A 72,089-nucleotide genomic window follows, 5' to 3' on the forward strand; every position below is an offset into this window, starting at 1 on the left:
ACCATTTAGAATATCATCAGATAGATACTCAAGAAAGCTCACATGAAGTGTGCTTAACATAAAACCATAACCTTTCATTTACATCATTGTTCACACGAGTTGTAGGTCAAAATGTAAGCTACACGATGCTGCTCAAATGAGCTTTGGAGTATCCGGAACAAATGTAGGACCTCATCCATCGGTAAGATATTCAAGATCAACACCCAAAACATGAAATCCCTAATGACATGTTATTTGTATCTTACAAATTCCTAAGGTTCGACTGAGACTTGATAACCATCATAACATCGTTGGATATTTATCATTCAATTACATAACAAATTTTTAACGTATAATTGAAATTATCATTAAAAATGGTACTTTTTCATATGAACTTACCTCAACGACAAGGGCATAGAAATGAGATCTACTAATCCGAGGCTTTAGCTTTTCCTCGATCTAGATTCGTACGTGGTCTATCTTGATCTAAATAGACAAATTCAATCCATTTAATACTTCTATTATTCAATTCAGCCCATATTTCGTATTTTTAAAAAATTATAATTTTGCCCCTAACATTTTAACTTTTCACAATTTAATCCTTAAACTCATAAATCGAAATCTAAGCATTTTCATCTTTTTTTTAAGCTAGCCAATTTCTCTAGGGACCTATATCAAACCATAAAAATAATCATTTTACAAATTTACCATGAATTTTTACCATTTTTACACATAAGTCCCTAAATGACATTTTCATCAAAAATCACTTTACAACACTTGTTTATTTAACAAGAACTCATAATCTTCCATTAAACATCAAGAATCATGTAAGAAAATTCATGGTAAAACCCTAAATATTTAACAATTTTACAAATTGATCCTCGGGCTAGCTAAGTTAAGCTACAACGATATCGAAAACATAAAAATCATTAAAAACGAGCTCAAGAATCACTTACATGCAATGGATGTTCTTATCCAAATCAATGAACCCTAAAATGAAATCCAATGGAAGAAGATGAATGCATAGGAAATGAAATTTTGTTTTATTTAATTTTAACCTTTATTTACCTAATTGCCAAAATAACCTGAAAAACTTTAATAATTTCAACAAAACATTGCCATGAATATCCACTAACTATAAGAATGGTCTAATTACCATATAATCCCATTCATTTTAAAGTTTCATAGCCTTTAGATCCATTTAACTAATAGAACTCTACTTTTGTACTTTTTATGGTTTAGTCCTTTTCATGTAATTAAGCATGCAAACGTTAAAATTTCTTAACGAAATTTAAATACAACCTTACTAAAATCACATATACATTAAAATAATAGTAAAATATTAATTTACTCATTAGATTTGTGGTCCCAAAACCATTGTTCCAATTTCACTCAAAACGGCTGTTACAACATACTTTACAACATCATGTCTAATATGTTCATTTTATTTCTCAAAAGTAATTTTTGACAACAATATTAAGGAATTAAATTCTAAACTCCTAAATATTTTTTTTATAACACTTTCTAGCAATGAAAAACTAGTCCTAAAATCATTGTAGGCACACTAACCTTGGCACCATGCAAACAAATATTTATGAAATTTATTAAAAAATTAAAAACACACACAAAGGAATTTAAGAAAAATAAAATTTGAAATAGATGAGATGTAGGGGAAGAAGGGTATCAAAGAGAGAGAATATTTGTATTTGAAATTTTGAACTAACATGCACATCTCTCTCATTTTCTCTCCTCTCATCAATCTAGTTTGAAAGGAGTTTATGTATTAGGATCAAAAATGATCATCTCTTCCATTTTATTTCCTCTTACATTTCTTTCTAACCAAGCACACTCAAATTTATTTTCTTTGCACACTTCAAATTTATTTTCTTTTCACTTTTCCACTCCATTCTCGCATCCCTCCACTTTTTCGACCAAGTAAGCATATCGAAGTGAAAGAAAAAGAAGGATTGGAAAAGGATTTTTCCTTTTCTTTTCATTAAGATATGTTATTTTGTTATTATTTAAAAAAAATAAACCAGTAAACTAAGTCGTCACGTAATGAGAAATTAATGAATTCGACCCTAAACACTCCTACCCCTCTTATATAATAATTCAGGGTGCACTTAAATTCCAACAGATGGTGAGTGCCATGTACAAGGAAGAGCCAAAGAATAACTGTGGGTTCATCAATCTATCTCCCTGCATATCTCAAAATCATTCAAATATGGCACACTAAAATTGTCAATTCTGTCAGCAATCCAAGGTTGCAGTTTGAACTTGGTTTTATTCCTATTATACAAAATCCACCACACAATAGTACACCACAATCTAACAGCTTCCAACTCCATCACATTGTACACGTTGGTGAAACATTAAAAAAAAAGTCCTCTCCAATTTTATAGACTTTACAATTGAACATATTTAGGTTTCATACCTTATGTGCCTCCTTGTAGTCTCTTAACATATGAATGATGGTCTTACAGGTCCTCCCACACAAACAACAAAAATCGTCAACAATTATGTGTCTCATCCTCAAGGTGCTACTCGTAGGCAAAATGGTGTATATTCTAGACATGTTAGTTTCTAATTCCATAAGCGACTCAGTGTAACACCTCATACTCAACTCAATCGTTGAGTCCGAGCTATGAGATGCTACGATCATTGATTTAATAAATTTAAAACATCATGGAACATATCATCATTTGAATACATAAATAATTAACATTTAAGTACATAATGTTGAGAAATGTGCCCATATTGTAGTAAACATGTAATTGTTTTCTATGTATTTAAACGATGAATAAATAAATAAAGTTAATTTCACGTTTCACTATTATGTCTTTTGTGTTTTTGTCTTTTACATGCATAGCGTGTAACACCCCATACCCGGCCCAGTAGCTAAACCCGAGCTATGGAACGCCAAATTAGCCACCTAAGTGACTCTCCATTTAAAACCAACCTATCCTCTAACACACCACAAGTTAAAACATTAAACATGCTTAAATTACTAATATGCAGCAGAATATCACATAAGTACTTTTTTCAAAACACTTAAATTAGCTTTTTGTAGGCGGTATTCTAAGATTAAGTAAACAGTTATCTCATTAGCCGTATGATACACAAATCATCATCAGGGTTCGCTCCTAGCATAGCTCGTACATTCTAAGTCCTCACAGAGTAAGTCTCTTTAAGTAGGATAGGTTTCGCGAACAACCCTTACGTATTTAGATACTATGAACATGTTTCGCAAGGTTTTTCCTATTCTGTATATAAAAAATTATTAAAGGTTCGCCGGTAGCAGTTCGCCAATTGTTAGGGTTCGTACATTGCACAGTTCGACAACCCTATCACTTTGCAGCAACCTTGGCAAACTCTATATAAGTTAGTCAGTTTTGATTATATCATGCTTTTGCTTATGATGAACACTCTATTTTAGATTAAATACTTAAGTATGAACTTGTAGATTAAGAAAACATCAAACCATACTTAGACTATATTTATATACTTGAAATTCAGGTTTGTATTTATATAGTTTTATCGGTTTGCAATAGGTATTTAAAAACATAAAAAATAAACTAAGTCCTAGAACGATCGGCAAAGTCAACATATAGAAATATAATATCTCTAAGCCCAAGCAGAATCCCATATTTCTTTTATGTTCAGAGTTCGCTTGTACCACCTTTCCAGTGTTTATGCTTCTTCTAGGTCACTCACCTTACTATTACACCCCGTGCGATCTAACTATTTGCAGTGTTTAGAAAGGAGTGTGCGAGCTTTTGTGAACTCAGTGAATATACAGGATAATCACATAACATGCACATAAACATAAGTTAAATAAGAGTTTTAAAAAATTTATTGTCCTACGAACTGGTTTGCCATATTTACATTGTAACACCCCTAACCCGTCTCCATCATCAGATTAGGGTTACGGAGTATTACGATACATATCAAAATAATTAGCATCATTAAACCATTCATTTATTAATTTAAATAACAACATTCCAATTTAAATTTCATTCATAGCATAATTACATTTACGGACCTTAAAACAAGCTTACGGAACCTTAAAAATAGTTTGGGAACAATCAATGACTAATTTGAATCAAAACAGAAAAATATGGAAAAACTTAAAAATTTTGGAAATAGGGTCACGAAATTCTCGCACTCTCCTAGGCGACTCGTGATTAAACAGGACTCCATTATAGGTGAAGATGCCGTAAGCTTCCCAGTAATTCATGGTGTACTAATGTGCCGCGCATTTAGAAGCTGAGATAGGGATCGGAGGTGAAGTGGGGTAGTTTCAGATTGTGGGGAAGGAGTGGATCCGTACATTTTGGACGATCCAGCTTGGTAGTACTTGATGTGGCTTCAACCCGTGGCGACGATGTGGGATCTAATGGCTTCCAACAAGCGGAGGGCTCTGGTGGCCACGACGTCAGCAGTGTAATCGAGGATTTCAAAAGAGATGGTGACGTGGGATTGTGCCACAAGATTGTAAACCTTGTCGGGTCGGATGGTGTCGAGCCAGAAACAAAGAAAAGAAGTGCCGAAGAGGTCAGCGTAATGGAGCTTCATCCGAGCCTTATGGGCATTGTGGAGGTCGATATAGATGTGGTTGATATGCTGCGTATTGAAGTTAAAAGAACAGTGAATCAAGCTGTGGACCTCGTATCCTTTGTTGAGGAGGAATTTGGTGAGATATGAACCATCTTGACCAGTGATGCCAGTGATCAACGTAATCTTACACTCAGGGATGACGTCACCATTAATGGCGGGAGATCCGGCCTTGTAACTTTCAATATTGGCTGCCATTGGAATGTGAAGGAAGGGTGAGAGTTTTGAGAGGAAAAATGAAGACGACAAGGGTTCTGTCAGTGATTTTATTTTATAAAGAGTGAGCAGAGTTTAGGAGGAGAGATAAAAAGGATAAAATGGTCAATTAATAAATTATAAATACCCTTGCCCTAATGAGGTCAAATATAAAATTTTTTATTTTACTAAGATAAAAATTTAGGAAAGTCACTGTATAGGGGTAGATAGCATTTCGATCTTTTTAATAAAAATGAGTAAATTAATCTTTATATACTTCAATATGTGCAAATTAGTTTTTTTTTCTTTTGGTTAAAATATATCCGTTAAGAATGTTAAATTTATGTTGAAAACTATTTTTTATGGGTAAATTATAAAAATGGTTACCCAACAATGCCTTTCCCTCTATTTTGGTCACTCAACTATTATTTTTTTTTATTTAGTAACTAAAATTTTTGAAATTAAATATAGTCAACTAATGTGAGTTTTTTTTATTGGTCTAGTAACAAAATTAGCCCGCTAATGTTTACACATTCTATCAAATTTTGACCCTTTATAACTCGGTTAACCCATGTGACATATTGAAATAAGAAAAAGTATATCCTCTTTCAAGTCACTTGCAATAATTTCTTTTACTATAATTTAGGATTCACAATGGACCAAACCAATTCATTTAGAACCTATTTGGAATACTTGGTTTCATTACTACCCGAACAAATAATGTTTTTAGTGCTTTTTTTTTTTGATCTTATTTTTTTTATGTTTTATCCCAACCTTTTTAGAGTTCTTTTGCAAATGACTTGAAAGAGGATACTCTTTCTTATTTGAATATCTCATATGGGTTAGCCGATGGATTATGAAGGGCTAAAAATGATCTTTTTTTTAAAATAATTTTAAAAGTTTTAGAGTTAGTTCCAAATTGACATATTTTGTAAATGTCGAGGGCCAAATTTATTGAAGTTTTTAGAATTAAAACTAAAATGATAAATTTTGTCAACATTGAGGGCTAAATTTGTTAATTTTTTTATATTTAGGATCAAATTGATAGAATGTGTAAATATTAGATGACTAATTTTATTACTATACCAATAAAAAAAGCCCACGTCAGCTCAAAGTGACTAAAACATTAAATTTTGAAAAGTTTAATAACTAAATCAAAAAATTAATAGTTGGGTGACCAAAATAAAACGAGAGGCATAATTGGTTAACTATTTTTATAGTTTACCCATAAAAAATGATTTTCAGCTTGGATTTAAAGTTCCACACCATCACTTAAGAGATAAAGTTTAACCGATGGGCTAATTTGGACGTTTTAAAATGTATAATGGCTATTTTTTTCAATAGAGGGCACAAAATACAGTTCGCCCCTAAGAAAAGGGGCTTCCTTGGTACTTTTACCTCCATCCAACACACTTGCTTTTAATTTAGTCATCCTAACATATTGAAATTGGAGAGGAAACTTGTTTTTACTAATTAATAGCTTCTTTTTTGTGTGTATGGAATATGAATTAGTTTTGTTGTTTATTTGTTATATAAATTAGTTACATGTTAAAAGGGAAAATGAAAGAGAAAAGCAAAACTAGTAGAATGTTGGGCAGGAGACCAGGATGAAAGGAAAGGATCGGCACATCACACAAATCATGAATGGTTCATTGTAGATGCTGGGGGTGCTTTATCTGGTCTTTCGATCAATGCCAATAAATCTGAGCCGGTGTCAAACCCTGCTGCCAAGCGTAATACCAATCATGTTTGGTTGCTGCACTTTTTTTCTCAATTAGATGCCCATAGTGAGGATGCTCGATGGTCAATATGGAAATATCTGAATGCAAAATTATTTCCCTATGCTGTTACTGTAGCAATACACTATGCTAACTGGATATTCCAAACATTCCCGAATCCGGATCAAACCATGTCTACTACTTCTCAAGCACAGCATCTGGACTTTAATTATTTCTCCTTTTACCGATAGCAGTTTGCATCTTTCAGGGGGAGCATCTATAGCTCATGATGTGAATGGGAATCAAATGATAATATTACGAACCTCGAACGGAGATACAAAGTTGCATTGTCGATTACTTCTATGTGCTAAGTATGGCTCGGCTGTATTTGCAAAAGTATGGATACAAAGTGGAGGGCAATACTACAGAACCAAAAATCAGTAAATTGGAAGCTACATTCACAGTTTACACAAAGGAGGTTGCAAGCAGATAATAGAAAACAGGTTATAGATATTCAAAAGATACTACTTGATGAATACATGAATCAATTGGATTAAATCCTAAATTCATTCATCATTTGCTTCCACATCTATGGCTCGTAATTATTAAAACATACAATCGGATGAGAGATAAATTATAACCAAAACCTTTTATTATAAACAAGCAAATAATCTCAAATCACAACCAAAATGGTTCGGAAATTAAATGCCCTCACCAAACAACTTATACCAAGCATTTAAAATGTCATTGCCAAGTGTAAATTATCACTCAAATTGACCATAGGCAGTATCGACATTAATTTCAGAACATTCTTGAATACAGTTATCCAACACACCGAACTAATTGCCAACATATCCAGGTATTATCACCAATAATCAACCTGTTCTCATAATGATGTGAACTCCGCTATCAGTATCCACGATGTCACTTATCTCACCAATATTAAGGCTATATGTTGCATCCTCAAATGGCTTTTGCATCTGGCCTCGACCAAAAGGACCTGCAAAAAGAGTTTGCATAAGGCTTTGTTTGGATTATGGCTTGTAATGCTAGTACAAAAAAAAAACACAAGATCATGGTTAATGAACAATAATCAGAACTGGGGCAAGTTAATTGGTGGGATATGCATAAAGAAAATTATAATTCTATTAGCTGGAAAAGAAAAGAAAAAAATATTACAATAGCAAAATATCAATAAATTGGCAGTACGGAAGAATCAGGGCCTGTTCCTTATGGTTGTTCAATTTTCAACTGGACTATGGAACAGTGTCATCCTTGTGATACATGGATCAATGACTATTGCTATCTTATTAAGGTAAGGCGGGCTATAGAAATTAGAGACCGATTTTAGATAGGGAAACCACTGAGCAAATCTTGCCCAAGTGAAAGATACTGGGGTTATTCATCTTCAAAGTTCTCCTGCAAGTTTGATGTCCTTGCTGCAAGCTGACACTTGCGGCCAAGGTGCCATCAAATAATATAAAAGGAAAATAGTTGCAAAATGTCCTTGCATTCAGTTATAGGTCAGGTTCCTAAGTGGAACAACTAGCTCGCCTTAGAACCTTAGGGTGAACTCCTAAAGTTAAAACTCCATATGTATATGCATAAATATAGATATTATATAGATTTCCATCTTTATTTTATTTTCAGAGACAGAAGATACAGAAAAACACAACAAAAGGGCTTTAACCTAATGTGAAAATTGCTGCAATATTATCACCCTTGAGAAGGAATATGAAGCAGATAATAGATCAAAAAGAATATATATATATGTAAGGGGCTTCTGGCGAATTCTAAGCTTCTAAAATTCCAAAATCTTAATTTCCAAAACAGATCAGTTCCGCAAAATGCTAAAAAAAACAATCAGATAATTTGATTTGCCAGGTTAAACTGACATGCATAGCAAAACACAGCCATTGAAACCGATAAGACTTTAAGCCTTCAAAGCAACACACTTATTACACAGAAGCAAACCTATCAACAGAACTAGTGTTATTAACATATTTGATATCTCTTAAGATGACGAATGATTTAGCAGAAGCATGTTGAATAAATCAAGTAGATAATTACATCACCGATTGATTGTAGGGAATCCCAAAATTCTAATATCTTTAAGACTGCGGTTCAGAACTCTGTTTAACGTATTTCAAACCCTAGTAGTGTTATCCCTAACTATATGACTCGATTGTGATTATATTTTCACTCGTTGTGTTAACTCATAGCTTTTCCATTTCCTCCCATAACTCAGCTTCTGAAAAGTTACTAAGCAACCAAAAGCAAGTAAAATCTAATAAATAACAACTAGGGCTCCAAATCAGAGCAATCTATTCTCATATCTAAAACTAAATCAGCGAAATCTTCCAAAAGCTTCCAAAAGCAATCAAGTGAAAAAAAAACCTACCAAGGTCCCCGCCGCGTTTAGCGGAGCTGCAATCGGAGTGGCGAGAGGCAACCTCACCGAACTTAGCGTTGCCAGAAGTGATGTCGTCACGGAGGGCTTTGAGCTGTGAGACGGCGGCATCTCGGGTAGTGTTGGAGATTACGCGACCTTCAGGATCCTTCCAAGAGGCCTTACGGCGGGAGCCTTGGTGCTTGATGAGGATGTGAGAAGCCCTCACTTGATTGGCGGGCGATGAAGAAGACATCTTGCTCTTCTTTTTGTGGTGGTGGTGGTGGTGGTGGTGATTGGTGGAGGAAGTGGGAGCTTTATCTTTATGTTTTTCGCCCTCCTTCGCCGCCGTTCGATCTGCGGATGAGATCGAAGATTTCTTCCTCTTACGATCCGAATCTATGTTCGCGGATTTTGAGAAACCACTATAGAAGCAAATAAATGATAGAAATAGAAATAAAATGAAACAGAAAATATCGTAGAGAAAGTGAAGCCGCGGGGGTGCTCTCAAGTTTTTTATACAAACACAAAACTCTTTTTATCCTCTCATGTGGCCTACTTTCTTTCATTGTAACATCAATTAAATTCACCTAAATTATTCCTATTTCTATTTTTCTTTTCATCAACTATTCATCTTCTCTTAATCAAGTAATGAAAATTAATAAATTTATCTAAATTTTAGAAAATTAATTCTCAATATTTACACATGTAATTCTAATTTTAAAGAAAGAATATTGTTCGCCACAATTATATTGTGTAATTTAAAAATTAAAAAATGCACATTGTTCCACTACAAATATGGTATCATAAGAATATCTATCCACAGTTTAATTATATTGAGGTGAATGGATAATAATTTTGTTAATTTTTTATCTAAAAGAAATCTCCGTAATAAAAAAAGTTTATTATATGCATAATATTATAACATGCATAATTATTATTGACAAACATTTATACATATAACAATTATGAAAGAAGAAAAGAAAAAAGAATAGATAGATGAAATACAAATACACGAGTGAGAAAAGTTTTATTAATGGATTGAAACAATACATTTTGCTTTAACTAGTAATAAAATTATTCAACTAATTCTATGTAACTAAAGCATTGTCCTCGTTTGAAAGGGCTTTCTCAAATAAAAAATAATGTGACATTGAGTTTAACCACTACTTTAAAAACATTGGAATGAAATGGGTTTTTTTTTTATAGTCACAAATGAGTGATAATGTCCATGATAAAGGGTGTATAAATGTGTGATATTATAGTCAAATGATTGGATAGTTGATGTCATCTAAAATGACATGGTATAAAAATATATGAAACACCCTTAATTTGTTGAGAAAAAATGAAGTTATTTGAGTATGCATGCATAATAAAATTTTAAATTCATATATTGATCATAATAAGAAGCTAGGAAAAAGTAGCAAAAATATCATCTTGTTGCAATAAAGATTTGCATCTTATTTACAACAACTTACTTGGTGAAAAAGACAAATTATGTATGGTTTCATACATTTGGTGATTGAGAAACTAACTTCTAGGATATCAAGAAATAAATTGAGAAACTAACTTCTAGGATATCAAGAAATAAATAAATTAGACAAATATGAAATTGTTATGGTAATAAAAGATAAAGTGATCACTATAAATTGATAATTGTACAAAGGATATCTTTTGTAGCAATTTTTTTTAGAAAGAATGAGTAATTTAATATGCTAAGAGTTTTGGTGTAACACCCATAACCCGTACCAGTCGTCAGATTAAGGTTACGGCATATTACCCTACAATCCATAACAATCAATAACATATAGCATCAAGTTGCCTATTTAATTAACAGAATTTCATAATAATACAAATCGGAGTAATACGTACATTTATAGGCCTTAAAACGAGCCTACAAGGCCTTAAACTTAGTTTAGGAACAATTAGGGACCAAATCGAAACAAATCAGAAAGTTAAAGGAAAAATTGAAAATTTTCAAAACAAAGGTCATGACGTATGGCACGGCTGTATGACCATGCCGTATGACATGGCCCAGACTATGATGGCCAACCGTGTGGCAGATCGTGTACCTTTCGAAATAATTTCACACAGCAATGCAGCATTCGAAATACCCTCACATGGCCGTGTCACAGGCCGTGTGCTAGACCGTGTTCAATTCGATGTTGGGTCACACAGCCATGTCGCAAGCTGTGTGCTAGTCAGTATAGAAACTACACCTAACAAGTTCAGGATACACGCCCATGTGGGTTGCCCGTGTGTGGCACACGGCAGTGCGACAGCTCGTGTCTCAGGCCATGTGTACTAAAAAATGACCAAAATCCTGCTATCTCATTTTTTTTGCAATTGCATAAGAACCCAGACCTAGTCATACCAATCCAACACACATCGAGAAACATTTCATATATTCATTTACCCTATTACATGCCATATAAGCTAGGATGCTTACAAAATCTACCATAAAGAGTCCTCGGCATAGTGTGATTCTTCAAGTTCAACCGATCTCCCAACTACAAAATGCAATCTATAAAACAAACGCAAAAATAGGAGTAAGCTTACTTGAAGCTTAGTAAGTTCGTTAAATCAAACGATAATCTTACTAAATTTAAACATAACAGATCAAATTATACGATTAAATAACTAAGTTCATGTTAATCACAGCTCACAGCAAGTGAGTATTGTACAATACATTAGTTTAATTCATATTCCAAGTCATCGTTTAGTAAGATCTCAAGTCAACAATATCCAATACGAATCATTACACAGGCACGAAGCCTGCTAGGCATCAAGCCTGATAAACATCGGCATAAAGCCTGCTAGGCTCAAAGCTCAATGAGTCACTGGCACGAAGCCTATTAGGGTTAAGGCCCGATACAATACATCGGCATAAAGCTTACTAAGCCCAAGACCCGATATAATACACCGCCATAACAACTCAATTCTATTATATATTCTCGGCAATCAACATTCAACTTTATAATACTAAAGTTAAAAGAGTAAATCCAATAAATAAAGAATAAAATATAACCATATATATAATAAAAACATCGAACTTACAAAACCAATTTGCACTAACGGCTCATCTATAGGGACTATCCATCTATAGGACATCCAAGACTAACACCTGAAACTGTATAACCCCTAATGACTTGTCCTTTGTGTTCCAAGTATTTACGAGGTTCATATTGGTTATATACCATGCCCATTTCAATTAACTTTCTTTACATTATACCATTATGAACACACATCCATATAGTTCTTATTTATCAGACATAATACCAAATTAACTAATAATACAATTTAGTCCAATTTATTAATTGCCATATATCAATCAATTTAATTCATTCGTAACATAAATAATAACTATCATATCATATAATCATTTAAGCATTTCTTTGTCACATGAATTCGATTATATTCTTTCCTCACTTTCAATCATGACGATCAATTATAATTTCATTTCAGTTTGATTCAATTCCATAATTTAATATTTATTATGCAAGCAAACTTAAATACAATATATTTAAATTATTCAATAGTTCACAGAACAACAACTAAATCAATTACTTTATTGTGCGAACTTACAGGACTGATTTGCAGTAACAGTTCAGAGTATCTCAATCAGTGATCGACGTTATATCAATTCATTATTTCCATTTCCATTTACACAGATCAATATAATCCAACATTATGTAATTAAGTTCATATAATATCTTTAAAAATGTACTAAAATTAAGCTGAACGAACTTAGCAGACTAACTGCAGCAATATTGAAAGTTCAGGGACTATTTAGTAATTTTCTCTTTTCCTCGATTATTAGCTCATCCTTGATATAAATAATAATTTCATTCAATTATCAATTTCCAGAAACATAATTAAATATTTTATGCAATTAAGTCCTTTTTGACATTTTTATAAAATTACCCTTGACATTTTATTTTATGCAATTTAGTCCCTAAGCTCAAAACTTGCAATTTAACCAATTTTAATCAAATTTAAGTTCAACCCAACTATATACTACCCTATTTCAGCACATACATGTTGTTATTTCACATCAAGTCCTTATAATTTAATCACTTTAACATTTTAGTCATTTAACCTTTAAAATTACTAAAAATTACATTATCAAATAGTTTTATTTAACAACCAAACTCAATGATCTATCACAAAATTCCAAGAATGTTCATAACTCATCAATGGAATAATCCAAAACATTTGACAATATTACAAATTAGTCCTCAAGTTAGTTAAATCAAGCTAAAACGAGCTCAGAAATATAAAATATACTAAAAACAGGCAATATTTACTTATCAAATGAGGAACCCTAAGCTTGGCCGAAAGCTCACCCCTCTCCTCCCATGGTGATTCGCTTTTTGAAAGAAGAAAATTAAAAAGATGATAGTTATTTTAGCTTTAATTTTGTTTACATTATGTTTAATTATCAAATTACCATCTTACCCTTTTAATTTCCATTCAATTTTAACAATTTCAAGCCCATTACAGTCCACAATCATCACCTATGACATATTTACCATTCAAGAAGGGTTTAATTGCACAATTGGTCCTTCTATTATTTTAATTTATTAGTTAATTAAACTTTATTTCAATTTAACCCTAAACTAATTAGGACTAAATGAATAAATAACCTAAAATTTAGTGGGTTAACCATATCCACCACCACTTGGACTTTTTTACCATGGTTAAATTATCATTTTGGTCCATTTACTATTTTAAATCTATAGCAATTAACTTTTACCCTTTTACAATTTAATCCTTTTACCGTAATTAAGCAATAAATCATGAAAATTACCGGTCCAAACTTCAATTTACATGTAATACGACTCTATAAATATTTAATAAAAATATTTACTGCCTTAAATTACAAAAACGAGGCCCTAATACCTCGTTTTCAATAACCACTTGACTTTTGAATCGAGCCACTTATACTAACTTTCAATTTAGTTAGTTAAAATTCCTTAAATCAAAATTCAACATAAAAATTATTATTGACTCATATAATTTAAATACTAATTACTCGAACTCACTAGTCGAATTTGTGGTCCTGAAACCACCGTTTTCGACACTATTGAAAAACAAACTATTATATAAAGTTTTCACCATGATCTAGAAAATTAACATATCTATGTTTAAGCATTATAGTTACAAGAACACTCTTGATAGGATCTACCTATGTGAGTGAAAGTATGACCGTTTCTAAGAGCTTAAGGGATTGGCTCAACAGCACTTGTGAAAAAGGGTTATAGACACATGGCCATAATAGTATCCCCAGATGTTTTACATTGACTACTGATGAAATCCTTATGTGAAATGTGTTTGGTTAATCAAATGGAACAACCAATCTAAAGTATAGTCTACCATGCAAATTCAATTAACTTTACTAACTAAATGTTTAATCGTAAGACATTTTCATTTATGCAATTGATTTTTAATATTCTCAAAATTTAAAATATTTTGAAAATGTTGGATTGTTGGAACATTTTCAAAATATATAATATGTTCTAATAGTTGCAAATGAAAAGTTATAAGTAAACAATAGTTATATTACTTGGTTATTAATCAAGAGTTGTCACTTTTCATGGTGATAAGTTATGTATTTTAAACACCAAAGATAATGTCACTTGATTAAATAGTTATATATCTATGAAGAGTCATGAGAAGTTCTATAAATAGGAGTAGAATTTCATTTGCATGGCATACCAAAAAATATTTAGAAAATAAGTTCTTTGTGTTCTCCCTCCACATACTAACATTCCTAAATTATTTTATAGAGAATTATTGAAGAAATTCTTTATAGAATTTGATATCCTTACTATACTTCACTCAATGCTTACTGGATTGTTTTTGTGAATGCAAAACACATATGTCACTAAGCTTCATTGTATCCTCGAGGTTTATTTGCTTGTAACTCTTGTGCACCAAAATATAAAAGGGTGAATAGAACCTTAAAGCCTGTTGGATCTGTAGTCCTAAATGTAATATTTTTGTCTATGTACACTTGTAACTTTTTCGAACAGAGTGGTTAATAAAATTATTCATGAATTACTTTAATACATTTTTATATATTTTCCTCACGTGGTTTTTGCATATAAAGCAAAATAGAAGCAAATATCAGTTCACTAGATATCTAATGTTTAAACTAATATTAAGTGGTATTACGTAGTCGAATCGTAATATGGAAATACAATTTATATTAGTAGACGAACCTAAACATGCCCTTAGTGTAATCGAAAATAAGCAAACCAATTAAAAGACTAATATGTCATTTATCAAGTCTAATTAGAAAGATATTTTGTCTAGGGTATCAGAGCAAATGACTCTTAGAAGAAAGAGACATATATGTGATTGACTAGACTGATAGTACATTAGACTAAACCTAAGAAGAATATATCATGAATCTGTTTATGGATTTATTCACTTATGACGTTCAAAGTGTAGCATAGCTTAATCTTAAGTGGATGATAGATTATGTATGCGTGACTCGTATACTTTGATATAAGTAAAAGCCTGAGTTCAAATAGAGAAGGAACTGAAAGCTGATGCATTAGGCATACGACTTCTGCAGTATGTAGCATCATTCATAATAATAAAATTCATATCCCGAGATATGGGTAAATGATGTTCTTTCATTAGCATTACAAGATGATGAAAAGTAAACATGGTCACGAGTCGTTCATCTTTATGATGAATGATTTGATTATTATTATTTGATAATAATTGATTTATCATGAAAGAAGATGTAATGGTTACTGTAACGCCCCCGTACCCGATACCATCGCCGGAGTCGAGCACGAGGTGTTAACTGACTTAATTCATTAATTAAACAGCTCAAATAATTTATTTTTAAAATTTCCAGACAAGCTGGCTAACTGCATCACAGTCACTTAAAAATTCATATCTCGAGTTCCGAAATTCAAAATTAAGATCCGTAAATTTTTCCTGAAACTAGACTTATATATCTATCTACTAAATTTTTCTAGAATTTTTGGTTGAGCCATTTAGTGCAGTTTATTAGTTAAAGTCTCCCCTATTTTAGGGTTTGGCTACTCTGACCCCTGTGCACTACGAATCAAATTTCTTTTTGTACAGAAATCCAATGATATGTCGTTTGTTTCACTTAAAAATAGACTCAATAAAGAATCCATACATATAAATTGTGAGTCCTAATTATTTTTACACAAATTATGTTGAATTTCTAAAGTCAGAATAGGGAATCCAGAAATTGCTCTGACCCTGTTTCACCAAAACATAAATATCTCATAAAATACAACTCTTTTACCTATTTTTTTCTTCCACATGAAAATAGATTCATTAAGATTCAATTCCATATTTTACTCATCATCTAATTCTATCTCTAATATTTTTAGTGATTTTTCAAACTCACGTCATTGTTGCTGTGTGATTCTGTTTTATAGCCAATTTCACCATTTTATGGATTTCCATAGATTAGTTAGCACATAAAGCATACGTGTTATCAAATATAATCTCGATTATCCACTCCAATAGCTAATAATTCTCAAACATTTCCATTCCATCCATGAGCTATATCATAAGATTATATACACAAGGATTATAATGCTATACATGCCATATTCCCAAAATATGCAATCCACCATACCGAGATGGTCCATTGATAGTGTGAGCGTGCCTCCGACCATCCTGATATCCAAACCGGCTTGTCAAAACTACAAGGAATGGAAGGGAAGGAGTAAGCATAAATGCTTAGTAAGTTCACATGCAAATAACAAAGAACTTAACAAAGCAATTATACCAACCAACATTAGCATAATATCACCAAAACATATATATCACATTTCTATTCATCATTCATCGTCTTACTACATTATTGTTGTCGTATCAAGTCTCAACCCGAGGGTTAAGTACATACTTGTCCGAAGTGCCCATTCCACAACACTTACCAATACATCACTTGCATCTTGAGTATTCTTCCATTTCACTAGAATTTTACCCGTTGAACACATTGAAATATAACTTGGATACATGGAAAGTTTGCACATAAGTGCCACATATGTAGCCAAGCTACCATGTAACCCGCCCATAAGCGAACTCGGATTCAACTCAACGAGCTCGGGCGTTCGCATCCATAAGTGAACTCGAACTCAACTCAACGAGTTCAGATGCCTAGTTACATCTCACGAACTCAGACTCAACTCAACGAGTTCGGAACTCAACCATCCTAGTGACATGTCACTTGTACCCTAACCTATTCCCAAGGTTCAAACGGGATTCTTTTCAATTTTACATTTTGATCACCTTCTTCGAAATGTAAAAACCGATACTTGCTAACATCTCATACTTATCAAGTTGTTCACATAATTTGCATATTACCAAATAATAATTCACAAAGCACAATATTTCATGATAATAAATATCATATCATAAATATCATTAAATCACTTAAAATAAAATTATGTTACCTTATTTACACATGAACTTACCTCGTATGCGGAAATGGTCATTTTTACCATTTTGTCCACAACTTGGTATTTTACCGATTTTAGCCCGAATTTCAATTTTCCTTACTCTATCATTTCAAATATAGTCTAATTAGGACTCATATTATTCAAATCAACCCAAAATCATATTTTTTAAAAATTACAATTTTGCCCCTAAACTTTCACATATTTACACTTTTTCCCCAAATCTCGTAAATTAAACTTCATCCTATTTTCTTATGTTGATATGCTGATCATTTTTCCCTTCTACAGCAACATCCAATTCTCACTCTAACATGTACTTATGAACATTAGGTATTTTTACCGATTATGTCATTTTAGTCGTTTTTACGTAAAATCACGTAGCAAAAGTTGTTTAACACAATCTCAAGCTTCATATTCTACCATAAAACATCAAAATTTATGCATATCATTCATGGGTAAATTTTTAAATATAAACCCTAGCTCAAAATATTGGTAGAAACAGGTAAACCGAGCTACGAGGATTTCAAAAATGTAAAGAACATTAAAAACGAGCATAGAAATCACTTACAATTAAGGCTTAAAAGTGTTGAAACCCTAGCTATGGTGGAGAGAAAAATTTGGCAGCAACTTATGGAGAAGATGATCATTTTTGTGTTATTTTTCCCATTTTATTTAATTTAATATCAAAATGACCAAAATGCCCTTCCTTATTAAACTTTCAAAAATTCCATCCATGTCCAATTTTTTTCCATAAGCTTAGAAATTGGTCAAATTGTTATTTAAGACCTCCTAATTAATATTTCAAAGCAATTTCATACTAGAAACTTCTAGAATGCAAATTTTGTAACTTATTCAATTTAGTCCCTAACTTCAAATTAAGCACTTTATGCATAGAATTTCTTCACAAAATTTTCACACAATCATGCAATCATATCATAAACCTCAAAATAATCATAAAATAATTATTTCTATCTCGGATTTGTGGTCCCGAAACCACTATTCTGATTAGGCCCTAGTTCAGGATATCATAGTTACAATGAGATAAAATAGGATCATATTGGGAGAACAGATTTATCCCAAATGGATTAAGGATATAATATAAGGATAACACACTTATGAAAAGGTCATTGGACGAACACTGATCGAGTTGTTTTCGTAACGGTATTTCATTAGGGAGAGTCCAATCACGATACTATAGTGGAATGACTTCGTGACTAAATGAGTTTATAACTAATAGGGGAAAAGCTAAAACTTAAATATAAATCATTTGAGCCCTAATTATATATGTCTAATCAGTCTCTCCGCTAGCTCGTTGAAACTAAAAATTAATTGCATGTTGAATCAAATGAACATAAATAGATATAAATGGTAAAATTAAAGAAATGGAAAACATTCAGAAATGAATGTGATTTTTTCTAAATTGAAATGACCTGAAAAATTAATTTATAATTTGTCAAATTATTAATTAATTAATTTAAGTTTGAAAATGAATTAAATTAATTGGTCATAGTGAATCCATTGAATGTAGAAATATTAAATATATTTTCTCATAAATTCTTTTACGATAAAGTTGCAATGATTTTAACAAAATTAGAATCGGGTTGAAAAAATCATTTAATTGAGAAATTCATTTATTTAAATTAATTTATGATGTTTATTTTGGGAAATAGAAAAACAAGTATTGGGTTAGATTGAATTATAAAGCACAATGTTGGAAGTCCAAAAATTACTTATAATTGGACCCGATACGGGAAAGGCTTGAAAGACCCTCATGCTAAATACATGGGACAACAAACCCTAGTACATTTAACTAGGGTTGTCGCCCCTCTCTCGTCTAGTTAGACAAGGATTTTGTTTTTCTATTGAAATAGATTTCTACTAATTTAACAAAGGTTTCACTTTTTCTCCATATAAATAGATGCACTAGTAGGGCTAAAAATACGACTTTGGGATATTGTTATTCTGCCAGAAAATAGTGAGAATTTATTTTCTAAAGTATAAATTCTATTTTCCGTAATAACAATTCTATCAATTTTTATTAAAGAGAGATTTGTTTTCCTACTGAAAGTAAAGTAAATAATTTATGGTACCGTGTTTGATTCGAATTCATTTGAGCACACGCTCGAAGTAGTTCGTGGTATGAAAATACTAGAGAAAATCATTGGTTTGAAATTCGAGAACGACAAGGATCTGTCCAGCCGAAAACATAGGTGCGATTTTGATAAAGGGTTTATTGCTATAAATATTATACACTGGTTCAGTTTTTAAAATTTTAATTTTCTGCTGTGCAAGAAAATCATTTTCAAACCAGATTATTTTCAACAGTGCCTTGAAGCGTTTGGTTTATTTCTAAATAGTTTATTTTCATCTCCACACACTAACATTATATGCTATTACACAAGCTACTTATTCCAAGCTTTAGTTCAATAAGCTTGTCATATTTGTGTTACATTCTTAAGATATCCAGGACCTCCTTAGGCTAAATACGTTCACCTAATTCAATCTTTTTATTTTATCTCATGGTCACTATTGTATCTTTTGTAATGAAAATTATTATTACTTATACCAGTAATGATAAAATCATTTGTCCCAAACAAATGTCCAATATCCATATTTTATTTTCATAATCCATACAATACCAACGAGAGAATACCATTTGCTCTTTTTATCAAGCTACAACTCCACTATTGTAAGTGAAGCAAACATCGTGCATAAATCATGTACCCAACATACCAACTTTTAACTCACTTCCTTGAGAGCATAGTTTTTCAATATATTCAAGTACATGAGTCATGCACACATGATCATTGACTTACTTAGGACTTATGTAAGTTACACTATGAATGCCACATGTGAATTAATAAATAAATGAGTCTAAGACTATTCCAATTTGGGTGATATTCAATGTATTGTCAGCCCAGACAATCACATTTATGTCTCTATTTTTGAGAGTCAATCTTGCTCTGATCGGCAAGGCAAGTTATCTGTTGATTACACTTATAGACAACATCATTGTCCTAACATAAGTCATTTACTCAATCTAACCCATGGATTTAGATTACTTATTAATACAAGTTATCTTCTTGCATTATAATTCGACTATGTGATGTAACTTAATGTTAATTAAACTTCAAGTAATCAATGAGCAATTATTTGTTATACATTTCGCTTTACATGTAAAAACCATCGAGAAGACAATTATCAAATGAAATATTAAAAAGGTTATATTGAACGAGATAACTATACCTCTAACACTATTTAGTCCCTGTTCGAGAATGTTTTTGGGGTTGGAAAAACACTTTTCCACCCCAAAAACAATGCCAAACACTTGGCTTTGGGGTTGAAAGTGCGGTAGAAAAGAAATTTTCTACCCAAACGCAAAAGATAGGGTTTAAATATTTTTGGCTTTTGCGTTTGGAAGTGCAAATTATTAAAATACCCTTATTTGTATTAACTATTTAAAATGTATTTAAAATTTTGGATAAATTAAAATATTATATCTCATTATATTAAATCATTTAAATATTTAATGTACCATTCTATTAACTTATTTAAATATTGTTTACAAATATCATTATGTTAAATTATTTAGATAATATTTATTATATTTAAAATTTTAAAATATTTCACGTAGAATTAAATTTACAAATAAATTATTAATTATTAAAAAGTATTTAAAATATATATTATGTATAATTATATTAAATTATTTAAATATTATCTAATTCAATTTATTTTTAATTTTCAATATCATGTCTAAAATGATCATTTTAGCTTCCCACCAAAATTATTGACAGCAATGTCAAACACCTTAAATTAACAAACCACACTTTTTCACAATATTTTCTCACGAAACTTTCCAAAAGCATTTTTTTCTAAACTAAACTTTTCAAAAACACTTTTCATCCGTAACATCAATGTCAAATTGACCCTAAACAATCATCTCTTTCATGAACTGAATTATTTCAATTTATTTAATTTAATTTTATCAAATTATTCAGGCAATTTTTTTGTTGATTTTGTATTTTAAATATACTAGCTGATCAAACATTAAACCTAACCTAATATTCAAATACACAATAACCAATTAGGCATATAAACCAGCATAAATATAAAATAACCCAACCCAATTATATCACCCATATCTAAAATACCTAAATACAATTAATTAATTAATTAATTTCAATAAATAACCCAACTCAATTAATTATCAAATATAAAATTAAGTACTCAAATGTAAAATAACCCAATCTAATCCAACGCAATTAATTAATTAATTAAGTCTAAATTTAAATTTTAAAGAAGTTCAGTAAGAGTAATATATATTATATAGTAAATGTTTTGCAATAGTAATTCTTTCTTTTCTTCAATAAATAAATAAATCTTTTTATATAAAAATCAAACCCATCAAATACTCACCTATTACTTCATTTTTGATTGATTTTATTTTTATCAATTACTGATTAATTAATTTATAAGCTCAAATTTAGATCTATTCAAGAGTTAAACTATCGCCTAAGCTTAAATGTCCATCCAAAAATTAGAAAGATTTAGGAAAAAGTAGACCATAAAAAATGGGTTTAAGCTAAAAGATTAAGTCTAATTAAAATATGAACTGAGTTCGGGCTCAAGAATTCAAGGCCCGAGCTTAACCTAATCCATTTTAAGTTTGTAATTTATTATATTATGTTATTTTTATATATTTTATAATTTATAACACATAAAATTAAATATATAATAATATATATTAGGGGCAAATCCCAAAACTACCCATTAACTTTGGCTCGATGTGCAATATTACACATGAACTAACATCATTATATAACATCATTTTATGTTTACATGTTACATATACAAATAACTATACTTACCTAATATAAAAATAAGTCGATATGTTCATTTTTGTAGTATGTATAATTGAATTAAAATTAAATATTTATGTATACATATTAACTAAAATTTAAGTTTGATATGAATAATTATAAAAAATCAAAATTTATATGTATCAAATTACAAATTGAATCAAATGTATCAATTTGATATTTATCCTTATATATTTTTTTATATAAACATATTAAAAATTTTGGAAGTTGTTCTATAAAAAGGAAATCGAAAGTTGCTTATATAGAATTTTAATAAACGAAAAAAAAATAAAGTTATTAAATATATTTTTAAAAATTATGGATAGTTTGAACAGTAAATGAAATATCTAAATGAATAAATTTAAAACATAGAAAATGTGTCATTGCCAATTTCATTTGTAGATTTAAAAAAAAAAAAAAAGTAGTTAAATTTTTCCAAAGCCATTACATCTCCAAATATGTGCCTCACCACTCATTACGTCAACAACCAACTATTTGGGAAAACATTATGAAATCGGAAACCAAATCCTTACGGAAGCTACGAATAGAACAATGATTGGAAACACTGGCATAAAACACTTTCACATAAAAACCCAAACTCAAAACATAAACAACCGTCATCCAAACTCCAAAACAGTACCATATCTGAAATTTCAAACAAAATTTCTAGCTTAAATGTGCTTTAACAGTCATTGATGTCAATATAAACGCCAAAACAACTAGTAGTATCCTATTAAGCCTTATCGGCCTTGGCAGCAGTGGCAGCAGCTTGTCCTCTGAGCCTACCAGTCCTCCTTGCAGCAATAAGACCAACCTTTTGTCCAGGTGGAGCATCACGTCTAACTGTACTAGCATGACCAATGTGTTGATGGTTACCACCTCCGTGGGGATGCTCAACTGGGTTCATAGCCACACCACGAACCTTAGGCCAGCAGTTCCTCTTCACTCTATACTTGTGGAAAGCATTACCAGCCTTAAGCAGAGGTTTCTCAGTCCTACCACCTCCAGCAACCTGCCCAATCATGGCACGACAACCACTTGGAACAATCTTCTTCGAACCAGATGGAAGCTTGATCCTGTCAAATTACAATCCAAAAGTCTCACTACCAAAACAACTAATTAATCCAAACTTCCCCAACCATGTTACCATCCCCTTGAACCTGTGAAGAAAACGATATTTCACATCTAAGAACGAAAATAGTGATCTAAGGCAACCCATCCAACTAAAACCTCAGTAGAAGGTATAGTCTGCCTAAGAGATGCTATTCCATTTTACATTACATCAATTCATAGTTCAAGCTAGGTCAATCCCAGTCCTTCACATGCAATATGTAATTTTCTTTATTTCTCATGAGGCAGGCCTATATATGAGCACATATAATTATTGCAAAGTATATACATAGGATAAACAATACCTAAAACAATATACGACAATAATGGTAACAGATCCAAATAATAATCAGGCATCAATCATATCCAAATCAAAATTGAAGTTAAAAAATAGCAAGAATCAGTGACCTGGTGGTGTCGTTATCAGGGTTGTGACTAATAACAATAGCGTAATCACCAGAAGCCCTAGCGAAAACCCCACGATCACCGACATGATGCTCGACGTTGCAAACGACAGCTCCTTCAGGGATAGATCTAAGAGGCAATACATTTCCGACCACAAGAGTAGCCTTCTTACCACAATAGACGAACTGTCCAGTGTACATACCCTCTGCGGCAACGAAAAGTTCCTTCTGCTTCTTGTAACGGAAAGGGTGACGGAAGACAACACGGGCTAAAGGAGCGCCACGACCAGGGTCGTGGATGACATCGGTGACAACACCCTTGAGGTAGCCATTTCGTTCACCGAAGTCGAGGCTGCGGAAACGAGCAGGACCCTTGCGGTGGTGGGTGTGGGCCTTGAAGACGGAACCAGCACCCTTACGTTGAGCTCGGATGACTCGACCCATTCAGTGAATGTGTGTGTGAGTGTGTACGGTAGCTGTAAGGAGATCGAGCAGTGGAATGGGCAAAATGGAGGTTGAGGGAGAGGGATTGGGTGCTGATATATAAATGATGATTTTTAGGGTTTTTTGTTGTTGTTGTTGTTGGGTTTTAACTTTTGGGCTTATGATTTTGGGAAAGAAACAAAAACTTTGGGTTGGCGTGTCAGCATTGAGCCAGATGGGCATATGAAGTGCAATTCTTTTTATTATTATTTAAATCTACTAGATTTTATTATAAGGCTAAAACCAACTGGAAGAAGTCCAAAACTATAAGACATTCACAACATAAATACTTAGAGAAAACAGGCTTCGTGAATAACATGGCCCAATCCAGCAAACAACGTGATTTTGGTAATGCGATATTACCAATAACGGTTGGTTCAAACAATCTAAGATTATGCAATGAGATTATGAGAATGTAATATTATAGGATGAAATGTTTGGTATGATACATTACTTCAATTTATTTAGGTGGCGGAATATAAGATTATAGTAATAAAATAAAAAGACATTGATATTAAGATTTGAATTAAGATAAATGCATACTTCAATGACAATATTATGTACACTTCAATGTTATATATTGAAATCAACTTCAATACAAAATCAAATTAGAATTATGTTTAATTGAGGATGAATTTATTCACAAATTATATAAACCTATTGTCTAATTTTTATCCAAATATTCATTTTAAACTTTTCCATGAAGTTCCCAAGCTCATCACCTCAACAAGTAAAAGCATTCTCGAACGAAAGAGAATACCACATCGACCCAAATCAAAAGGACTAATTGTATATATAGCCCTTGCTCTCCTAGCTGGCCGCCAAGCTTGTTAACATGAGCTTGTAACCCGCGTAGGGGCCTTTGAGGTGGCTATGCGAGTCGGATCTGGAGTGGTTTTTATCTGGCTTGCTCGTTCCAAGTTGAGAGTTGAGCCATGGGACTTGAGTTAACGGCTCTGAGTCTCGTGGTAGACCTTGTCTGGGCCATTACCTTTTTTCTTTTTTCTTTTTTTTGCATGATTTTTCTTCCTCTCCAGTGTTTTGAACTGGTCCAGGATCAAACCTACACAAATTCCTAGCTTTCAAGCTGGTTCTGCAATACATGGAAATAAGCAGAGTGAAAAAAAATATAATGACAGTTGATTTAATTTCTTATCTATATCACGTACTCGCAGAAGTGGATGGATCTGCAATATTTAGCATGTTTTATGAGCATACAACATAGAGAAAATCCGACTTAAATTCATGAAGCAAAAACTTGGTTACATCCCACATCAACCAAACTATATTAAATGGTTGTAAGCCTTTTTATATCCACTCATCCGCAAAGCTATTTTTCCTGCTAAGGTGCTAAGGTGATGAAACAAGGTTCAACTAGGGTCAAAGCTTTAATATGTCATTGGTTATTAGTATCCAGATTGTCCTTTCTTTCTTCTACTAGAAAGGTTTACTTAAAAAGTATGGGAATTAATTCTTAAATTTCATCATATTAGAAGAACTAGACTCATAATTAAACCTAACCTTTTTTATTCATAGAACGTAATTCCTGCAAAGGAATTAAGAAATGCACTTCCTTCATAAGCGAATACTTTCTCCCTTGAGGGAAACACATCTTCCATGTTTTTATTCAACCAAGTTCCATTGAAGCTTTTGCCTTGAGCCTATATCAGCCTTCCATGTTTTTTTTTGCTAAAGCAAAAATTTTTATTGTAAAGCTAACACCCCTAAATAATATTACAATATTAAGAAACTACAAAAATTCTTAATAAAAAACACGCTTAAAAGAAAAACAAAAAAAAAAGCAACTACACTAATTATAAGCTTGATTCTACCTTGAAGGCAGACAAAAGGAAGAACGCACAAAAAAAAAATGAAGAAAAGATTACAATATTAAGAAACCACAAAAGCCCTGAATAAAAAACACATTTAGGCACAAAACAAGAAAAAAGCAATTATACTACTTATCAGCTCGATTCTACATTTTCAAAAGCCGACAAAAGGAATTAACATAAAAAAATAACAATGGAAAATATATGTAGCATTTAAGTAAATGTCCTTTTAAATGCAATAGAGCTTAGGCAATGCTCACCTGACATAGGAGGGAGCTTAGAGAGTACACAGATGAGTGATATATAAAGACTTAACGTTTGTTATAGTCGGTTGATGTGGGATTTAACCAAGCTTCTTTTTTCTTGAAATTATGTGAGATTTCTTGTCTTTTTTATTGTGGCTTTTACTTTGTAGAGCAGAAAGAAAATTAAGAAATGAAAAACTAAAAAAAAAAAAGGGTGAAAACATAATTTTTTTTAAAAATAAGTGTACTTGATAAGAAAGATAAAAAAATAGAAGGAAAAATAATTTTCTTTCTTTTTATTATTTGATAGGGCCAATATTTTAGGAGTCAGATTAATGATCGAATCGATCAAATCACCTATTTTCAGTTCAGCCGATTTAAAATTGGTTTATTTATTTTATAAAATTAAAAATATCTTTAAATAAAATTTGAAAAACAAAAAACCTTTAAAAGTCAATGTTATGAGAAATGAAAATCAAATAAATTTATTTACTTTTCCTTCACATGTTTTGGTATTTAATAAAATACTACTTCTTTTCTTTCTTTTTTATTATTATATATTATTAGATTTTTTAACATTATCTATCATATTTATTCTTTTTAATATAAAGTCTATAACTATTCGTAATCTCTCCTTAAACCTTTTATCTTCTCATCTAACATCTTTCCTTGTATTTATCTCATCTTTCTCCATTTCCCATTATGTTTTGAAAGAAACTTTAGCTTCCTTCATTTTCCTGTTCTCCTATTTTGTTGACAGTGGAACATTTGGGTGTTTAGTCCTTGGCTTCCTTCCAATAGCCTGTTCCCTCAAGGGAACATTCTCCTCCAAGCTATCATCTATATCTTAGTAGCAGATGAATCAATCTCCCAACCAATACGCTTTCTCTTTTTCCGTCTTCTTCTTCCGAATGGATCTCCAGGTTGTGTACATCTACATATAATTGTTTTTAAATTCAATAAAATTTTAAAAATGATAATTAAATAATCATTAGTGAAAGTATAAAAGAAAAAAAGAGTTGCAAACCCAAATATGGTAGTTTCTTTTTTACAATTAAAATCTATTATCTTTTCTTTTGGTTAAAATCTATATCATTGGATGACTGCATAAATAAGACTTAACAATTGTTATAGTTGGTTGATGTGTTTTTTTTTACTCAATGGTCTCTTCTTGTGTGCCCATATAGCATGCAAAAGTTTCTTCTTTTTTTAAATACTAAAGGTTAGCATTGGGTGAACTAAAAATATATAACATCGTGAAGTACGTCAATTGATTTCTCCACAACGATAGCTGGAAAGTATGTTAGCTCCTTCACACTTTAACTTAATTCCAGGTTTAGTTTTTCCTCTACATCTAAATCTACTCTTACTCTTATGTCAATTGAAGTAAAGATATCATCTTCGTTTCTCATGATCTCATCACAATCTCCAACTATGAACTCTTGTTAAACATCCATATTAAACATGTCATATTCAACTATGGTAAGGTAAGTCTCCTATTCGAGTTTGGGAACCTCATGCTCGACCTCTTCCATTGGACAAATTTCAATAATTACTCCAACGTATTGGAAATGGAGGACATAGTAGCTTGGCATTAAGACATATTATCCTCCACCAATCCAATCCGTGTAGCAAAGGATGGATCTTTAGTATACTCATCATTCTCTATATTACTTTAAAATAATATGGAGAATACAAATCATATGTCAAATAATTATCCAACCACCATTGATTGTAGCTACCCATCTCAGTTGCATATCCATACGAATCATAATGATGCTTATACGAATACTCTTACCTTCCAAAATTGCCATCATAACTCCAACGACTCGTTGAATCTTCATTCGTTAAACTCGATCTCTAGTTAAATCCGTATTGGTCTCTCAGTCACCTATAATCATTATTATTAAACATGATTAAATGAAGTCTTCAACAAGGGAAACAAAAAAATAACAAAAAAATAAAACCACAAAACATGAAAAGTAAGGCACTATCTAATCCCTTAGTCTTTTGACTAATATTGCTCTTCTGAAACAACTAACTTAACAACACATTTACACCGTTACGATTCTCAACAACGACACCAACAACTTGATCGCATTACAACATACATACGTTGAGCAAAGAATTAGCACAAAATATAAAGATTTAAAAGTGACTTTTATTGCAGGTGTGACAATATCAAGTAGTAGTATTTATAATGTTACTATGGAACACACAGAATATTTCAAGGATTGAACCTAAGAGATTATTAAATTGATAAATGTGTTTGTCAAATTAATTATAAGATAAGTAACTACTAGTCTACTTGAGTAAAAAATCAGTAATGCAAACGAAATATGAAAATATATTAAAGTTAAATTCTAAATTAACAAATAAAAATATCAAACTAACTTTCTTCCTTTTTACTAGAAAAATGCAAAGGGATTGAAACAATAGTCGAATGAATCGTTAATCACTAACTAAACTAATAAATCTATGTTAATTATATTATTTGCCATTCTTAGCTAGGAATCTCCTCTTGGTCCTAAACTAAAAGATATCACCTAAGCTTTCCTCTCGATCTCACTTAGGCATACAGATATCATCTCGGTCTCACTATTCAACACACAAGTATTGAAATCCTACATGATAGCATCTCCTCTCGGTCTCGTCTATCTAAATCTTCCACCAGAGATGTCAATTCTAGTGTACTATGCAATTCAATACAATTGAACAAACAAATAATCAAAGCATAGATAATAATTTAGTTAAGTCACCCACTCATCAATCAACCAATAAAGTATTTAGCCTAACATTAACAATTATGCTCTTAAAAGAAAAGTGACTTAAGCTTATTTGGACATAAAATTACTCGTACAGTTTTTTCACTCGTCAAACTTTGATGTTGAGACACCAATGGCAGTTGGAATGAAAAATGCATGAGGGACACTCGGCGTCGCGACACGACCTTGCTAGTGTCGCGACCTGGACGATAGGCCACTAGGTTCCCTTCACTTCAACATTTGGCTTGGAGTCACAACCTCGATGGCATGGGATCGCGACTTTAAGGCTTAGTGTCGTGACACTCTATCCTTAGTGTTGTGACCTCCACAATAAGCCACTCCAGGTTGAGTTTTGGTGAAGTTCAACTTCCTCGAGGTGGTGGAAGGGCCCATGTCGTGACAAACAGGCTCCTATGTTGTGATCTCGACCACAGTAAAAGTCCTTTTTTATGTTCAACGTCAATCACCTCCCTACACTAACTCAAATTAATCACTAAACTTCCAATGACATAATTTTGCCAATTTGGGTCTCAAATGTAAAAGAAATGCAATAAAACTACCTTCTAACATAAAATCTAATAAGTAACAAAAAGTAATTAAAAAACTTTATAAAATACTTGAGAACCAGCTTTTTAAGTGTCAAAAGAACTTAACTTGACATACAAAAATACAAAAAATCATGAATATATGATCATTTAATTCGGGTTTTAGGATTGATTTGACCAAAATTCATTACTACTATTATTAGCTAATTATGAATTTTTATCAAATCAACTCTAAAGTCTAAATTAAATACTAATTAAAAAGTTATACAGTTTGGTAAAAACTTAACACTGTTACCTTTAAGTACCAAACTGTATAACTTTTTCCAAATATAGATACCGCATTAGTCCAAAAAATAACATAAGTACCACATTAGAAAAAAAAGTATCAAACTTAGGAACCAAATTATGTATTAAGCCTTTTTAAATGGTTAAATTTTAAATAAAGAATAACTTAACACTCATGGATGTTGAGGTCTAATTGTATTTCTTAGGGCTTAATTGCCCAACGATAAAAATTAAACACAAATAAATTATATGTAACTCGACATCCATGAGTGTCGACACTTTCATAAGTTAATTACAATAAAAAAATCAATACATTATTTTTAAAAATACATTTTTATATAAAATTTTTAAGTTTTTCTCATTATTTTAAATATAAAATATTTATTTTTACATCATAAAAAATAAATTAATTAAAAATAAAAATCAGTTCAGTTAACTGCGTTTTTTAACTTCTATTTCATTTTATGTTCAAACACCTCAATTCGAATTAATTTTTAGTTTCTCGATTTTTCTTACTTGATCCTACTAGAAAGTGTTATTAGAAAAATGTATAATAAAGTAATTAAAATAGACTTTGAAGCATGAGACACTTTTCTTAAGATTTTATTATGCATTCAAGATACAACAAAGTCTTAAACCATCTTGATGTCTACGAAACCAACTAAAAATCCGACTAAGGAACATGCATCTATCAATTAACAGTATAATTACAGTGAACAAATATATCATTCTCACGAAGACTAAAAATACTAGTAATTACTTTTTTTCTATTATTTAACCGATAAATTTGAATGAATGATTAAAACTAAAATTAACTAAATTAATTAACTAAGAACGCAACAAAAAACAAATTAGGAAAATAATCAAGTAAACAACCAAGAAGCGAAACAATACCCAAGAAAGAATTAAGCGAAACAATACCCAAGAAAGAATTCACCTAGATTTCATCTGTCATTATCAATCTAAATTACACAATTTCTTCACTTAGTATCTTGATTTGTAGAAATCCCTAAATTATGCTAATATATCTCTTCAAGGATAAAAGCAACTAACTCTAGGTTGAGTAAGTGAAAATTCTTTCTAATTAAAACCCTTATTATCGTATTAATTCGATTTATGAATTCCCCTATTAGATTTGACTCTAATCCGATAGATTTTTGTCGTCCTATTTCTAGGATTGCATGCAACTCCACTTAATTACACTATATCTACTCTTAAACAGGGTCTATTCCTCCTTTGATTTAAGCACATCAAATATGGATCAATAGTCTAGAAATATTAAACCAAGATTTAAATCTTTATTACATAAAATAAAAATAAAAATAAAAACATAATTCATCATAGGGTTCATCTCCCTAGGTATATAAAAAATTAGTTCATGCTAAAAAATAAAAACATCCAAAATAAAATATAACTACAAGAAACAAAGAAACTCATGATAATCTCCAAAGAGATCAAAAAGGGAATTTTCAACATTGATGGAAATCTGTTTCAGAATCCTCTTCAATGGTGTTTACTGAGTTATTTTCTTGTGTATTCTATGACAGCTCACTCCTATCTTATTATTTTTGTCATATATAGGTCCTTAAAATGCCTGAAAAACTCTAAAAGTCACGTTCTTCCATTGTTCGGAGTGCAATTCGCAAAATCGACACAGCCTGGCACATGGCTGTATGGTAGCCCATGTGGCTCACACGGTCGTGTGTCCAGGCCGTATGGCTCCTATAACTTGCTTCAATTTTTCGGTTTTCACTCATTTTTTGCTCCTTTTGCTCCCAAATGCTCTCATAAGTATAAAAACATGAATTTAAAGGATTAGAAGCATAAAATTCACCATTAACATCGAATAATCACCCAAAAATGCATTAAGAATGAGATTAAAACATATGACTTTTAGCACATATCAAATATCCCCACACTTAAGCGTTTGCTAGTCGTCAAGTAAAATTCTCAACTCACACTCAAATTAACTTCTCTCAATTAGTTGTTTTCACTGATTAATGTTTTAGGATAATTTATAGATAATCATTCCTTAAAAATTCAAACTAAAATGATATTAAACAACACAAGCAATCCACATAGTGAATTTAAAGCTTTAAAAACATTAGCCATCTTCCCTATCTCAAAAACTACTTAAAATTCCCTACTTTTTTGCGCAATACTCAAATTATTACATTAAGATTGTAAAATATATATTGTTGAAAAAAAAGATATATTATGAAAAACATAAAAGAGTATATCAATAGAAAAAAATCTAAGACTTAATTAGATGTAATGCTAAAAAATTATCCATTTTGTTGAACATATAATCTGAAAGCAATACGAAATAAGAATAGTTGGAGAGACAGTTGTCAACAAAATAAGTCCCAAATGCATTCAACTTATTACCTAATTTCCATCATTATTGACTGCCAACATCTCACATGCATGATTAAACATCTGTAAACAAATTAACCTAAATATAATCTATATTCTGTGTACTTCAATTACTGACAACCCACTCCACCTAACCCACCTCCACCCAGTACTGCATTTCTGTACTTGTAATTAAACAAAGAAACAGATTAGATATTTATTGTGTAGCTAATATATATGCCATTGCCAATCACAAATTTAAAAAATACACAACTTTATCCATTCAAACTAGATTTATTTCACATGAAAGTAGATGCAATTGCTACAAATGTGACAGACATGTAAAACAAATTCCAACCATTTAATACGCAGGACCATCACTTTGAATGCCATATATTCCCGATGACAGATGCTTGCCAATCACTAAACCGAAGGCTTTTGCTTATGCGAGTGGCTATCAAATTCAGCCACTTTATGGACTGCTTAAATGGAAGGGACAAAAACTTAGAAATTTGCTAAAGGAACCCTACCTAGCTAACAATGGACCCTCATTGCATGTGCATAGTGTACGAGATTGATGACAAGGAGATTAAGCAGTGTAAACAATAAACCATTTATTGTGTAAGGTCTCCATCTTATCAATAGATTAATATGTTGTTTAACAAATAATGCACACTTGAATTAATGGGAGCTACATCTTTCACTTTATTTCCTTGTCGTTAACTCCATATTATGACGCCATTCTTCTTCTTCTTTTTTCTATTAATTACATGCATGCTAAATTTAAGTCTAACATATTGCAGTATGATCACCTAGTAATTCATGATCATAATGAAATAGTTTATTCGGAATAACGCAAATATTTTATCATTACAATATGATCGTTGGAAGATGGCCATTATAAAATGACTGTTGAAATTTGGCCGCTGTAATATGACTATTAGAATTTAATCATTGCAATATGGTCATTTGACCATTTTGTCCATTTAAGAATCCTGTAAATAGGATTCATTTCTCCTATTTTTTATAAGCAATAAAATTAGAGTTTTTTTCATTCTTCTCAATTCTCTCATCTTTCTTTTTTTCTAAAATTTTGCATCTTATTAAAATTACATTAGAGAATTCCGTCTAGAAGATTGGATTTTAAGCGGGACTATTTGTAACCTCTGTAACCTTTCTTGAAAATTGAACCTAGTGTAAACTTTTTAACCAAGTTTTTCCAACCAACTGTAATATTTTATTTTTATCTTATTTCCTGATTCCTCAAAGAAGAGCAATATAATTGTGTTCCACGTTCTTTATTTTAGTGTACAAATTTTGAAGTCCAGTGTTAACTTTAGAAGACAACATACTAATCAAGGCGAATTTACTTTTAAGACAGTGATTCTTTCACGGCATAATGATTCCTTCTTTTATTTTCGCTTGGTTTATTTTCTAATAAGCGGTAACGAATTTATTTTACAATCTTATTTCTAATAAGTGCTAACAAATTTATTGTACAATCTTATTTTTAATTTCAACGGTTACAAGTGATTGTGTCCTGGTTTGAAATTTATAAACTCTTTCATATATCAAGAAGGAAAACATAAAAACACAATCTTAGATTTTCCATGATGTCTTTTCATTACTTTTGTTTCACTTGAGGGAAAATTCCATACATTTTGTAAATAGTGCTGAGAAAAAGAAAATGTCAAGCAGTTATGGTAAAAACAACAACAACGCATATCATGCAAAAGGGTGTATGTATGTATGTAAGTAAGTATGTAAAAGGCTGCAATGAAGCAAAGCTATGTTTCTTCAATTCCCTGACTAAGCTTGTCAAAGTTTGTTCATCTAATCATGGCTGTTAGAGACCGGAAAATGACTTCTTCACAAGGGATTCTAAGGCCGGCATCGTGGGTAAACCCGAACTCCTCTTCAGCTCGCTGAAGCAAGATTTGAAACTCAGGGTGAGCCAACCATGATATTGGGATTATGTATCTGCTTCTGTTTTCACCAACATATACAACAAAATGGCCTTTAGGTACATCATCAGGGAGGCTTCCTTGATGACCATACCGTTCTTTCTTCCCCAAAGAACACTTTTTCATAATCTGCTTGATAGCTGTCGTTTGAGGTAGTTTATTTGATTTCTTGATACCCATGTCTTGTGATTAGAGTGAATAGTTAAGGAGGCTAAAACGTAGAGAAATGGAAAGAAAGGCGGCGAGGGAGGAAGGTAATGTAGGTATTTATATACGTGGAGGAAGCGTAGGAAGAGAGAATTCTATGTGGAAACAAAGTCATGTGGTATGTGGGAGAAATGAACAGACCGAGGATCTACGTAATGGAGATGGCTGAAAATGCATGCAGGTTTCACGTTCAACTTTAGTGGGACTTAGCCTACCAGGTTGCCTCTCATATGGACAACATAGGTCCAATTTTTTCTATGCTTAATTTTCCTACTTTTCCACAATTGTCTGTCCAGATATATGACTTAGCTCCAACCAGGGCTGAGATAATTCATTAAACAGTCTCGCTTTCATGATGATTTGTTTACGCAATTGCATGTATCCATCAAGTAATAAAAGGATAAGTGAGATTTCCCATAAGCATTGAGTTTTTGCGGGCTCATCCTTTTGTTTTCTGTACGTGTTTATTTTTTAAAATTTTAAAATAATATATTTTTAAAATTTTAAAATATATATTTACTAATTAAATCTATTTAATATAAAATAACAATAACTAAGCATCTCAAATAATAATAATAAAACTCATATTTTTTTTTCCAAACAAAACCTATTAATTAATGCTAAAATATGATTTTATATTAAAAAATTATGAGAAATATAAATAATACAAAATACTAATTATTAACTAAATGATTCTCTTTATATTAATTTCTCAAATAAATATGAGTCATATATCATTTGTCAAGTCGAAATTTGTGTTGGATTGAACTGATTTGATTTGATGCCATTAATATTTATAAATAAATTTACTAGTTAAATTTAATTATAAAATATATTTTTTGAGTTTTAATGTATAAATTAAGAATGAATAAATAATTAAATGTATAGATTAAATTACCAATATATTGATAATATCCTTTTATATATAATGTCAATGTCACACATGTTATTTTTATTAATTATAAAAAATATTGATTTAAACATTATTAATTATTATCATATTTATATATAGAATTTTATTTATTTATTTTTAAGTTATTCACTGTTTTTATAGATTTTTAATTTTATTAATTAATTATAAATTATGTTATTGTTTATTTTTAATTTTTAAAATATATTACCAAATTAATTAATTTCACATTAATATACCATCATATTAATTAATATTACTTTTATTATTATCATATAATAATATTAACTAATTATTATTTTAATATTAATTTAATAATATATTGAACAATAAAGGGGACCCTCCTTAATTCAAAAGCTTCTCTAAACTCATGCTTTTATATATACTAGCTCATGTCACATGCATTGCATGTGATTTTACTCATTTAATATTTAATTAATATTTAAAATTATTTTTTATTTACAATAATTAGCTAAAAATAATATTTCTTATTTAGATTATTAGATATAATTAAAAATATATTAACTTGTCTATTCAAATATCATAATAGAGAATTTTCAAATCATATTTATTTTTAACTTTTTTTTATTGATTTTTAACATATTCAACATACAGTATAGTTTTACTTTATATAATTAATGTAAAGTAACATTCTTCAAAATAATAACTAATATAATTAACTCTAATATTAATTAAGTGATAATTAAGTTGCTTATAATTCTATTAAAGTAATAACTCTAGTTTATATCAATAAAATTAGCACAAAATTTTAAACTAATAATTTCAATTTCAATTTCAATTATAATTATCACAGATTTTTCCTATATTTTATCCTTAAACTTCTGTTTAAGTAATAATACTATTTTAAAATCAGCACAATCTTTTTTAACTAATAATACTATTTTTGTTGTCTTCACAAGTTGTGATGAATAGATGGCGGTGCCTGTCATTCGCTAAAAGTCCATCAGCCACCGATAGTTTTTCTTAGAAAGTGGGTGGCTATTTGTCAACTTCTTAATATGTTTCTGTTTTGAAAGTATTTTAGAATAATAAATGATTTCACGTGTCGATTTGGACCCGTGTTGTCTTTAAGTTTTATATTTTTTTTATTTGTTTTTCCATTGTTTAATAAATTTTCAGTTTTAGAAGTTTTAGTCTTACTTATGCATGTAATCTTAGTTTTACAAGTGATTTTAGTGATGATTTTGTTCTTATCCTCTTTAGTTTGGTGAATGCTTGATTCTTTTATCGATTTTTGGTCGCTGCTTTGGAAAATCCTGTGTTGATTTCTTTATCGTACTAAGTGCTTGCAACCACTTCAAATATGTCATGCTTGAGTTGTGACAAAGCCAATTGTCAATATGTCATAATGTTCTATTGGTGTTGAGGTTAAAATCTTTGTTGTGATGATGGAGCTTATCCTTCACCATCTATGATGAATATTTGCTATTCTTCCTCTATATTTGTAAAGTTCCATTCATTAAATGAATTAATAAATTTACCTTTCAAAAAAATAATTGTAAATTATATTAATTTTTAAATGTGTAATCATCACAACTTGTATAAAATTATAAATATTTTTAGATATATAATTATCACAATTTGTATTTGACTTCAACTTTTTTAACTAATAATTCTAAATTAAATGTTATATTTATTTTTAAATATAAATTTAGTGATATGATAAATAAATAAATAAAAATTCTCACCAGTACAAAAAAAATTTAAATTTGTGATTTTTATATAGATTATAGATTCTATTTTTATTGAAAAAAAAACTAAATAAATACGTAATAGAAGTAAATTCTGAAAGTAGTAAATGAAATTATGCACCTTGAACTTCATTAAACTAATATAATTAATTATCTGGATCTCCGTCAATTATTTAATCACTTAATAGCAAACGTAAAATTTAATTTCATCAATTAAGCCTAGTTAGTAAATTAGGTTAACCCATTGAACGAAAATCTAGAAATATTCTTATCTTAAACACGAATTGACTTATTTTAGGGCTTAACTCCCTCAAGATAAATTAAGATTACTAAATTGGTGCCATTGTGATTCCATGTATATACTGATAAATTAGAATAAAAAGGGAGTAGAAAACAATGTGATGAAAAACCAAAGAAAATAAGAGGTTTTACTCTTTTTGTGAGAGTTTCATTGTCCATTTATTCTGTTGCATACATTCTTATATGAACCCCAATTACCTACAACAAAACTATAAAAATACTAACCCCAAACCTCAATGATTCCACTAATTTCATTTCATTTACTCCATATTATGATAATTTTAACAATTTTATTACTTTAGTATATTTGAATCCAGCTTTTTTTCTTTTATACTTTTTAAATTTTTAAATCATTTTTATCTAAAAATATTTTTAAACTTTTAATATTAAATTGATAAATTTTGTAAATGTTGATGGTTAATTTTATTAATTTTTTTTAAAATTAAAATAAAAAACATTGATTTTTTAAACTTTAATATCAAATTGAGAGCTAAATTTGTTATTAGGCAAATAAATAAAAGTGAAGTCAATTTTCTCTAATGACAATTAATGGAAGAGTGATTAAAATAAAATCAAAAGCATAGTTAAGTCACTATTTTTATAGTTTACCAAATTTTAGTTCCACCAATATATATTTTGTCAAAGGCATGAAAATTGGGATGAAGAACTTGTTTAAACAGTAGTAATAATTTATAAATGATAATATTTCGCTTAATTGGGTTTTATGAACGATGCCTTACTTTTTTAAAATAAATTTGTGTGTATTACACAAAGTGTGTAATTGTTGGATATGATGATTAGATATGACATAACTTTTACATGCATTAAAAAACTATTTGTTTAGAGATTTGCAGCGCTGGGTTTTTCGAAGATGAAGGTCGACAGTTAGTTTTGGAGATGCCTATCATTTTTACCTCCACTTGGTCTCCAAAGTTCCTTTCCTCTTGATCTGTCATAGTGCATACGCAAGGATAATATGGAGCGCTGCCGGGGAGAGATCTTGATTTGGGTTTCATCGGAATTGAAGGAAGGTGCTGTTATTTGTTTTTGTTTTGGTTTAGTTTACATTATTTGTTTTAATGGTGTCTGTTCGTTTGCTGGTTTTTTCTTTGACTAAGTTTGTTCTTTATTATTATTATTATTATTTTTTGGTAATGGATTGAGACGTGGGATGTAGTGATTAACAACACCATTTTCTTTGATTTATATGAAAATTTATTTTTTTTAAAAATATTTGTTTAGATATTAATGTGAAGTAAGAATGGCTTAAAATAAAAAATATTAGGGAGATAATTTGTCTTAGTTATTGAAATATGATTAATTCCTAAAAATAAAGATATTGATATGATTGTTTAAATTAATAATATGTCGGATTGAGCTCAAATTGAACTCATTTTAAATCTGTTTTAAAATTTATTTAGCTCATTCAGATTTACTTTAATACAAGTGAATTGTATAACACCTCCATATATCAGTACTACTCACTGCCCTGATCTTGAAACAAGGTTGACGCTGAAGCCATAGTTTTTGAGTCGAGAATCTTGATAACCACGCAATGCATGGTGATATTTGAGCCGAGAAAAGATGGGCCTGTACCCTGAAGCCTAAAGAAAGCCCACATAAGTAAGCACCTTACAACAATAGAGGCTTAATTTTAATCCCAAGGAAGAGTAGTAATTAGCCTGATGGCCCTCATCTCTCTCGGTCATGGTTTAGGCCCTGCCCTGTCTGACGAAGAACTTTCTTTCACCACATTCGTTGATATTTGTTGCGCTCATCGATCCCAACTCCCAACACTTTCATAATTTGCAGCAATTTTCATTTTTCAAATTTCTACAGGGTGCCCCCGACCTCCCCTCTCACTTTCTCCTGCTTCCCAAGCAACAAGCTCTTATTATTCTTTTGATTTGTACATAAACAAACGATTAATAGGGGAGGGGAAGGAATGGGAGAAGGGAGGGAAGGAGACTGGGAGTGCAGTGGATGCAAGAACACGAACTATGCCTTTAGATCCTTCTGTAACCGATGTAAGCAGCCTCGTCTTCTCGTTGACACCAAAACTCCTGCTGATTCCAAATGGCTTCCTCGTATTGGTGATTGGATCTGCACTGGTCAGTTTATACTTATTTCTCTTTTCTTGGGTTTTTTTCCTTATTATTTCCTATTACTACTCATGTTGGTTAATTCAATTATTCAATTTAAGACTATACATCAAAAGTTGGGTTCTGGAGTTTATCTGTGTTGTTAGCATTGATAATAGTTGGAATTTCATTAGCTGAGATAGAACAAAGGGCATGTTAAAATTCCATATTTCCTTTGCCTAATTAAAGATTTACGATGGGTTGTCTTTAAACAATGACTTGGGGAGAGTTTTTATTGAACTTTTTTCTGCTTTACTTATGTTAATTCGCGCTAAAACAGCTGGTTTTATGGTAATTGTTGACAGAGTTGCCATTTCGAAAGCATAACTTTTGGCCGTTGTATGTTTATGAATGTAACATGTTAAATGAAATATAGTGATATGTGCTTTGCGAAGTTGAGGTTAGGAAATCAGTATCAATTAGGTTGAGTGGTTTGTGTTTTTTGTATGTTTACTTTGGTATGGGATGAACTGGTTGGTGTGCGTGTGCTTGGCTTCCTTGTCCTCTTCGTGGCTGCATTGTGGGTTGGGGTGTGTGTGGCAATGGATCAATAGCTTGCACTAACAACAATTATGCATCAAGAGAGAAGTGCAAAAAGTGCGGGCAACCAAAGGAGATTGCAGCAATGCCAGCAATTGCAATGCCTGGAGCTTCTCTCCCAACCTATTCACATTATTTTGCTAGGGCCCTAGGAGCACTGGAACAAAAGATGAATGTTGGATTTGTAGGCAGTGGTGCTCCCCAACAGTTCCTTCCTTTGAGTTCCAATTGGTCTTTGGGAGGGGCTGATAATTGTGGACTTCAATCAGCACCAACATGGCCTGTTGCTGGAAACCAGTCTCCTGGGGCATATGCAAATCCTGGTAATCAGCCCCTTTCTGTTCCAAAGGGATGGCGAAATGGTGACTGGATTTGCAACTGTGGCTTCCATAATTACTCTTCACGGTCACAGGTCTTATCTTGCTGCCTAAACTGGATTCAGCTTTCATCTTTTTACTCATTACGAATTCTACAAAATATTCCATGTTATTTTTCTGATCCAATCGGCTGTTTTTGCAGTGCAAAAATTGCAATGCATCCATACCACCAGGTACATTCATTTGCTTTGTTTTGCTTTTAATGCTTATATTCTGATATGATGGTTTTTTTTCTACTACTAGTAACTGAGTATTTGCCTCTTTCTCATTTTCCTTTTTCGGGTTATATAGCACTTGGAACTAAGCGATTAGCATCTGAAGAATTTGTACATGATTGGGATCATAAAAGATTAAATTTAGGAAATGTAAGTAATCAGTTCTGTTGTGGCATTTATAATTATTGTTATTTTCCAGCAGGTTTTTAATTTTTTAACTACTGAACTACTGTGTCCCCTTTTCTGGGTTTTCAGGGCAAGGACGAACAACTGTATCCTCAATTTGACCAAATGGTAGGAGCCACCAGTGACCCAAAACCTGGAGCATATCCTTCCTATCCCAGTATAAATCCTGCTATGGCTTCAAATTGGCCAGCATCCATTCCGTTTCCTCCTCAAGCTGCAACAACTCTTCTTGGAAAAGGGTAAATTTTTTTATGTTGACCCCTTATTACATGCTTGTTGTATATCTTGGACATATTAGTGATTCATTTCATGAGTTAGATGATACTTAACTCCTTTGTCAACATATGGCAATGATATTTTTTTTTCCAGTCCCTTAATCTTGTTAGATATTGTAAATGATTTTTAGCTTCTGGAACTGGTCCTGAAATCGGTGTTGTTTGCTTCTAGATTGCTATTTAAAGTTCTCTTGCCTCTTATTGGTTGTAGGCTTGAATGTAGTATGCTAAAGAGATGGTCACTAAGGTGTTATGAACTTCTGTGTTTAGAATCCAATCAGGTTTATGTTCCGTGTTTTGCATCTAGATGCTGAGTCATATGTCTAGCAAATATGATATTTTTCATGAGATTCAGAGGATTGCTTTTTAAAGCTACAAATTTTTTAACATCGTTTATCAGGGCAAAACAATGGCGTAGTGGAGATTGGATGTGTGCAAAATGCAACAATCACAATTATGCATCTCGAGCTCAATGCAACAGGTCAGTAGCTAAGTAGTGGCTTTTACATGCTGAATTATGCGAGGATTGTGGTCAGCAGAAATATGATGTGATTGATGTGCCTTATATCAATCAATAATTTGATCATTTGATGTCTGAAGTGATTTAGTATTAGAAATAAAAACTGCTTAATATTATATATGGTTGCCTGCACAAGATTATGGAATTTTTCTTTGTTCTATTTGTGGGTTCTTGTACATTAGTCACGTAAATCATTGCATGTAATATGTATGATAATTGTGGAAATTTTGATTTCAGAAGACGTTGTCTTCACTGCATCTCTGCAAGGGCAGGGGTGAGTCCGTACCATGGGAGTATAACAACAAATAGGTTGACAGTTTGACATTGCGGACTTCCCTTAAAGGAAGATGTTTCACTTTATTTTGGAGAAAACTCACCGGTCGGTGTTTACTTTTCCTTCTACAGGTGTAAGACTCAAAGAGAGACAGTGACTTAGCTGGTAAATGCTGCAGTGTTGCCATTTAATGCCAGTTTTGATTCATAAGGATTTTTCTAGCACAGTGCGCAGGTTCTCTCCCTCTCTCTCTCTCTTGTACAACAAAAAACCAAAAGCTGTAGATTTGGTTTGATTAGTTATGACAGCGATTATGAGTTTTGAATTGACAATGGTGGAGAGCTTTATATAACTTCTCTATAATACTAAATTGTATAATTTGGCTAGTATTTCTTGTATAAAATGTTGAAAACCTTGTGGTGTATACGCATCTGATGTGTTGGACTGAGATCTAACTGCCGTGGCAGCTTTCTATTTATTTCTTTGTTTATCTGATAGCAATTTTGAATGGTTTTTACATGCTAGTTGTTATGATATTCTCTTTTCCATCCCAATAATGTTGCTATTGAATCTCGGATCCAATTAAAGGACTTATCATTGCAGAGTACTCAAACAAAAACAGCAACAACAAAACTAGACGTTAGATATTTAGTGTAAGAACATGGAATTATGTATCCTCCATTCCTCACAAATTCTCTTATTGATTATGTCTTCATCAATGCCGTTGAGTCCTGTTACTCTCATTCTGACTTCTTTAATTATTTGCATGTCCTGCTTGTTGTTAATCTTTTAGTAGCAAAAAGAGTCCACTTGTTTCTGTCTTGCCGAAGGTGTGGTATATGGAGGCTGCTTAAGCAATTTGCAAGACTATGGAAATAAAATTGTCTTTGAACTGGTGTATGGCCCAGTGGATCCCTCTCTACCATTCTACTACCCTCCTCAGTAATCCCCAAAGCTTCAACATATTGCCGTCCTATGATTTTTTTTTTATTTTTATTTGGGGAATATCTGCAGCTACAGAAGAGGTGGTCTCTTGACGCCATGTCTTGTCTACTTAACATGCTTAGGGATATAGAGAGTGCACCCAACAAATCGACGGCACCCCACTTCCTGAAATTTGGGTGTAAGAGCTTCCCAAGCTGTAGCAGTAGAAAAGGTGTGCCCAGGTACACTTCAGATGACTCCTTGCTCAAACCTGATCAAGAACCATGTGACTATTCCTTTCATGTTAAGTAATTGCCTCATGCTCCACAGAGATCTCTTCCTTTCAACACATAGGATTGGGGCCATCCTATCTACAATGATCCAAACATCATGAAAAAGGCTCATAAGTGCTTGAAAATGCATGGCGGCTCAAGAGCACCCTGTGATTCTGGTTTGCCAATCCACTTGTTTGTTCCTTTCAGGAGAAACTAGAGCATAGGTAAGTAATAAGAAGTGCCTGCACCAATAATTATGTAGGTTGAAAAGAATAAGACCGAATCAGTTGTAGGCTGTCCAACTTGTGATCCATCCTTGGTTACTACGGTAGCGTATGGAAATAGTGCCAAGTTTGAATTCAGTAGCTTGTAGGTCTCTTTGCTGGATACGTGAGTAAAAACTCACTTTGGGTGTTGTTGGGTTGTTGCCAAATAGGTGCTAAAACAAATCTGCAATGAACTCTATACTCACAGCACAGAATCTAGGCTGCCTTTGGTGAAGATTAAAACATCATCTGCAAAACGTAAATCCGTCACTCTACATTTGGAACATACTTTGTTATCTGCAGCAATGACTTCTCAATCTTGAAATATATATTTACTGGTATTTTAATAATATAAAATTATGACTTACCACAATGAAAATATGCATTAACATTCTATAATGTAAAGGTAAACGTCTTTAATTATGATTTGGAGTTTTCTTATTGTTGTAATTAACTATTTTGAATAATATTATTTTACCTTAATAAAAAAAATACTCTCTCAAATAAATAAATAAAAGATAATAAGCAATGGAGAGGGATCCATTGCAGACAACGGCCATCGAATCGTCCTATACGGTATGCACCATTCCCTACGAATTCTCATCCGCTAATCTTCAAAAGGCTACCCCTACAGGTATCCACCTCCATTCCGTCCTTCCACTATTATTATTATTTTTCTTTTTGTCTTGTTCGATGTTTTTTACATTTTCATTTTATAATTTCCATTCTTTACCTGCAAAAATGGGTAATTTTCTCATGATTGTTCTTTCGTCTTAGTAAGCTATTATTTGATGATTTTTACGTTTTCTTTTTATAATTTCCATTCTTTCTTTACCTGCAAATGTGGGTAATTTTAGGTTCTTCTAATGGTTGTTCTCTTGTGTTAGTATGCTTTTTTCGTTTTTCGTATAATTTTTATAATTTTTTTTATTATACCTCCTCCATAACACCTACATATGTCACCCTTTGAGCATCATTAGCAGAACGCCATAAGTACCTACGACCCTTCTAAATAGGTGAAGTCAGAATTTTATTTTTTTAGAAATTAGAATTAAATTGTATATTTTTACGATAATAAAAATATAATTTTATCATTTTAGTAGTTTATATTTTTATAATTTTTAAAAGATTAAATTAAATTTTTATCATTTTTAAGGAAGTTAAAGTGCAATTTTATTATTACTAATTTAAAATTTTATAAATTACAAAAGGTCTTCTTGAATTTGCCACTGCTTCAATCATGACGGAACAATCATTGATTATAAAGTCACTCTACATTGTCATATCATCAATCTATAAAGTTATATTTTTTTTCTCTATAACAAAATAAGATGTGATTTTGCCGCAAACATGTTACTTACACGTGGCATCTTATGTATTTTATATATAACCCTTCTCACCTCAATAGGAAGAGCATATAGATAATATTTTAATCAAAGATTGAAAATTATTTTTATATATTTAATTATTTAATTTCAAATAAATTAATGTTAATAAGATAGTAGCATTTAGCAAAAGATAAAATCTTGGGACCTTAATGTCTTAGGTGTAACCTTTACATTGTATAAATTATATGTTGGTTGTTTTTAGAATTATTTTGACTTAAATTTCATCGTGTGTAGATTATCTATGTCTCGGATATATTCTGAGTATTTTTACTTAAATTTCATTATTTATAGATCTTTTCTAGTTTTGATATGTTTTGAATTTTTAACAGCATGTGAATTTTTTTTAAATACTTGTAAATTTAAGTTTAAATAAAATGATGAAGTTACATAATTAAATAACTCAAATTTGTTAATTTTAAAATTTTAGAATATATTTATATCCATCACTTTTAATAATAGCATATCTATTTTGAATTTTTTTGTAACATTTCTAGTGGTAAACTTTACTTAGAGTTCCCTCAATGTTTATATCTTTTGTTAATTTAATTTTTTTTTAACTAAACTTAATTATTAATTTTTTAAAAAGAGTCAAATTATTTTTTTAACGAAAATGTTGATTAAACAATAATTTTTTAACGATATCATTATTTTTCTTAAATGCTATATGAACAAATAATTTAAAATTAATAAAAATATTTAAAAATAAAAAAACCATAAAAATTAATATGCAATAAACTTGATTGTCATGCGAGTTGTTATATTTAATAATTTAATATGTTATGTTTATTTAATGAGCTAAATTTAACTATTTTTAAAATGTTAATAACTAAATTTAATTAGAAAAATAAAAGATAAAAAGAAGGGTTAAATTCATCACAAAAACATATTTACTAGTATACGAAACAAAGTTAAAACAAGAAAATAAAGGTTCAGGTCGGTAGTGGTAGAGATTGAATCAAAACAAAACTAGTAAATGGAGAAGGGGGGGGGGATATGTGGTCCAAAGCCAAAAGAAAACCTTAGTGCATCAAAATTGGGTCCACCCTAAAAACCCTAGAGCTGGAATATATATAAAATAAAAAGAAGAGGTGTGGGTTATCAAACTTGATTACGGACAGTCTATCATCCATTCTGGGTAAGTAAAGATTAGAAGAAAAGAAAGAGAAGGGTGTGGGTAGGGTTTGGCACAGTCACTATCTTAGATTTAATAGAGACAGAAGAAAGGGAAAAAGGCAGATGCAGAGTGAGGAGATATGGAATGATATTGTGATGTATCATTGCAGATATGGCGGAGAAAATAACAGCAATTGGGATGATTACCCCAAAGAAAAGGATGTGTACTACCCCCACTATACGTAACTAGCTAGCCCCTTTCTTAGGACTTCTGAGATAAGCACTCTATTTCTTTTTTAATATATATATACACTTTATTTAATTTTAATTTTATTGTGAAATTAAAAATTAAAAAATATAAAAAATTACACACATATGAGATTGGAATTTAAGATACCTTGGTTTTCAACTTCACCCTTTTAGCTTATTTTTTAAACATAATTTTGTTTTCACTAATATAAATAACTTGTGTAGAAAACAAATGAAATTTTAGTAAGAATTTGGATGTGATAAGTTTTCAGTAATTTATTCTTGGTTTTTTTAAAAAAAATTATATAATAATATAAAACACAGTATTATAAAAATATTTATTTCATTTTAAATAAACAATTCTTTAATAAAATTTCAACTAGATTAATATTGTATTGGCTAAAAAAAGGATAAAAAAAAACGGAATTTGAGGTAATATAAAGAAAAAGAGAGTGGAATAGAGTTTAGAGAAAAATAAGAACCAAGTTACCGACAAAACCCACATGGAGAGGATCAGAGAAAGAGAAGCATTAATGCAATGCATGATAAGGAGAGGAAATCTCATGATGTTAATGTCTGAATCAAAACACAATCTGAAAAGTTTGAAAGAAAGAGGCTGCTGCTGCAGTCCTAATTATTGTAGAAAAATGGAATATGACTGACTGTTACTTGTTGAACTCAAGGTGTATGTAATACTACAATCCCCTTTTTCCGCCTTAAAAAATATTATTATTATATATTATCCCACACTGTGCAAAAAAAGGAGGAGTGTTTTTTGTATGAAAGGAAACAAAGAGTAATGCAGAATAATGGAGAAATGGGGGTTTACGTAGCCAGGCAACAAAATCTCAAGAAACTGTAATCTAAATAAATTTCACTGTATCTCCAATCCGTTTCAACTTTAGCACGTAAAAGTGTGTTGATTTTGTATGTTGGAAGAAATATAAAGCAATGCTGCCTTTATGCATGCACGTGCTGCATATCCACCACATGGAATTTAGGACAATAAAAAGTTAAACTGGAAAGATGAAGAGGTTTTTTATTTTTATTTTAGTTAAAAGAGTTTGGCGTTCAAAACTCGGTTTGCCAAAGCTGCTTTCCTTTACTGCACATGGAAGCTGGTCCTAAGATATGAATTCAATTTCCAATACTTGTTGTACTTGCAAGACCTACCTAGGGAGGGTATCCTCTTAACACCATTTCTCATCTATAAACTGAGGGCTCCTTCCAGCTCCAAGGTGAAATCCCTGAAATTCTTAAAGGATAGGGTAATCAAAGCTCTATAAAGAATAAAGGAACCTACTATTGGACGATTGTGACATCAGTAAAGACTAGAGATAGACTGTGTTAATATAAAATACTTTTTGTTTAATGTGTGATTCTCTTCTGATAATGAATCCTAGAGAAAGCATTTATGTCTCTCTTGAAATTCACTGTCAATTTACAGGAATATTTTTTATAGTCTGGTTTCTGGATCTGCAAAATAGAGTAGAGCTTATTCATCAATGACTATGTTTACTGCTTGTTTGATAAATGAAGCACAAATTATGTTTTGATGGGTCTGTATAATATAGTAAATATATGAAGGTTTGATTCAGGTCATATATTGAGTTGTAAATCGGATTCATCATTCCTTGAAAGACTCTCTTTCATTCATTTCAGTTGCAATATTATATTATATTTATATTATATTATATTATGGGCAACTCTCATATATCTGTCACTGTTATCAAGGGGAAGGCTGGTTAATCATCATTTCATACCTCGTCATGCCTTTTCATCCAAGTAATTCCACTGATATCCTCCCTTTCTATGCCTCTTTTGTCACTTCCTTTTTCATGAATATCACTCTGACAACTTCACTCCTTCACTCTCAGATATTTCTCTGATATGAATATCCTCTCTTCCCCTTCTCATCTCCTTTTATATCTCACTTCTTCATGCACTTTCATTCACACCTACACCATCTCTCTCTCTCTCTAATTAACTTGCTAGCTTTGTTTGCATCTCTTTGTTTTCTTCTTGTTTGGAATCCATCATGGAACCCCAACACCAACACCAACAACCACATCCGAATGATGATAATAGTAGCGGTGGCAGTGGCAAAGGAAGCTTTCTTTGCAGGCAAAGTAGTACACGGTGGACTCCCACCACTGACCAGATTAGAATATTGAAAGACCTTTACTACAACAATGGAGTTAGGTCCCCAAGTGCTGATCAGATTCAGAGGATCTCTGCTAGGCTTAGACAGTACGGGAAAATCGAAGGCAAGAATGTCTTTTATTGGTTTCAGAACCACAAGGCTCGTGAGAGGCAGAAGAAAAGGTTCACCTCCACACCTGATATTCTCCCCATGCAAACACCCATTCTTGCAAATGCTACCAGGAAACCTGATGATTCTCTCCATAATCATAAATATCCCACCATAACTCCTGGTTGGTTTCTCTAATTATTTTCTCTTTCCCTACCTTTGCTTGCTATTTATAAAACCCTTTACTTTCCTATTCCCAATGGATTTTTGTATAAATTTTGTAGGTTATGCTCCTTCATCTCCTCCTTCAACTGGTGTGCTTACTGTTGGGCAGATAGGACACTATGGCTATGGATCTATGACCATGGAGAAGAGTTTTAGGGTAAGAGATGATAATCATAAAAGCTTTGGAAAGGCAGTAACTTTATTTATATATATTTTTGAACACTACTGTATCTATGTTTTTTAAAACCAGGATTGCTCGATATCAGCGTGTGGTAGCAGCAGTGGTGGTGCAAGCCACAACCTTGGGTGGGTTGGCATGGATCCTGCATATACAACATCATCTTATGCTTTCTTTGACAAGAAAAAATTATTTGGAGAAGAACAAGAAGGTGATGAAGAAGAAGAAGAGGAAGAAGGAGCGGCTGTTGCACCACATATTGAAACCCTTCCTCTCTTCCCCATGCACGGCGAAGACATCAATGCTTTTTGCAGCAATATGAAGCCTCAATCTGCAGATAGCTGCTACTCTAGTTGGTACAGGTCTGATGATGGCTACACCGCCTCTCGTGCTTCACTTGAGCTCAGCCTCAACTCCTACAATGCCAGATCACAGGATTCTATCTGATGCAAAATCAATCTTCGTATTAATCATGTTACTATAATTGAAGATGTCCACTGGCTTCTTTAAATAGGTAGCTAGAAATTATGGCTTTAATATTATGGTGTAAACTATCAGTTCGTCTCTTGTTGGGCCATGGTAAAGAAATTAACTTAATTAATGAGCATCTTGTTTGTTTTATTGCCAAGAATATGGACAATGAGGCTTGGTTTAGGAAGTTTAGTGATTCTTGTCTAAGTTAAAGCTAACGAAAATGTTGGTTTTAACTAGAGGATGCCAATTGTGAAGAAAAAAACAAAAACTGTTTCCCGTCTGTCTAACATAATGACAGTATTAATGATGTGATTATTTTCTTTTTGGTAAACCAATCAGGTACTTACTTAATAAAGAAATGGAAATTATTAAGAAAAAACCGGTGTCTTGCAACTGGATAATATTCTATATATGCCAAAACGTGTTGAAGCTTTTTTCCACACCTACACTTATTTCACGGTTTGTACCAAAATGCCTCTTTTCACAGCAAAAGATCTTTACCCTATAAAACTATGACGGAAACAATGGATGCTTTTCAGCTTTCATTTTTCTCCTTTAATTTGACTCACCATTGAATAAATACAGTTAAAAACGTAATCAGTGTCCCTTCTGCAACCATTTGTGAAAAGCTTTTCACCAGGATTTTTGTTTAAAATCAAAGAATAATGACTCAAGAGTATGGAAAAAAAATCGTCCAGGAAATGAATTTGAATAAATCAATTATCTTCTTTTGCCCATTCATACTGTCAGTTTTTTTTTTTTGTGGAAAAGTTACAGTAAATTGTTGTGAAAATGGTTGGAAACTTGGATTGCCTGTACTGCTTGTTCAACATATTTGAATTGTAGTTAGAATAACCTAATTTGGAACCCTCAAAATATTTGGCCAAGTATGCTTAACTTTTGGTTAGGCAGTAAATGTGGAGATATTTTGTGGCGAATATTATTGAATAATAAAATATCATCTGGTCATGTAACTTGAAGAAGAAGGAGAGGAGTTTTATATGCGTATTCCAAGCCTATCTAAATTAATTTTATTTGAAGATATTGAATGTAAAGTGATGTATTTGTAACATTTTAGTTTTGACTTTAAGGCTTTAATTACCCATTGCTAGTTATACTAGATTAATTATTTAATAAAATCATTCTTAAAGTGAGGCTCTGTAGATGTAGGATTGATGAATCTCAACTGTGTTAACAAATATTTTGTATTGATTCTCTCTTCATTTATCTCTTCAACTCACGTCTTGAATTTGTTATGCAAATTCTCTAGTTCTAGCATGTGTTCCAACATCAGTTAGAACAACACGTTAAATCTGGTTATTAAAACAATTTACTATTATAGTAGAAGTTTAAAAATTTTCAAACCAAGTCCGTTTGCGATATTTATAGTAATAAACATTCTACTGACAAATATTTTTGTTTTGTATGAGACAGACTTGAATCGTTCTCGACTTTCAACCGATCAACCTTCTCTGTTATCCTCGTATCCCGACTTGCGTTGAGTATGGGCTCAAGAGACACGAACCGAACACAAAATAAGAAATAATTTAATTACGTTCAGTAGGAAAATAATTCTCAAAAAAAAATCGGTAGAAATTGTAATTCCCAGAAAATAGAATTTATTCTTTCATTACTTTTTGGTAGAATAACAATATATGAAACTAATATATTAATAACTCTACCAGTGTCATATATTTAAAGGGAAATATATATGAAAATTGTAGTTGAATAAGAGTTACATAAATAATATTTATTTAATAGAAAAGTAATCTCCTAGTCAACTAGAAGAGGGGGATGAGGCACACCTTAGATAAAAACATTAGGTTACCATGCCTCACATGTATATGAGGGGAATTGAGCCTCTCATGTATTGAGTTTAATTATATGTGTTTCTTGGACTTTTAACTCTACACTTTATAATTTAATCCAATCCAATATTTGTTTTCTATTCCCAAAATAAACATTATTTATTTAATTAATTTACTTAATTAAATTAATTTCACAATTAAATAATTTTTAACACAATTTTAATTCCATTAAAGTCATGATGAATTTAACATAAAATAATATATACAAAAATATATTTAATTTTTCTATTCAAATGATTCATAATGACTAATTAATTTAATTGAATAATTGAATAGAGTTGCATGCAATCCTATTCAATTTCATCCGCTGTTCTCCCGCTCAACCAATTCCAATCTTATCGGGATCTCTCCATTTATCCTGTTCTCTTCTCTTATGAGTACTTGTACTTGTACCACTAGAAAAGTACCTTTGATCAAGACCGTTCGGGATTAAATTTACAAAAAACTTTACAATAATAAGTCTAAATAGTACTAATTAAATTCTATATTACAATAGATCATAAAATGGATGAATAATAGAAATTAAACAACTAAAATAAATAAGAAATAAAATTAACCAACAGTTAAATCAATTAAAATTAATCAGGAAGATTAAATCGTTTCAGGGGTTGAATTAACTTTATATTAGGGTTTTAGGGTGGATTAGCTATTAACTAACCAGTTATTACCTGCCGGCCTCTAAAAGATTAATTAATTGGTTGATACTCACTTATCTCACTTTCTCAACCAACATAGATTATGTTTTACTTGGCAGACTTATCTCCTGATCTCGTTTAACCTATGATTACTTACTAGGGTTGTCAAGCCTAGGGTTTAAGAACATGTAATCTATACCAACTACTCCAATTGAGAAACCCTAAATCCTCCATTAATCATGTTCTCATCCACTCGTTAATCTCCCCTAAGGGATTTAGGCACTCATGTTATTCATAATCTCAAACTCAATTGATTTGAACATGTAATTAACATGATTGAATCGAAAAAGAAAAGTTACTAGAATAATCTTAATTGTGATGTCGAATTGAAAAATGAAGTAGTGGATCTCTTTATTGGAATAACATGAGTCGTCACTTGCAAAAGAGAAATAACTGAAATACTTTGATTAAATAAAAGAACTCTTGAATTGAAATTGATTCCAAGTGGAAAGAACAAAGAGTTTATGAAAAGAACTGAAAACTAAATCTAACCCTACTCCTAAACTACTAGGATTTTTGGATGCGTCTAAGATGACTTCGTTACATCAAACCCCTAAGGTTTTATTTATAGGAGTGTTGGCAGCCTGAATTAGGTAATTGGAATGTTTTAGGTCTTCGTATAAAGTTGATTGTGTAGATGAAAATAGTCTCAGGATACTTGGGTTGCACGTCAACCCTAGGTCGCGCCATGCAAGGTCTATGGCGCGACACAATGAGCAAATTGTGCCTCCTTTGGTTTGTTTCATGCTTTGACGTCTCGGGTAGCTTATGCATCCCTCGTCCTTTGCTCCTACGTCCATTGAGCCTATAAATCATCATCCTACCCACTCAATTATACAAATTAGAAATACCTAAGGCACGTGTCGGCCTAATAGGTCACAACACTCACAAAATGTGTTAAAAAAACTTATTTTATTAATTTTTAATACTAACTACTAAATATCGAAAACGCAGTATTGAATACTAAATTGGCTAGAAAACAAGCTCATTAAGTGCTCGAATAACCCAAAATTACTACTACATTTGACGTCAGATCAGTGTGTCATAAAAATAAAAGTTCACTCCTATTTATAGGAGGTCTTACAATGTCTCTTCATAATGACATGAATACCCAAAATGGATAGTCATATCTTTAGCAATAAACATAATTATTCAATAGATATCTGCTTGAATAATTATGACTAATTGTTAATAATCAAGTGACATACTTTTTAAATTTAAGAGACATAACTCATCACTGTAAATGATGACAATTATTGGTTAATAATCAAGTAACATAATTTTTAGTTAATTATAATTTTTTTTATCTACAACTATTCCGAACACTATATATTTTGAAAAGGTTTAGCTAATTATAAATTTAAAAATAATATTTGTACTTTAAATAAAGTAATGAAAAGGGATCGCTATCACTATAAGCCAGATTTTGGATGGATGCATTACCTTTATTTGGTTTGACATATTTTTCAAACATTATGGCTAGCGATGATCCTTTATATCCTTTGGGGGCATTTACCCATAAGATTGAAAGATAGCTTTTTGAGACTCCAAGCACGTTATGTCCTTTAGCGGTAAAACTAATCAGTCATGACTCAACTAGCTTGTTTACTCAGAAAATGCTACAGTTGAAGGCTTTTCATTTTTTTTAATAAAAAAAGACCTCTTTAAATCCTAAGCTGCTGAACTTTGAGGATTATTAATACATATATGCAGGTTGATCAAGATACTTCAAATAATCACAAACAATAAATAAATTCGACTGTTGTACATGGTTTTAATCTATTGCACAATTCATAATAGAGCTTGGGTTGTCTATAAATGACCTAATGCAGACATGCATAGGCTTATCTTTCTGAATAAAACCTATTAAGATTGAAGCAAAAAATATAAGAACTTAAAGCACCACATTCAGCATTGAATGTTTCTCGTTTCTGGCTTTGGTTTGGGAGGGGGGCTTAGAGGGAAAGTTGGGATCAATGAATCTTCAAATAATAATATTACACAAAGACAAAGCCTTGTTTGTATTAGGAGTACTACTGGGTAACACAGAAAATGCCTTGATACTATAAATATCTGGATTTGATATATACCATAGAAAAAATAACATAAAGATGATGAGAGAAGTGTGCCCACAACTAGCTTAAGAAACTAATGAGTATTGAGACAGATGACCAAAGAATCGTACTTCTTTCCCACTCCTTACACTACATGCATATGCATGACCATCCCCTGAACCAGCAAGTCCATCAAAACCATGAAACTTAGATACTCAAACAAAACCATAAATATTGGATTATGTCATACCCATGGGTGAAAAAAAATCTGATGTAAAAATATATTTATAAAATATGCATACATCTATTGAATTATAGGTAAAGTGGTAAAGGACTTTACACAATATTTCACTAATCTCAATTTTGTTTCTTGACCATATTTTGGTAAATTACAAATTGGATAATTTTAGGGCTTGAAGTGCCAACACAGACATCTTAACTAATTAGTCTTTTAATTGTTAGAAAATGGTAAGATTTAGTTGTTTTAATTAAAAAAATTATATAATATTTATTACTTAAAATGTTGGTTTTTAAGACATTTTTTTTTATTGGAGAAATATAAAAATGATAAAGAGAGGAGAGAATCAAAATTGAATCAATTTTGCTTCATTACTTCCAATCCTTTATGTAGATGTTCCAAGTGATTCTTACATTATATACATTCATCCATTCTAGTCAAGTAATTGATACATAACTCTTTGATATACTACATTCATGCATTCATGCATCTTAATTAATTAATGCTTCTTAAATTCACCTCTTCTACTCACATGGGTTCAGCGCAAACTTTAATTATAATATATTATTCAACAATTTTTTAACCAAATTGATAGTCAAAATAACGATGAAGATGGTAATAGAATATTGGGTAAATTACATTCAATGTCAATAAACCATAAATTTAGATTTTAGTTACTCAACTTTAAAAAAGTTACAAAATAGTTGTTGAACTATTCAAAAGTTTCTATTTAAGTCACTAAGTTATTATTCACATTGTCTGCACCACTCGAAAGCTTTCCTTCCTTTCTCTTCTATAGTTTTTTTTTTCATGAAATAGTTTCAATTGTTATGAATCTATGAATCAAAAGCTAAAGAACTTTCTTTTTTGATCTCCACTATTGACTGTTAGATCGATTTGAATCTAAGATATTTTATTCTAAATATTAATAGGTATTGATCGTGGAATTACTACCTAAACTTAAAATGAAAATGTGGAGCTAAAGTTCTCCCTAACAAGAGGTATTGTTCCTATTGTAAAGGTCTATCCTATTTAATACGGTTTGAGGGTTCCCAACAAGTCTTTGAAATAGTTTGTTTTTTTTTTTTAAATGTTTATGGCAATATGTGTTTTGTCTTGTAATGTAAGATAAGGAAAGATTGATGATTTTATTTTTATTTTATAAAAACCATATAAAGAAACTCGTAAATAAGATTAATCAAACAAATTTAAGTTGTTGGTTTAGCTCAACATCAAAATTCAAAGTTTATAAAAAAAAATTCTATTTTGCTAGAGCATTCATCAAAATTTCTTTTAACAGAAATGTAAGCAAAGTAGTATAAAGATAAAAGGTAATTTTAGATAACCTAATAAAGATGCATAATAAAATTATACCTTCTATTACGACATCTTAATACTATTTAGGAATATGAGAATCTAACTATGATAATCTCATTTTAGAATAGAAATTGCAGTCCATAATGTAAGATTCGACCATTACTTTCCTTCAACCATGGAAATATGGTTTCTTTGTATATTGGTGAAAAAGTAATTTTCTCATTAAGTTAAAAAGTAAAATTTATCTTTTTATTTATTTACATTTATTATTTTTATACCATACTTTTCACCATAAAATCATAAAAATCATTTGATTTTAAATTTATTTTAGATACTATTTAACTAAATTTTAAAATACATTCTAATTTAATGCATATGATATATTTAAATGTTATTTTCAATTTAATGATAGATTAATGAGATAAGTATATTAATTTTTTATTTAAAATGCAAAAAATAATATTATAAAAAATAAATAGACTAAATTACTTATTTGTTAATGATAAATATTATTGAAAATGTTAAAATTTTTATTTGATATGAGAGTATTTTTGAATTTTACCATCACGTTTCTAATAACTTTTTCATGATTTTTATTAATATTTTTTCAATATACTGATTGTCTTAATATTATATTCTTAACAATCACATTCCAAAATTTTGACGTACCAAACACCACGTTAGTGAAGGTTTAAAAGGAAAAAATCATTTAAGTGTTGCAAGAAACAGACAATTGCCACTTGTTGGGCTAAGACTGATTCTGTAAACAGACCGAAGCTCAAAGCAAGAGCCCAAATAATCGAGTTGTCACAATAAAGACAGGACATCTGGCCTAATAAGTAGCTATACATGGATGCATGGGCACTCGTTGAACAAGAAGTTATCCCGGCTGATAATAGATGTGGGACTTGGATTTTTTTTGCTTTGATGTATCAATAAATTCAAACAATGATTATAGAAGCAGAAGCAAGTTTTAAGAGTTCAGCATATCAAATACAAACTGAAACAAGACCAAAAATATGAGTCTCCAACTCCCTCTTCATTTCATACACAATTTACAAATCTACATCTCTCACAAACACCCAATTTATAGATTACTCAAATCTTCAACTAAAACCACACATGTTTTTAATGTAAAACAAACTCACATTTAAATCATAACTGGAACTGCCATCACCACTTCACTAGTACAACTGCTAGCACCGGACACCCGGTTCTCCTCCCTAGACGACTTTTTTTTGATGAACTCGATGCAATCTGCCACAGCTTCGCTATGGTGAGTGTCAGCTGGCTGGTAATATCTTCGAGGGGCGCCACTGGCAGCAGGGGTTGTGTGCGGATGTGTGGCGGCCGCCTTGGTGAGAGCCGATAACATTATGAGGCGAAAAACAGCTTCTCGGAAACGTTCGAGGAGATTCATTGGAGATAAACGTTTGTTTTTGTTGTTTCGTTTCCACCTTGGCATGCATAGATTACTGGTCTTCATTTTCTTGGGGGTGCCTCTGGTTTTGTTCTCCATTTTCTCTGTCGTTTGCCTTTGATAATAGAGGGCTTATCTATACAGGAGAATCTAATGCATCGGACGATTTTTATATGCATGTTTTGAGTTTTTTTTCCTGTGGGACCTGAATACCTTAATCATAGTGTCAGAAATTTTGCTGGAAAATGCTAGGAATCAGTTAGTTAAGTCAACAGTAATCACAATAGACCAGTAGGCAAAACCTGGTTTTATATCAGTAGGTTTGTCTTCTAATGTCTCATGACAACTCAACCATGCATGTTAAGTTAAAACACACCATATCCCAACTTGGGTTTAATTGACTTGTTTCATACTCAAGTTCCTGCATAGGAAACTAGGATTTGGATTGGATTAATGTTACTTTATTATCATTTTTTCCTTCATTATCTTAACATCTTTACATGAGAAACAATCATAACTAGGTAGTTATCTTCTCTTTTTCTTTTTTTTCTTTTTTTTGGGGGGGGGGGTCTTGAATGGTACTGTGATAAGGCACATGGATACATGTGCATTGGTTAATGGCTCACCACAACAACATTAAATTCAATTCAGCCGACTTACCGACCATCTAAGAATCCGTTTTTGTTTTTACGCAGTTTGAATAAGACGTGAAAAGATATGAAAATGCTTAGTTTTGCACAAACAGAAACTGAAATGATGGGTGTGTGTTGATAGCTCTGATTGGTGGAGGGGAACTGTGAATTGTTCACCATGCTGTGAATTGAATATGCTGGCCCCTGTCGGTCTGTTTTTTTGTTGGCAACTGGCAAGATTTGTAACCGTTGAGGGGACTTGTTGGATTTGACTTTTGTCTTCTATAACATGAATGCATCGCCATTTCTGGTATCAATCACATCATCCTTCCCTTGAGTTTCTTGTCACTTTTCTATACAAATAGTAACTTGCTCAAATAAGTTGGAGTTATGGCAAAGACAAGTAAATGCAATGGTGCTAGGCCTAGGGTGGATGGTCTAATCTTTCCAGCATTGTCGTTTCTTGACAAATAGGGCCGAAGGTGGTTAGATCCTCCATCATTCATGTTTTTCTTTGTTTCATTAGTTATAATGTCTCAGCCCTTCTTCCCCTTGGGATTGGCTCCCACCACCCATAGTAGCCTCCTTTAGCTGTTAGTGTACGGCTACTCGCACATCTTCACACTGAGTTTTAAGGGGTAACTTTAGAGTATCTCTTTTCAAAACAGACAGCAAAGGATCCAATCGGCCATCGGTTCAGAGGACCTCTACTCACAACGGTCTCTTTGTTTAAGTGTAAAGTGTTGTTCAAAATCGACATGTCATTGGAAGAGCTTCCATTGTTCAAAATTCTAGTGGTTTCTATCTGTAGCTTTAATTTTGCTAGCAAACTTCAAGCTAGAATTCTTACTCTTTGTATTTTATTTTATTTTGTTTTTTTTTTGCTTAAATCTCACAATATTGTTTGTTGTAGGCTGCTGGGTTCTAACAAGAAATTGATCAAAATTATTGTTGGACACGCTAAAATAGGATGAAAACTTCAATCACGTTAGATTCCTCCTTCAATATGTCAACATTAAATACTAACCAGCAAACAACCAGCAGTTAAGAAAAGAGGCGATAGAGTGAATTATAAATCCTTCCAAAGCTTTTACTGGTTTTTCTTTGCCATAATTGTTCTTGATTTTGTACCACAACAAAAAAAAAATTATATGTTTAGATAAATCTTTATACTATTTTTGTAAGTAAAAAGTCCCTAGTCTATCATTTTTACTCATAAAAACTCTTGATTATAATTTTAAAGTAAATATGTTATGCTCTTATATTAATTTCTTGGTGATATAATAGAAATTATATAATATCAACATAGATTGTAATCAAAATTTTTAAAAGAATAATTAAGTGTATTATGTATATAAACACTTTCAAAAAAAATTTTAAAATATTATTTTATTTTTATTTAATAAATTATTCTCAAGATTAAAAATCATAAATCTGATAAAAGATGTTAAAATGTATTAACTATTTTAATAATTAAAATATTAGTGCAATAAGAAAAACTCACAAATCAAAATTAAATTTTTTTTAGCTACTAATTAAAAGAAAATATATATTTTAAAAAAAAATGATTGCCAAAACCTGAATATTAAATGTTTATGTATATATATTTATAATGGTAAGTTAGTTTTATATTGAAATACCACTAAAAAGTGCAACTCAAAATTGAAAATCTTAAATCACGATAAAAGTGTAGATGTAAAGTATAATTTCATATTTAATAAAATATTTTTTACTATTCATATAATATAATATCAAATAAAGGGTATTTTATTGGTTCAAAAGTTTTTAAATTTATTATCAAAGTGCAACAATAAATCAAGTTGATTATGCTTCATAATTAGGGAATCAAGTATAGATGTAGCATCACTTATACAGGATATTGGGCGACATTGCCCCTCTATGATAGCTTATGGCTATTGACTTGATGAGTGATGGATCCTTCCTTCCATGACATTGTCCTTCTATAATAGCTTATGGCTATTGACTTGAAAATTTTGTAAAATTTTTTTTAAATCTGACTCAAAAATCATTGTTTGTTGTTGAATATTGGGTGATAGATGAATAAAAGAAAACAACTTTATGAGTTGTTTGCAGTCAAGAGCCACATTTCTCTATAATCCCATGTGAAGCAGGATGCTTCTCAATTTTATTATGATCATCACTCTCCATGTCACCATCTCCTCCTACAAACATGCATATTCATCTTAAAATTTTCTTTCTCCGTTAAGTAATCTATAACTTCCAAAAGTACAACTGTGTTCTCAACAACTTCCCCTACCAACGACCTTTTACATTTTATTCACATCATTCACCTTATCCTCGCACTGTTGAGATGAAACATGAAAAACCCTCCAAATTTATGGTTACTCATATCTATCTATCTATCTAGTTATAGTTTCTATATATTTAAAATTTATTTCTTTTTTTATATTTTTAATATTTTATATATTTTTGTAAATTATAAATTTTTTATATTTTATTTATACTATTATTTAAGCTTCTGACTGAGTTAGTGTTAGAAGTCAACCAGACACCAACTCGGTTAAGGAAATTACGAAAATATCATTTCATAATTAAAATAACTTATATTAATCGATGATATTTTAGTCTTTTTATTTTAAAATAAAATATGCATATGATGGGATTTAAACACATACTAATTGGATGGTAAAAGCTTAAATTTAAATATACCACTCAACCAAAGATTCATTTTGATTTATTTTATACATTTTTATTTCAATATGAGCAATTTAGTACCTCTATCAGTTGTATATCTATACTTACTATTAATAAAATCCTTGATTGAGTTTGTATCATGAGTTAACCATACACCAATTTAGTTAGGAAAATTACAAAAATATCCTCCCGCATTTAAAATAAATTATATTATTTGAGGGTACTTTAGTCTTTTTAATTAAACACTAAGCAATTGTACTCTCTATATTCTAAATATGTGATATTCACATACATACGCGTGTGATAGAGTTTTTAGTAACTCTAATATATATACTATTATTAAGCCTCTAACTAAATTGGTGTCACAAGTCATCTGGGAACCAACTAGCAACAACTCAATTAGGAAAATTACAGAGTTATCCTTCTGTAATTAAAATAATTTAAATTATTCAATCATATTTTAGTTTTTTTTAAAAGCCAATAAATATAATTTGCATGTGCTAGGTTTTGAATCCATGATAATTGGATTAGTAAAACTTTAAGTTACCACTCAATCAAAGTATTATTTTAACATTTTTTTTTATATATTTTTATTTAAAAATGCACAATATATCATTCATATCAGTTATATGTTGTACATATTTTATGTTATTATGATTAATTAGTTTTATTATTTATTGAATATTATTTTTAAACACACATTGATATTTTAAATCCGTGATGTCCATGCAGGGGCGAAACTGGGGGGCTGGCGGGGTCTCGGCCCCCTTAAAATGGAAAATTTTCCATTTAAGCACTTTGAAATTTTTAAAATTTTAAATTAATAAAGATAAAATTACACTTTGGCCCCCTAAAAATGATGAAAATTTGATTTAATCCTTTAAAAATTATAAAAATATATGCTATTAAAATGGTGAAATTACGTTTTTACTTTCATAAAAAATACAATTTAATTTTGGCCCCACTAAAAATTTTTTTTAGCTCTACCCATGTTTCCACGTGTAACAGGATTTTTAATATTTATATTTTTTTATAAAAGAAAATTTATATGTTTTAGAAAACTTCAAAAACCAAATCATAAATTAAACTGAAAAATAATACATCAGCAAAAATAAAAATAAAAAAAATATTTCCGCTGCCGGGGTTTGAACCCGGAAATTCAACCAATAGAATTTTAACCATCGTGCTACAGCGGAATGCTTGTTTAGAGGTTGCAACGTAAATTATATATCCTATGTTATACAAAAGGCTCTCTATCAAAATTTATGTTATTTGTTATTCATGAGATAATATATTTGTATTCCGTATAACAAACTAAAAGAAATATTATACTTTTTATTCGTCCAAAAAACAATATTATTAACTATTTTAGTAATTAAAATATTCAAAAAATAAATCCCCAGTCATAACTAAATTTGATTGAAAGTAATAATCGAACTTGTCTTTTTAGCTATTAATTAAATATTTAAATTTTATTTAAATAATTTTATACATATTTATTTTAAAAAATAAACAGTTTCCGCTGCCGGGATTCGAACCCGGAAATTCAACCTAGAATTTTAACCTTTGTGCTACAGCGGATTAGTTTGTCATTAGGATGCAACCTGCGTTATATATTCAAGAATATATGTTATTTTTTTATTCATTAGATAATATATTTTTATTCCATATAATAAACTAGATTTATTATTTCTATTCGTAAAAAAAGAAAAGAAAAGAAACATTATTAACTATTTTAATAATTAAAATATTCCAAAAGGAAATCCTGAAATTATAACTAAAATTTGAATGAAAATGATAATGGAACTTGTTTTTTTAGCTATTAATTAAATGGAAATACTTGATTTTTTAAAATGTTTGCCAAAATTTTGAATGTTGAATGTTAATGTATATATGATTTAAAGTGGTAATTTTTACATTGAAGTACCAGTAAAAGTGTAATTCGAAATTGAATATTTAAATTACAATGAAAGTGTAATTTAATATTGGATATAAAATGTATTTTTATATTTAATAAAATAATTTTTTCAATACAAAAATAAAATATTATTCTAATATTAATATAAAAATATTATTTTTAATTTAAATGTTTCTTTAAACGCCTATTTTATACATTTAAGTTTTTCAAATCACATGTGTTACACGTGAATATATATACATTCAACTTTTATTATTTTCTTACAAATCAATACTTATTATTTTACTACTTTAGTATCACTTAGAATTAAATTCATTATTATAAACACTTCACTTCTATATATTATTACACTTGAATATGTTATTTCAAAATCTTGATACACTTATTTAGATATTTTTCAATTTAATCCTTTTCGATAGAATCACTAAAAATTCACTTGAATATCACTTTTAATATGACTTAGAATTAAATTTAGAAGTTTTTATTTCATACTTGTATTTTTTACACTTTGTATCAATTTCACTACCCTTAACTTTATGATCATTCCAATTTAGTCCTTGTTAACATTTAATTCAATAACCCGTTTCAATATCACTTTATCATACTTTGTCACTTATTTACTCCATGATTTAATATCACTTACCATACCCACATTACTAATTTCATTTAATTACTAATTAAATCACTTCTCACTTAGTAATTCCTAACTAAAGAATACTTATTTACATCTTTCTTTTCACTTTTACATATTATTCAATTCAGTCTCACTTTCTATCATGTCCTCTACATTTCATAATTGTTTCCACTTTCACTTATCATGTCAATTTACTTTTTCTAAATCTTATATTATTATTTCTTTTTATCAATTTCACACTAATATTATATATTACATATATTTTCTCCTCCCATTAAATATCTTTTTAATACTCTCACGTTTGTACACATTCGCTAATTTATGTTTAGGTTTCATTGCCTTTTTTATTATTATTATTATTGTTTTATATTTAATCATTCATTATTTCAGTTTTTTACTTTCCTTATTTCTCTTGCTTTTTTTTAATATATTTATTAACTATTCTACGGTTAGATACCTCGCACCTTAATCACATATCAAATCATTTGTAGACTTAAAAAAATTTATAGGGTATGTTAGAACATTAACAGTAATGCACTGAAGTGCCACTTTTCAATCGCACCAAAGTGCGCTAATAATAGAAGCATCGAAGTGCTAATCATATTCCATTAGTTCTCATTTGTTTACATGGGCTTTAATTACCGTCTTTCACTTCTTTCGCTCAAAATGAATGAAATGATTCAAAATTTATATTTTTTACAATTTAATCCTTGTCAACAAATAATTCAATATACTTGCAACTTCACTACAATTTCCATTTTTCTTTTATTCTCATAAACATCTTATTTTTTATTCTACTTCACCACATATATTCTTTCACATATCAAATTTTTGACATACTTCACGATTTAATCCTTTTTGCTTTTTTTTTCTTCAAAATATTCATTCAAGTCTTCACAAAGTAAAGTTTCAACTACATTCATTACTACTCTTTAATGAATTTCATATATAAGATGAACATAACTACATTTCACACACATTTTGTACTTAAAAGTAAAGAAAAATTATTGAAGTACTTACAACCGGGGACTTGGATCAACTCTTGCTTCTTCCTTTACTCTTTTAACATGAATACCACTATACAATATCTGTTCAAATCACATGTGTTACACGTGAACATACAGTTAACTTTTATTATTATTAAATGAAATTAATATTGTTTTTTATTTTATGTTATTTATGTCAGTAGCTAGATAATTAAAATATATAAAATATTCTAATAGTAAAAGAATTCAAATAGTAATTAAAGTAGTTATTGAATAATAATAAAAATTTATTTGGGTAAAGTAATATATAAAATAATAACAAAAATCAAACTTCTTATTGGGTGGAAAGTAAAACCTATCTAATAAAATTATAAGCTGATTTTTGTTTTGTTTTTTCTACTTGGATTTTTTTTTTTTTTGAGGTAGAATGAAATTTCCTAAATGTTAGATACTGATGCTTAAACAATGCTCCATCTTAGTTTTTTAATTAAGTGATAATTAATTTAAAATAATAATTATAATTTAATATAGATACAAAGGTTGATTCAAAATTTTTATAAATTTTTTATTTAATTTTTATATTCAATATTTTTTAATTTTTATATTATAGTTTAAATAAAAATATAATTAAATGCATTAAAAATAAAGGTTTTTGTGGATAAGGTTGATTGAGTTTAAATCGAGTCTATGTATGATATTAGTGTAAGTATAAGCTTGACTCAACTCGAAATATGGACTTCAAATTTTTCCCAAGCACATGTTTTTAAATGGCTAACACAAGTATGTTTTAAGCTCACCCATATTATTTTTAAATTTTTTTTAAAAAATTTGTATTATTTATTAATTTAATATTTTTTCTTTGTTAATTTTAAACATAAGAAACTTCACATAGCTCTTAATGTTTATATTATAGCATTGTGTATACATAATTTTATTTTATATGAGTAGAAAATGAGTCGGGTCAAACTTGACTCTTGAATGTTGGAACTCAAGTACATCCCATATTTTAAATGGCACTATTTCTTTTGCCTAAATCTATTTTTTTAGCTTCGTACTTTAGTTTAAATCCTCTCTTACTTTGAAGAGCTTATTAAGTTTTTTTATAAAAATTTAATAACAAAAAATGTATTGATCTAAATTATTTACAAAAATAAAATGTTTTTTATATTAAAATTGAGTGTCGCTTAATATATTGACGGTATCATCTAATTATAAGATTTAAAAATAATAATGGTGTTGGTTGAGGATATGAAATTAAAAAAAAAAGTGACAGGCTCAAATAAAATAAAATTAAGATACATATATGTTTTAACAGATAATTGCTTGCTTATTATCTTCTTTTTAAGGTAGTTCCGTATTTTAAAGTAACCACTTTATGATGACAACACATCTCCTTTTGTTTCTCCGTGAAGTAATCTATAACTTCCAAAAGTATTGTTGGGTTCTCAACTTCCCGTATTAACCATATCATTTATTTCCTTGCACCTTTTAATCACGTCATTCAACTTATCCTCCCACCGCTGAGTTAAAACATGAAAACCCCTCCATGTTGCTGGTTAATTATATATATGTTAGAGTTTATATATATATTTAATTTTTTTTTATTTTTAAAATTTTATATATTTTTTATAGATTATAAATTTTCATAATTTTTTTATATTGTTATCTATATTATTATTTAAGCCCATGATTGAGTTAGTGTTATGATTTAACCTAGCACTAATTTAGTAAGTGAAATTATGGAAATGTTCTTATGTAATTAAAATAAGTTATCTTATTTGATGATACTTTTGTTAGATTCGGTATCCTTAATGTAGTATATTCGTTTTTACACTTGTAATTTTTCGAACAAATTTGTTAATAAAATTATTCATTAATTACATTTATATCTTTTGTATAATGTCCTCATATGGTTTTTGTATGTAAATCAAAATGGAAGCCAATATTAGCTCACTGGTTGTCTAATGTTTAACTAATAATAAACAGTATTACGTGGTCCAATCATAATACGGAAAGACAACTTATATCAATACACGAACCTAAACATGTTCTAGTCTAATCGGAAATGAGCAAACCGATTGAAAGATTAATATATCGTTTGTCAAGTCCAATTAGGGAAATATTTTGTCTTGGGTATTAGAGCTGATGACTCCTAGAAGATAAAGGCATTGATGTGACTGACTATACTAAAAGTACATTAAACTGGACTCAAGCAGAATAAATCCTGAATCTGTTTATGAATTTATTCACTTGTGACGTTCATAGTGTGTTATACCTTAATCTCGAGTGGATGATAGACAATGTATGCTTAACTCGTATACTTTAATGTAAGTAAAAACCTGAGCTCGAATAGATAAGGAACTGAAAGCTAGTATGTTGGGTATACTACTTTTGCAGTATGTAGCATCATTCGCAACAGTGGAATTCATAGCCTAAGATATAGGTAAATGATATCCTCTCATTGGCATTACATGATAAAAGAAAAGTAAACGTGGTCATAAGTTGTTTATATTTGTGATAAATGACTTAATTACTATTTAATAATAGTTGAATTTTCATGAAAAAAGATGTAATAGTTACTATTAGATAAAATAGGCTCATATTGGGAGAACAGATTTATCCCAAATAGATTAAAGATATTATATGCGGGTAACACGCTTATGACAAAGTCATTGGACGAGCACTGATCGAGTAGTTTTCGTAATGATATGTCATTAGGGAAAACTCAGTTATTATACTATAGTGGAATGACTTTGTAACTAAATGAGTTTATAATTAATAGGCGAAAAGTTGTAATCTTTGGATGTTGAATCAAATGAACATAAATAAATAGAAATGATAAAATTAGAGAAATTGGTAACTTATGGAAATGAATGTGGTTTTCTCAAGTTTGAAATGACTTGAGAATTAATTTATGGTTTTTCAAATTATCAATTAATTAATTAATTGAAGTTTGAAAATGGAATTAAATTAATTGATCATTGTGAATATGTTGAATACAGAAATTAAATATATTTTTTCATAGATTCTTTTACGATAAAGTTGTCATGATTTTAAAGGAATTAGAAATGGGTTGAGAAAATTATTTAATTAGAAAATTTATTTATTTAAATTAATTTAACAAATAATATCTATTTTGAGAAATATAAAAACATGTACTGGATTGGTGTAAATTATAAAGTGTTGGGTTAAAAGTCTAGGAAGTACATATAATTAGACTTAATATAAGAGAAATCCGAATCCCCATCGTAATACATATGAGGGAAGGCACATCCTATTAGCCTCACATTTTTCCTAGTTCAACTAAGGGATTATTTTTCTATTAAATATGTATTAAATGCATTCTACTAAGTCAATTAGGGTTTCACTTTCTCTCCCTATAAATAGATGACACTAGTAGGGCTAAATATACAACAAGTTATATACAATTTTGAGATAATGTCATTCTGCCCAAAAATAGTGAGAATTTATTTCTGAGTATAAATTCTATTTTCCAAGAATAACAATTCTACTAATTTCAACAAGAGGGAAAATTTTACTTTCCCACTTAAAATAAAGAAAATGTTTTTTGGTTCTATGTTTGATTCGAAGTATTTAATCCCACACTCGAAACAATTCGTGGTACGAGAATAGCGGGAAGACCGTTCGATTGAAAGCCAAGAACAACAAGGACTCGTCTTGCCCAAAACATATGTGTGATTTTGAGAAAAAAAATTATTACTATAAATATCATAAATCGACTCGATTTTTAAATTTTTATTTTTTTCTATACAAGAAAACTGTTTTCGAACCAGTTTTTTTTCCAACAACTTTAGTATTTTTATGTTAACAAGAACCAAGAAATAAAAAATAAAAATATGCATATAGTAAAATTTGAATTTTCACCTATTTGAATTAGTAAAATTTTAAATTTACCTCTTAACCAAAGGTTCATTCTAATATATTTTATACATTTTAATTTTAATATGCACAATTTATTATCTCAATAAGTTGTATATCTATACTATTATTTAAGTTTCTAATTGAGTTAGTGACACGAGTCAACCAGGCACCAACTCGGTTTCGGAAATATCCTTCCATAATTAAAATATTAATTGATTGTATTTTAATCTTTTTATTAACAAAAACCAATAAAAATAAAAATATGCATATTGTAATAGTCAATTTTGGCCCTAGAATGATAAAACAAACAAAACCCAAATAATTAAATAAAAGTCCAAATTTCAAGTCCATTTACAACATGTGTAATCAGACCCATTACACATCAAATAACCCAATTACTAAACCCAACAAGCCTAAACCAAAACCCTATCAGCCTAAATTATCAAAACCCTAAAGCCCAAACTATCTTAAACATTTTCAGCAAATAAAAAAACCCCTAGCCCCAAGTTGCAGCCGCCGTCCCTTCAGCCACCAGCCTCTTTACCATTGGCCACCTCGCACGGCACCAGCCTCTTCACCATTGGCCACCTCACGCCACCACCGCGGCACGCGCGTCTGACACCACCTGCAAACAGATCAAAGCACGCAAAACACAAGAAAAAACAAAGAAGGAAAAAACAAAAAAGAAGCAGGAAACTAAAAGCAAAAAAACAAGGAAGAAACAAACAGAAAATAGAAATAGAACGAGTGTGTACTCGTCTATAAAAGCCATTCTCGATCTTTTTTGTATTTTTTACAGACATTAAACAATCGCAAAAGCAGAATAGAAGCAAAAAAGTAAAGGTTGATTTGATTTCCTTTTTTTTTCCTTCTCTTTTTTCGATTTCTTGCTTCTTCATTATTTTTTTTATTTTTTTGTTTGCAAAATCTGTTTTAAATAACAATAAGAAGAAAACACTCACCTGGATCGCCCCGGAGTCGCACTGTCGGAGCCTCATCTCCATTCACGGCGTCGACTTCAAAAAAGGGAACAAAAAGGATCTTCTTCTCCTTCGTTTTTGGGCTAAAAAGGAAGTGGCTCTCGAGTCGCTTCGAAACGGGGCTGAAAAAGCCCATCCTATACGGTTTTTACCACCGTCCGTGGTGGAGCAAGGGCGACGGCAGCGAGGATGGGTCTCGAAACCCTAGCTGCAAAGGGGAAAAAAAGAGAGGAGGGAGAGAGAGCCAAGAAGCTCTCTGTTTTTTTTTTTAAAGAAGAAGCTGAAAATGAATCTAAAAAATTTGGGGTTTTAATACAAGCATGAAACGACAGCATTGTTTTCAAGGTTAAAGTGGGTCATTTGCACTATGGGTCCTTCAGTTTTGCTACCCGTTTTCAATATCCCCCTTTGGTTCTTAATTTTGCGCTTTAATTTGGCCCCATAGATTTTACGCTAGTCACATTTTGGTCCTGCATGATATAAAGCACATAAGGGCGGGGATATTCTCCTAATAAGTCCCTCTTTCTTTGCATACGTTCCATTTGGGTCCTCTCTCTTTTAAATTTGTCCCTTTAATTTTATTTTATTTTTAGTTTGATCATAAACCTTCTAATGTCAAACTATTTGGCATATTTTGCTTATTTATTCTTTAGAAAAACATGTATTCTGTCAAACAATTATATATATATTATTTTAGATCTTTTTTCTATATATATATATATATTAGTTCTCTTAAAATTATTTTAGGAACCATTTATTTAAAATTGATTTATGGTATTCTTTTCAAATTGTTATTGTATATTATTTTAGGTTACAAGTATATTTTCTTAATTAGCTACTTTAAACGGTTCTATTATATATTACTTTAAATTATCTTGTATATTATTTATTTTATGATTTTTTTATATACATTATTTATTCTAAACTTTTACATATTATTTATTTTAAATTTATATACATTATGTAGTTAAACTATTATATATATTATTTATTTTAAACCCTCTTTATTAGTTATTTTAAACTGTTCTACATTGTTTATTTTAAATATTTTTTTTACTATTTTACATATTATTCAATTTAAATTTTTTATATAATGTTCATTTTAAAATGTTTCCAATACATGTCATTTTGAATTATTTTATATATATTAATTATTTCACATTGTTTTTTTTATTTATTTTAAACCCTTTTTTATATATTATTTTTGAATTGCTTATTATGTTAAATTTATAGAATGTTTATTCTTGAACTTTCTTTTGTATGGATCATTTATTTTCAAATTTTCAAATGTTTTATTTTAAACTCTTTATACATTTATATATATATATTTATGTGAAGTTTTTTTTTATACTATGTATATTATTTGTTGTAAATTTCTTTTTACGTATCATTTATTTTAGACTTTTCATTAATGATTTTAAATTATTCTTTATCATTCACTTCAAATTGCTTTCGTAAGTATTTATTTTATACCCTTTACATATGAGATTTATATTTAAGATTATCTTATTATTTGATCTAAGTTGTTTTATACTATGCTTCATTTCTATGTTTATTAAGCTTAATGTTAAATAATATATGTTGTGAAATTATTGCTATTGCATGTACGTTAATCTGCTTACTCGTGTTCATATCATTGCCTTGCGCTTGTGGAATATTTTATGCGTGAATCATTGTTCTATGTCGCACTATACTTCATTTCATATCATTGCCACAAATTAGACCCCAATACATTTATCCAACAAATCGTTTGATTTTAACCTAAATAAATAACGCATGTTGCTTAAATATTATATTCGCTACTATTTAAAAACGAAATTTTTCAAATAAGGCAATTTTATGCATTTTGAAATATCGAGGAATTGTGCCCTAACTTATGGGGTTTCGATTTTCTCGTTGTTTCTAAATAGCTAAATATCCTTTTCGAGTTTTAAAACACATGAAATTCTCATTTAAATTAAAAGACGACCTCGTGCTCGGGAATTTATGGTATTGTGTCCTAACTTACGGGATGTGATACTCTGATATCTCGAGATAAGGAAATCTTTAAACAATCGATTCAAGCTAATTCAAGATTTTTAAAATCAATATTAATAGAAAAGATCGTATTTCAAATCCCTTCCCGATTTTTTAATTTTCGACATTAAGACACTAACTAATCAATTCGGTACCAATTTGGGGGCGTATTGAGGGTGCTAATCCTTCCTCGCACGTAACCGACTCCCGAACTCATTCTCTCAAGTTTCGTAGACCAAAGACGTTGTTTTAGTAAACTAAAATTGATTTATTAAAACAAAGGTGATCCGATCACACCTAACAAAGATCGGTGGTGACTCCCGTTTTAATTTTCGCTTTCAAACCAAGTCGACCCCAGTTTTCAAAAAAATGGTTTCGACAGCTTGGCGACTCTGCTGGGGACTCGAGAGTCAAGCCTTAAATTGATTAATTTTTTTCTTTTATCGAAAATTAAAAATCGGTTTTAAATTTACTGTATTGCATGTTGTCTGTTATTTTCGTGGCTTTCTTCATAATATGCTTGCTTTAAATGGTTTAATTCTTTGATGTATCTTTGCATATCGCATCGCATTATTGGTCAATTTCACCCTCTTAAGTGGAAGTGAAAAACTACTCCTTCGTGAGGTCTTCACCTCCGTATAGGATAGTGGATCGCTTTCGGGATGCATCCGTACCTGCGTCTTCGTGAGGTTTTCATCTCCGTATAGCCATAGGGAAATGTATTCCCCTTAATCGAACTCGGTCCGTATGAACCTATAATGGGTGAGGATCGAGGAATCTGTTGGTTCAGGTACCTTTACTTTAGAACCGAACCACATGTAATGAGCCCTAAGAGCCTACCCTTGGTAGAACCACACCGAACCCTAGTGGTTACCGGATTAGGTGCTTATTTATTTCTTATTTGCTTTGAATTCTATTCTTTGTATATAATACTGACTTGTTGTGTTTTGTTGTCTTCGCATGGCATCTCATCATAAAAGGGTGTTGATTCACTTTCGGTTACTAGATAAGAGAGTTTAGCATGAAAAAAGGATTTCTTGATAGAGTGGAGGATAATGCGGCCGTCCGAGTGTGGTCCGAGAGAACGCAACAAGAGAAAGGAGATAGTTTGACCGAGGGATATAAGTCGGAGTTGTGGGATTTCACTCGCATTAGTGTAACTCAGAACGGCATGCAAGAGTTAAGGGATATATGGAATAGTTGGAATGGCGAAGTCAAACAACTCTTTTACTGTAACTACGACGACCTACCCTATTTGCTCGATTTAAGGTGGACAAGTACTTGTTTCGGGCCCTCGCACAGTTTTGGAACCCCGCTTACAGTTACTTCACCTTCGGAGGAGTCGATTTAGTACCTACTGTGGAGGAATACATGGCGTTACTTAATTGCCCAAAGATTCAGGCCGATAGGGCCTATTCAAGACCTGTCAACGTCCTTCCCTTTTTGAAGAAGTTAATGAATATAACGGGGATAAGCGAGCAATGGGTTGCAGCCCGCATCAAGCAAAAAAGGGATAGTAAGTGTATTCCTTGGAGGAATTTCAGGGACTTGATTATTGCGCACCCGGATTCG

General features: G+C 30.7%; 6 protein-coding genes across 20 annotated transcripts; 2 read left to right on the top strand and 4 right to left on the bottom strand.

The window, feature by feature from the left end:
• Nucleotides 1-3,937: 3,937 nt before the first annotated feature.
• On the bottom strand, nt 3,938-4,997 carry LOC107896142 (GDP-mannose 4,6 dehydratase 2). The gene has a single exon (XM_016821268.2). The coding sequence runs from the start codon at nt 4,789-4,791 to the stop codon at nt 4,348-4,350; it is 444 nt and encodes a 147-aa protein (XP_016676757.1). The 5' UTR covers nt 4,792-4,997; the 3' UTR covers nt 3,938-4,347.
• A 2,139-nt stretch (nt 4,998-7,136) lies between these two features.
• Nucleotides 7,137-9,498, bottom strand: LOC107897606 (peptidyl-prolyl cis-trans isomerase Pin1). The gene is made up of 2 exons (XM_016823105.2): nt 8,908-9,498; nt 7,137-7,506 (listed from the first exon to the last, which is right to left on the bottom strand). Exons 1-2 carry the CDS (start codon nt 9,149-9,151, stop codon nt 7,382-7,384), a joined length of 369 nt encoding a protein of 122 aa, XP_016678594.1. The 5' UTR covers nt 9,152-9,498; the 3' UTR covers nt 7,137-7,381.
• A 13,263-nt stretch (nt 9,499-22,761) lies between these two features.
• Nucleotides 22,762-24,286, bottom strand: LOC107897605 (60S ribosomal protein L8-3). Its single transcript, XM_016823104.2, has 2 exons — nt 23,735-24,286; nt 22,762-23,292 (listed from the first exon to the last, which is right to left on the bottom strand). The coding sequence occupies exons 1-2, from the start codon at nt 24,172-24,174 to the stop codon at nt 22,950-22,952; spliced, it is 783 nt and encodes a 260-aa protein (XP_016678593.1). The 5' UTR covers nt 24,175-24,286; the 3' UTR covers nt 22,762-22,949.
• A 9,537-nt stretch (nt 24,287-33,823) lies between these two features.
• On the bottom strand, nt 33,824-34,454 carry LOC107896141 (auxin-responsive protein SAUR50). The gene has a single exon (XM_016821267.2). It carries the CDS (start codon nt 34,379-34,381, stop codon nt 34,067-34,069), a length of 315 nt encoding a protein of 104 aa, XP_016676756.1. The 5' UTR covers nt 34,382-34,454; the 3' UTR covers nt 33,824-34,066.
• Nucleotides 34,455-38,220: 3,766 nt separating this feature from the next.
• On the top strand, nt 38,221-43,806 carry LOC107897603 (nuclear pore complex protein Nup153). Of its 15 annotated transcripts, none has more exons than XR_005903400.1 (12): nt 38,998-39,441; nt 40,026-40,423; nt 40,531-40,561; nt 40,680-40,753; nt 40,859-41,028; nt 41,465-41,545; nt 41,822-41,893; nt 41,990-42,092; nt 42,462-42,511; nt 42,652-42,800; nt 42,873-43,024; nt 43,113-43,806. XR_005903400.1 is itself a non-coding variant. In XM_041078954.1 (10 exons), exons 3-10 carry the CDS (start codon nt 39,276-39,278, stop codon nt 42,018-42,020), a joined length of 1,023 nt encoding a protein of 340 aa, XP_040934888.1. In that variant the 5' UTR covers nt 38,221-38,361; nt 38,836-38,953; nt 39,170-39,275; the 3' UTR covers nt 42,021-42,336. The 15 variants fall into 15 exon arrangements, 5 of the variants coding, with proteins under 5 accessions (XP_040934888.1, XP_040934887.1, XP_016678590.1 ...); XR_005903403.1 differs by having other exon boundaries at nt 42,652-42,755; XR_005903405.1 differs by lacking the exon at nt 42,462-42,511 and having other exon boundaries at nt 43,113-43,281; nt 43,494-43,806.
• A 4,039-nt stretch (nt 43,807-47,845) lies between these two features.
• Nucleotides 47,846-49,334, top strand: LOC107896140 (protein WUSCHEL). Its single transcript, XM_016821266.2, has 3 exons — nt 47,846-48,508; nt 48,609-48,706; nt 48,800-49,334. The coding sequence occupies exons 1-3, from the start codon at nt 48,112-48,114 to the stop codon at nt 49,172-49,174; spliced, it is 870 nt and encodes a 289-aa protein (XP_016676755.1). The 5' UTR covers nt 47,846-48,111; the 3' UTR covers nt 49,175-49,334.
• The last annotated feature ends 22,755 nt before the right edge of the window (nt 49,335-72,089 follow it).

The sequence above is a fragment of the Gossypium hirsutum genome, chromosome A10 (assembly GCF_007990345.1).
Source record: "Gossypium hirsutum isolate 1008001.06 chromosome A10, Gossypium_hirsutum_v2.1, whole genome shotgun sequence".
Taxonomy (NCBI): domain Eukaryota; kingdom Viridiplantae; phylum Streptophyta; class Magnoliopsida; order Malvales; family Malvaceae; genus Gossypium; species Gossypium hirsutum.

Bases quoted from the DNA above. Each gene is read 5' to 3' on its own strand.
- LOC107896142 (XM_016821268.2), bottom strand. From the start codon at position 4,791: ATGGCAGCCAATATTGAAAGTTACAAGGCCGGATCTCCCGCCATTAAT.
- LOC107897606 (XM_016823105.2), bottom strand. From the start codon at position 9,151: ATGTCTTCTTCATCGCCCGCCAATCAAGTGAGGGCTTCTCACATCCTC. The intron at 7,507-8,907 runs GTAGGTTTTTTT...CTCTTTTTGCAG, and splicing joins TAAACGCGGCGGGGACCTTG to GTCCTTTTGGTCGAGGCCAG.
- LOC107897605 (XM_016823104.2), bottom strand. From the start codon at position 24,174: ATGGGTCGAGTCATCCGAGCTCAACGTAAGGGTGCTGGTTCCGTCTTC. The intron at 23,293-23,734 runs GTCACTGATTCT...GTAATTTGACAG, and splicing joins CCTGATAACGACACCACCAG to GATCAAGCTTCCATCTGGTT.
- LOC107896141 (XM_016821267.2), bottom strand. From the start codon at position 34,381: ATGGGTATCAAGAAATCAAATAAACTACCTCAAACGACAGCTATCAAG.
- LOC107897603 (XM_041078954.1), top strand. From the start codon at position 39,276: ATGGGAGAAGGGAGGGAAGGAGACTGGGAGTGCAGTGGATGCAAGAAC. The intron at 40,754-40,858 runs GTAAGTAATCAG...CTGGGTTTTCAG, and splicing joins AAAGATTAAATTTAGGAAAT to GGCAAGGACGAACAACTGTA. The intron at 41,546-41,821 runs GTCAGTAGCTAA...TTTTGATTTCAG, and splicing joins TCTCGAGCTCAATGCAACAG to AAGACGTTGTCTTCACTGCA.
- LOC107896140 (XM_016821266.2), top strand. From the start codon at position 48,112: ATGGAACCCCAACACCAACACCAACAACCACATCCGAATGATGATAAT. The intron at 48,509-48,608 runs GTTGGTTTCTCT...TAAATTTTGTAG, and splicing joins ATATCCCACCATAACTCCTG to GTTATGCTCCTTCATCTCCT. The intron at 48,707-48,799 runs GTAAGAGATGAT...TTTTAAAACCAG, and splicing joins CCATGGAGAAGAGTTTTAGG to GATTGCTCGATATCAGCGTG.